The following is a 72,089-nucleotide window of genomic DNA, read 5'->3' on the forward strand; positions in this document are numbered from 1 at the left end:
TCCTTCGTTCAATGCCACAATCTCTAACGCATTGATTCAATCAAACAACTTGAATACATTTATGTCATGAAGCAAACTGCATATCTCAATTAAAGGAATACATATACCCATTCATTCAATGTCACGAACTTCACACATTGTCTAAATCAAACTGCACATATTCCCTTCATGAACCAAACTGCCGGTCTTAATTCAATGAGTACAGCTTCTCTCATTCATTCAAGGTTTCAAGCTCACCATTTTCATTTAATTAAATAAACTGCATTCATTGAATCATTGAATCTAACCTTATTCCTTGTTTCAATCGAGCAAACCTAATTTAGTGTATCCTACTACACTCGTTTAATCAATGAGGCAGACTGCACATGATAATTCAATGAGTAGAGGTTCTCTCATTCTTTCAATGCCACAAGCTTAACGCATTGATTCAATCAAACAAATTGCACACATTTAGTTCATGAAGCAAACTGCATTTGTCAATTCAATGAATACAGCTACTCATGCTGTCAAATGTCATTAGATTCACACATTGTCTCAATCAAACTGCACACATTCACTCCATGAATCAAACTGCACGTGTTAATTCAACGAGTCGAGCTTCTCTTATTCATTCAATGTGTCTCGCTAAATGCTTTCATACCGTGAAACAAACTGCATCCTTGATTCATTGAATCAAACTTTATTAATTGATTCAGTGAATCAAATGTTATTCCGTGTTTCAATATTAATAAGCTTAATACGCTTATTTAGTGAATGAAACTGCGCACGTTCATTCAATGCAAAGGCTGCACTTGTCAATTCAATGAGTAGAACTACTTGCATTCATTCAATGGCACAAGTTTGACGCATTGTCGCTATCAAACTGCAAACGTTCTCTACATGAACCAAACTACACGTCTTAATGCAGTGAGGGGAGTTTTTCGCAATCATTCAATGTGTCAAGCTTAAAGCTTTATTTCAATGAAACAAACTGCATTCATTGAATCAAACTGCAATCATTGATTCAATGTATCAAACCTTATTCCTTCTTTCAAAGGAACAAACCTATCTCCCTTTTTTAGTGAAACAAACTGCATTCAATGTAAGAGTCTGCAGTTGCCAATTCAACTACTCCCATTCATTCAATGGCACAAGTTTCACGCATTGTCTCTGTCAAACTGCACACGTTTAATACATGAACCAAACTGCCCGTCTTAATTCAATGAGTAGAGCTTCTCTCATTCATTCAAGGTGTCAAGCTCACAATTTTCATTTAATTAAACAAACTGCTTTCATTGAATCATTGAATCAAACTACGGTCATTGATTCAATGAATCAAACCTTATTCCTTGTTTCAATCGAACAAACCTAATTTAATGTATCCTACTACACTCGTTCATTCAATGAAAGAGACTGCACACGATAATTCAATGAGTAGAAGTAATTTCCTTCGTTCAATGCCACAATCTCTAACGCATTGATTCAATCAAACAACTTGAATACATTTATGTCATGAAGCAAACTGCATATCTCAATTAAAGGAATACATATACCCATTCATTCACTGTCACGAGCTTCACACATTGTCTAAATCAAACTGCACATATTCACTTCATGAACCAAACTGCCGGTCTTAATTCAATGAGTACAGCTTCTCTCATTCATTCAAGGTTTCAAGCTCACCATTTTCATTTAATTAAACAAACTGCATTCATTGAATCATTGAATCTAACCTTATTCCTTGTTTCAATCGAGCAAACCTAATTTAGTGTATCCTACTACACTCGTTTAATCAATGAGGCAGACTGCACATGATAATTCAATGAGTCGAGGTTCTCTCATTCTTTCAATGTCGCAAGCTTAACGCATTGATTCAATCAAACAAATTGCACACATTTAGTTCATGAAGCAAACTGCATTTGTCAATTCAATGAATACAGCTACTCATGCTGTCAAATGTCGTAAGATTCACACATTGTCTCAATCAAACTGCACACATTCGCTCCATGAATCAAACTGCACGTGTTAATTCAACGAGTCGAGCTTCTCTTATTCATTCAATGTGTCACGCTAAATGCTTTCATACCGTGAAACAAACTGCATCCTTGATTCATTGAATCAAACTTTATTAATTGATTCAGTGAATCAAATGTTATTCCGTGTTTCAATAATAATAAGCTTAATACGCTTATTTAGTGAATGAAACTGCACACGTTCATTCAATGCAAAGGCTGCACTTGTCAATTCAATGAGTGGAACTACTTTCATTCATTCAATGGCACAAGTTTGACGCATTGTCGCTATCAAACTGCAAACGTTCTCTACATGAAGCAAACTACACGTCTTAATGCAGTGAGGCGAGTTTTTCACAATCATTCAATGTGTCAAGCTTAAAGCTTTATTTCAATGAAACAAACTGCATTCATTGAATCAAACTGCAAACATTGATTCAATGTATCAAACCTTATTCCTTCTTTCAAAGGAACAAACCTATCTCCCTTTTTTAGTGAAACAAACTGCATTCAATGTAAGAGTCTGCAGTTGCCAATTCAACTACTCCCATTCATTCAATGGCACAAGTTTCACGCATTGTCTCTGTCAAACTGCACACGTTTAATACATGAACCAAACTGCCCGTCTTAATTCAATGAGTAGAGCTTCTCTCATTCATTCAAGGTGTCAAGCTCACCATTTTCATTTAATTAAACAAACTGCATTCATTGAATCATTGAATCTAACCTTATTCCTTGTTTCAATCGAGCAAACCTAATTTAGTGTATCCTACTACACTCGTTTAATCAATGAGGCAGACTGCACATGATAATTCAATGAGTAGAGGTTCTCTCATTCTTTCAATGCCACAAGCTTAACGCATTGATACAATCAAACAAATTGCACACATTTAGTTCATGAAGCAAACTGCATTTGTCAATTCAATGAATACAGCTACTCATGCTGTCAAATGTCATAAGATTCACACATTGTCTCAATCAAACTGCACACATTCACTCCATGAATCAAACTGCACGTGTTAATTCAACGAGTCGAGCTTCTCTTATTCATTCAATGTGTCACGCTAAATGCTTTCATACCGTGAAACAAACTGCATCCTTGATTCATTGAATCAAACTTTATTAATTGATTCAGTGAATCAAATGTTCTTCCGTGTTTCAATAAAAATAAGCTTAATACGCTTATTTAGTGAATGAAACTGCACACGTTCATTCAATGCAAAGGCTGCACTTGTCAATTCAATGAGTAGAACTACTTTCATACATTCAATGGCACAAGTTTGACGCATTGTCGCTATCAAACTGCAAACGTTCTCTACATGAACCAAACTACACGTCTTAATGCAGTGAGGGGAGTTTTTCGCAATCATTCAATGTGTCAAGCTTAAAGCTTTATTTCAATGAAACAAACTGCATTCATTGAATCAAACTGCAAACATTGATTCAATGTATCAAACCTTATTCCTTCTTTCAAAGGAACAAACCTATCTCCCTTTTTTAGTGAAACAAACTGCATTCAATGTAAGAGTCTGCAGTTGCCAATTCAACTACTCCCATTCATTCAATGGCACAAGTTTCACGCATTGTCTCTGTCAAACTGCACACGTTTAATACATGAACCAAACTGCCCGTCTTAATTCAATGAGTAGAGCTTCTCTCATTCATTCAAGGTGTCAAGCTCACAATTTTCATTTAATTAAACAAACTGCTTTCATTGAATCATTGAATCAAACTACGATCATTGATCCAATGAATCAAACCTTATTCCTTGTTTCAATCGAACAAACCTAATTTTATGTATCCTACTACACTCGTTCATTCAATGAAAGAGACTGCAAACGATTATTCAATGAGTTTCCTTCGTTCAATGCCGCAATCTCTAACGCATTGATTCAATCAAACAACTTGAATACATTTATGTCATGAAGCAAACTGCATATCTCAATTAAAGGAATACATTTACCCATTCATTCAATGTCACGAGCTTCACACATTGTCTCAATCAAACTGCACAAATTCACTTCATGAACCAAACTGCCGGTCTTAATTCAATGAGTAGAGCTTCTCTCATTCATTCAAGATGTCAAGCTCACCATTTTCATTTAATTAAATGAAAGAGACTGCACACGATAATTCAATGAGTAGAAGTAATTTCCTTCGTTCAATGCCACAATCTCTAACGCATTGATTCAATCAAACAACTTGAATACATTTATGTCATGAAGCAAACTGCATATCTCAATTAAAGGAATACATATACCCATTCATTCAATGTCACGAGCTTCACACATTGTCTAAATCAAACTGCACATATTCCCTTCATGAACCAAACTGCCGGTCTTAATTCAATGAGTACAGCTTCTCTCATTCATTCAAGGTTTCAAGCTCACCATTTTCATTTAATTAAATAAACTGCATTCATTGAATCATTGAATCTAACCTTATTCCTTGTTTCAATCGAGCAAACCTAATTTAGTGTATCCTACTACACTCGTTTAATCAATGAGGCAGACTGCACATGATAATTCAATGAGTAGAGGTTCTCTCATTCTTTCAATGCCACAAGCTTAACGCATTGATTCAATCAAACAAATTGCACACATTTAGTTCATGAAGCAAACTGCATTTGTCAATTCAATGAATACAGCTACTCATGCTGTCAAATGTCATTAGATTCACACATTGTCTCAATCAAACTGCACACATTCACTCGATGAATCAAACTGCACGTGTTAATTCAACGAGTCGAGCTTCTCTTATTCATTCAATGTGTCACGCTAAATGCTTTCATACCGTGAAACAAACTGCATCCTTGATTCATTGAATCAAACTACGATCATTGATTCAATGAATCAAACCTTATTCCTTGTTTCAATCGAACAAACCTAATATAATGTATCCTACTACACTCGTTCATTCAATGAAAGAGACTGCACACGAAATTTCAATGAGTAGAAGTACTTTCCTTCGTTCAATGCCACAATCTCTAACGCATTGATTCAATCAAACAACTTGAATACATTTTTGTCATGAAGCAAACTGCATATCTCAATTAAAGGAATACATATACCCATTCATTCAATGTCACGAGCTTCACACATTGTCTAAATCAAACTGCACATATTCACTTCATGAACCAAACAGCCCGTCTTAATTCAATGAGTAGAGCTTCTCTCATTCATTCAAGGTGTCAAGCTCACCATTTTAATTTAATTAAACAAACTGCATTCATTGAATCATTGAATCTAACCTTATTCCTTGTTTCAATCGAGCAAACCTAATTTCGTGTATCCTACTACACTCGTTTAATCAATGAGGCAGATTGCACATGATAATTCAATGAGTAGAGGTTCTCTCATTCTTTCAATGCCACAAGCTGAACGCATTGATTCAATCAAACAAATTGCACACATTTCGTTCATGAAGCAAACTGCATTTGTCAATTCAATGAATACAGCTACTCATGCTGTCAAATGTCATAAAATCAAACTTTATTAATTGATTCAGTGAATCAAATGTTATTCCGTGTTTCAATATTAATAAGCTTAATATGCTTATTTAGTGAATGAAACTGCACACGTTCATTCAATGCAAAGGCTGCACTTGTCAATTCAATGAGTAGAACTACTTTCATTCATTCAATGGCACAAGTTTGACGCATTGTCGCTATCAAACTGCAAACGTTCTCTACATGAACCAAACTACACGTCTTAATTCAGTGAGGCGAGTTTTTCACAATCATTCAATGTGTCAAGCTTAAAGCTTTATTTCAATGAAACAAACTGCATTCATTGAATCAAACTGCAATCATTGATTCAATGTATCAAACCTTATTCCTTCTTTCAAAGGAACAAACCTATCTCCCTTTTTTAGTGAAACAAACTGCATTCAATGTAAGAGTCTGCAGTTGCCAATACAACTACTCCCATTCATTCAATGGCACAAGTTTCACGCATTGTCTCTGTCAAACTGCACACGTTTAATACATGAACCAAACTGCCCGTCTTAATTCAATGAGTAGAGCTTCTCTCATTCATTCAAGGTGTCAAGCTCACAATTTTCATTTAATTAAACAAACTGCTTTCATTGAATCATTGAATCAAACTACGATCATTGATTCAATGAATCAAACCTTATTCCTTGTTTCAATCGAACAAACCTAATATAATGTATCCTACTACACTCGTTCATTCAATGAAAGAGACTGCAAACGATTATTCAATGAGTTTCCTTCGTTCAATGCCGCAATCTCTAACGCATTGATTCAATCAAACAACTTGAATACATTTATGTCATGAAGCAAACTGCATATCTCAATTAAAGGAATACATTTACCCATTCATTCAATGTCACGAGCTTCACACATTGTCTCAATCAAACTGGACAAATTCACTTCATGAACCAAACTGCCGGTCTTAATTCAATGAGTAGAGCTTCTCTCATTCATTCAAGGTGTCAAGCTCACCATTTTCATTTAATTAAATGAAAGAGACTGCACACGATAATTCAATGAGTAGAAGTAATTTCCTTCGTTCAATGCCACAATCTCTAACGCATTGATTCAATCAAACAACTTGAATATATTTATGTCATGAAGCAAACTGCATATCTCAATTAAAGGAATACATATACCCATTCATTCAATGTCACGAGCTTCACACATTGTCTAAATCAAACTGCACATATTCCCTTCATGAACCAAACTGCCGGTCTTAATTCAATGAGTACAGCTTCTCTCATTCATTCAAGGTTTCAAGCTCACCATTTTCATTTAATTAAATCATTGAATCATTGAATCTAACCTTATTCCTTGTTTCAATCGAGCAAACCTAATTTAGTGTATCCTACTACACTCGTTTAATCAATGAGGCAGACTGCACATGATAATTCAATGAGTAGAGGTTCTCTCATTCTTTCAATGCCACAAGCTTAACGCATTGATTCAATCAAACAAATTGCACACATTTAGTTCATGAAGCAAACTGCATTTGTCAATTCAATGAATACAGCTACTCATGCTGTCAAATGTCATTAGATTCACACATTGTCTCAATCAAACTGCACACATTCACTCGATGAATCAAACTGCACGTGTTAATTCAACGAGTCGAGCTTCTCTTATTCATTCAATGTGTCACGCTAAATGCTTTCATACCGTGAAACAAACTGCATCCTTGATTCATTGAATCAAACTACGATCATTGATTCAATGAATCAAACCTTATTCCTTGTTTCAATCGAACAAACCTAATATAATGTATCCTACTACACTCGTTCATTCAATGAAAGAGACTGCACACGAAATTTCAATGAGTAGAAGTACTTTCCATCGTTCAATGCCACAATCTCTAACGCATTGATTCAGTCAAACAACTTGAATACATTTAGGTCATGAAGCAAACTGCATATCTCTATTAAACGAATACATTTACCCATTCATTCAATGTCACGAGCTTCACACATTGTCTCAATCAAACTGCACATATTCACTCCATGAACCAAACTGCCCGTCTTAATTCAATGAGCAGAGCTTGAGTCATTCATTCAATGTGTCAAGCTGAACGCTTTCATACAATGAAACAAACTGCATTCTTGATTCATTGAATCTAACTCGAATGATTGTTTCAGCCAATCAAGCGTGATTCAATGTTTCAAGGAAACAAACTCAACTCGCTTATTCAGTGAAAGAAATTGCACACGTTCACTCCATGCACCAAACTGCACGTGTTAATTCAATGAGTAGAGCTTCTCTTATTCATTCAATGTGGATACAATTGAACAATTAAATTAAACAATTTGCATACAATTAAACAAACTGCATCCATGATTCATTGAATCAAACTTTAATGATTGATTAAGTGAATCATGCGTTATTCAATGTTTCAGTGAAACAAACTTAACACGCTTATTTAGTGAATGAAACTGTTCCCATTCATTCAATGAAAGAGGCTGCACACGTCAATTCAAATCGTTATAGATACTCTCTTTCGTGCAATGCTTCAAGCTTAACGCAATCAATCAAATTGCACACATTTGGTTCGTGAAGCAAACAGCATTTGTCAATTCAATGAATGCAGTTACTCTCATTCTCTCAATGTCACTAGCTTCACACATTGTCTCAATCAATCTGCACACATTCACTCCATCAACCAAACTGCTCGTGTTAATTCAAAGAGATAGCTTCTCTCATTCATTCAATGCATCAAGCTCAACGCTTCAATTCAATTATACAAACTGCATTCATTGAATCATTGAATCTAACTCCGATTATTCCTTGTTTCAATGGAACAAACGTAACTCACTTATTTAGTGAATCCTCGTGCACTCATTCATTCAATGAAACAGACTGCACATGATAATGCAACGAGTAGAGGTTCTCACAACCGTTCAAAGCCACAAGCTTCACGCATTGATTCAATCAACCAAACTGCACACTTATAGTCCATGAAACAAACTGCACGTGTTCATTCAATGGGTAAAGCTTTTCTCTTTCATGAAATGCCTCGAGCTGAACGCTTTAATTCAATGAAACAACCTGCTTTCATATTTCACCCATTGGTTCAAAGAAACAAATGTAATGCATCGATTTAATTGTGCAAACTTCACTCATTTGTGGAGTGAATTTAACTGCATTCATGCAATCAATGCAGAAAACTGCAAACATTCATTTGACGAGGAACCCTGCAAGTCCTATTCCAATGAATCGAGCATTTTCCATTCAATCAATGAAAGTAACTGCAAGCGTTCATGCAATGATACAAACTGCATGCATTTATTAAATGAAACAGCCTGCACGTGTTAATTCAAGAAATACAACTTTTCTTGTTTATTCAATGTCTCGAGCTTAACAACCATCTGTATTCATTCAATCATTGAACCAAACTGCAAGAATTGATTCAATAAATCAAACAGTATTAATGGATTCAATCAAACAATCTTAATTCATTTAATTCGTGAATCAAACTGCACCCATTCATTGTATGTTTAATTAAAAGAGTAGCGCTCCGGCCATTCATTCTATGCCACGAGCAAAACGCATTCATTCAATGGAGCAAACTGCACTCATTTGTTCAATGATACAGACTGCACGTCTTAATTCAATGAGCCGAGCTTCTCTCATTCACTCAATGTGTCAAGCTCACCGATTTCAATTAAAGAAACAAACTGCATTTTTGATTCATTGAATCAAACTTTAATGATTGATTCAGTGAATCAAACATTATTCAGTGTGTCAATGAAACAAACTTAACACGTTTATTTAGAGAATGAAACTGTACACGTTCATGGAATGAAAGAGGCTGCACTTGTCAATTCAATGAGTAGTGCGACTCTCATTCAGTCAATGTGTCAAGCTTAATGCTTTCACTCAATGAAAGAAACTGGGATCATTCAATCAAACTACAATCATTGATTCAATGAATCAAACCTTATTCCTTGTTTCTAAGGAACAACCCCTATCTCCTTTTATTAGTGAAATACACTGCATACGTTCATTCAATGAAAGAGGCTGCACTTGCCAATACAATGAGTAGACCTACACCCATTCATTCAAGGACACAAGTTTCATTGTCTCTATCAAACTGCACACGTTCAATACATGAACCAAACTACCGTTCTTAATTCAATGAGTAGAGCTTCTCTCATTTTTACAATGTGTCAAGCTCACCCTTTTCATTTAATTAACAAACTGCATTCATTGAATCATTGAATCCAACCTTATTCCTTGTTTCAATCGAACAAACCTAATTTAGTGTATCCGACTACACTCGTTTAATCAATGAGACAAACTGCACATGATAATTCAATGAGTAGTGGTACTCTCATTCATTCAATGCCACATGCTTTACGCATTGATTCACTCAAACAAATTGCACACAGTTAGTTAGTTCATGAAGCAAACTGTATTTGTCAATTCAATGAATACAGCTATTCATGCAGTGAAAGTCACAAGATTCACACATTGTCTCAATCAAACTGCACACATTCTCTCCATGAACCAAACTGCACGTTTCCATTCAATGAGTAGAGCTTCTCTTATTCATTTACTGTGTCAAGCTTAACGCTTTCATGAAATGAAACAAACTGCATCCTTGATTCATTGAATCAAACTATAATGATTGATTCAGTGAATCAAGCGTCATTCCGTATTTCAATAATAACAAGCTTAATACGCTTATTTAGTGAATGAAACTGCACACGTTCATTCAATGCAAAGGCTGCCTTGTCAATTCAATGAGTAGAACTACTTTCATTCATTCAATGGCACAGGTTTCGCGCATTGTCGCTCTTAAACTGCAAACGTTCTCGACATGAACCAAACTACACGTCTTAATGCAGTGAGGGGAGCTTTTCACAATCATTCAATGTGTCCAGCTTAAAGCTTTATTTCAATGAAACAAACTGCATTCATTGAATCAAACTGCAATCATTGATTCAATGTATCAAACCTTATTCCTTCTTTCAAAGGAACAAACCTACCTCCCTTTTTTAGTGAAACAAACTGCATTCAATGTAAGAGTCTGCAGTTGCCAATTCAACTACTCCCATTCATTCAATGGCACAAGTTTCACGCATTGTCTCTGTCAAACTGCACACGTTTAATACATGAACCAAACTGCCCGTCTTAATTCATTGAGTAGAGCTTCTCTCATTCATTCAAGGTGTCAAGCTCACAATTTTCATTTAATTAAACAAGCTGCATTCATTGAATCATTGAATCAAACTACGATCATTGATTCAATGAATCAAACCTTATTCCTTGTTTCAATCGAACAAACCTAATATAATGTATCCTACTACACTCGTTCATTCAATGAAAGAGACTGCACACGACATTTCAATGAGTAGAAGTACTTTCCATCGTTCAATGCCACAACCTCTAACGCATTGATTCAGTCAAACAACTTGAATACATTTAGGTCATGAAGCAAACTGCATATCTCAATTAAACGAATACATTTACCCATTCATTGAATGTCACGAGCTTCACACATTGTCTCAATCAAACTGCACATATTCACTCCATGAACCAAACTGCCCGTCTTAATTCAATGAGTAGAGCTTGATTCATTCATTCAATGTGTCAAGCTTAACGCTTTCATACAATGAAACAAACTGCATTCTTGATTCATTGAATCTAACTTGAATGATTGTTTCAGCCAATCAAGCGTGATTCAATGTTTCAAAGAAACAAACTCAACACGCTTATTTAGTGAAAGAAATTGCACACGTTCACTCCATGCACCAAACTGCACGTGGTAATTCAATGAGTAGAGCTTCTCTTATTCATTCAATGTGTATACAATTGAACAATTAAATTAAACAATTTGCATACAATTAAACAAACTGCATCCATGATTCATTGATTCAAACTTTAATGATTGATTCAGTGAATCATGCGTTATTCAATGTTTCAATGAAACAAACTTAACACGCTTATTTAGTGAATGAAACTGTTGCCATTCATTCAATGAAAGAGGCTGCACACGTCAATTCAAAGCGTTATAGATACTCTCTTTCGTGCAATGCTTCAAGCTTAACGCAATCAATCAAATTGCACACATTTGGTTCGTGAAGCAAACAGCATTTGTCAATTCAATGAATGCAGTTACTCTCATTCTCTCAATGTCACTAGCTTCACACATTGTCTCAATCAATCTGCACACATTCACTCCATCAACCAAACTGCTCGTGTTAATTCAAAGAGATAGCTTCTCTCATTCATTCAATGCATCAAGCTCAACGCTTCAATTCAATTATACAAACTGCATTCATTGAATCATTGAATCTAACTCCGATTATTCCTTGTTTCAATGGAACAAACGTAACTCACTTATTTAGTGAATCCTCGTGCACTCATTCATTCAATGAAACAGACTGCACATGATAATGCAACGAGTAGATGTTCTCACAACCGTTCAAAGCCACAAGCTTCACGCATTGATTCAATCAACCAAACTGCACACTTTTAGTCCATGAAACAAACTGCACGTGTTCATTCAATGGGTAAAGCTTTTCTCTTTCATTAAATGCATCGAGCTTAACGCTTTAATTCAATGAAACAACCTGCTTTCATATTTCACTCATTGGTTCAAAGAAACAAATGTTAATTTGTTAATTGTGCAAACTTCACTCATTTGTGGAGTGAATTTAACTGCATTCATGCAATCAATGCAGAAAACTGCAAACATTCATTTGACGAGGAACCCTGCAAGTCCTATTCCAATGAATCGAGCATTTTCCATTCAATCAATGAAAGTAACTGCACGCGTGCATTCAATGATACAAACTGCATGCATTTATTAAATGAAACAACCTACACGTGTTAATTCAAGAAATACAACTTTTCTTGTTTATTCAATGTCTCGAGCTTAACAACCATCTGTATTCATTCAATCATTGAATCAAACTGCAAGAATTGATTCAATAAATCAAACAGTATTAATGGATTCAATCAAACAATCTTAATTCATTTAATTCGTGAATCAAACTGCACCCACTCATTGTATGTTTAATTAAAAGAGTAGCGCTCCGGCCATTCATTCTATGCCACGAGCAAAACGCATTCATTCAATGGAGCAAACTGCACTCATTTGTTCAATGATACAGACTGCACGTCTTAATTCAATGAGTCGAGCTTCTCTCATTCACTCAGTGTGTCAAGCTCACCGATTTCAATTAAAGAAACAAACTGCATTTTTGATTCATTGAATCAAACTTTAATGATTGATTCAGTGAATCAAACATTATTCGGTGTGTCAATGAAACAAACTTAACACGCTTATTTAGAAAATGAAACTGTACACGTTCATGCAATGAAAGAGGCTGCACTTGTCAATTCAATGAGTAGAGCGACACTCATTCAGTCAATGTATCAACCTTAATGCTTTCACTCAATGAAAGAAACTGGGATCATTCAATCAAACTACAATCGTTGATTCAATGAATCAAACCTTATTCCTTGTTTCTGAGGAACAACCCCTATCTCCTTTTATTAGTGAAATACACTGCATACGTTCATTCAATGAAAGAGGCTGCACTTGCCAATACAATGAGTAGACCTACACCCATTCATTCAATGACACAAGTTTCATTGTCTCTATCAAACTGCAAACGTTCAATACATGAACCAAACTGCCCTTCTTAATTCAATGAGTAGAGCTTCTCCCATTTTTACAATGTGTCAAGCTCACCCTTTTCATTTAATTAACAAACTGCATTCATTGAATCAATGAATCCAACCTTATTCCTTGTTTCAATCGAACAAACCTAATTTAGTGTATCCTACTACACTCGTTTAATCAATGAGACAGACTGCACATGATAATTCAATGAGTAGTGGTACTCTCATTCATTCAATGCCACATGCTTTACGCATTAATTTAATCAAACAAATTGCACACAGTTAGTTAGTTCATGAAGCAAACTGCATTTGTGAATTCAATGAATACAGCTATTCATGCAGTGAATGTCACAAGATTCACACATTGTCTCAATCAAACTGCACACATTCTCTCCATGAATCAAACTGCACGTTTTAATTCAAAGTGTTTCATGAAATGAAACAAACTGCATCCTTGATTCATTGAATCAAACTAAAATGATTGATTCAGTGAATCAAGCGTCATTCCGTGTTTCAATAATAACAAGCTTAATACGCTTATTTAGTGAATGAAACTGCACACGTTCATTCAATGCAAAGGCTGCCTTGTCAATTCAATGAGTAGAACTACTTTCATTCATTCAATGGCACAGGTTTCACGCATTGTCGCTATCAAACTGCAAACATTCTCTACATGAACCAAACTACACGTCTTAATGCAGTGAGGGGAGCTTTTCACAATCATTCAATGTGTCAAGCTGAAAGCTTTATTTCAATGAAACAAACTGCATTCATTGAATCAAACTGCAATCATTGATTCAATGTATCAAACCTTATTCCTTCTTTCAAAGGAACAAACCTATCTCCCTTTTTTAGTGAAACAAACTGCATTCAATGTAAGAGTCTGCAGTTACCAATTCAACTACTCCCATTCATTCAGTGGCACAAGTTTCACGCATTGTCTCTGTCAAACTGCACACGTTTAATACATGAACCAAACTGCCCTTCTTAATTCAATGAGTAGAGCTTCTCTCATTTTTACAATGTGTCAAGCTTAGCCTTTTCAGTTAATTAACAAACTGCATTCATTGAATCATTGAATCCAACCTTATTCCTTGTTTCAATCGAACAAACCTAATTTAGTGTATCCTACTACACTCGTTTAATCAATGAGACAGACTGCACATGATAATTCAATGAGTAGTGGTACTCTCATTCATTCAATGCCACATGCTTTACGCATTGATTCAATCAAACAAATTGCACACAGTTAGTTAGTTCATGAAGCAAACTGTATTTGTCAATTCAATGAATACAGCTATTCATGCAGTGAAAGTCACAAGATTCACACATTGTCTCAATCAAACTGCACACATTCTCTCCATGAATCAAACTGCACGTTTTAATTCAATGAGTAGAGCTTCTCTTGTTCATTTACTGTGTCAAGCTTAACGCTTTCATGAAATGAAACAAACTGCATCCTTGATTCATTGAATCAAACTATAATGATTGATTCAGTGAATCAAGCGTCATTCCGTATTTCAATAATAACAAGCTTAATACGCTTATTTAGTGAATGAAACTGCACACGTTCATTCAATGCAAAGGCTGCCTTGTCAATTCAATGAGTAGAACTACTTTCATTCATTCAATGGCACAGGTTTCACGCATTGTCGCTATCAAACTGCAAACGTTCTCTACATGAACCAAACTACACGTCTTAATGCAGTGAGGGGAGCTTTTCACAATCATTCAATGTGTCAAGCTTAAAGCTTTATTTCAATGAAACAAACTGCATTCATTGAATCAAACTGCAATCATTGATTCAATGTATCAAACCTTATTCCTTCTTTCAAAGGAACAAACCTATCTCCCTTTTTTAGTGAAACAAACTGCATTCAATGTAGCAGTCTGCAGTTGCCAATTCAACTACTCCCATTCATTCAATGGCACAAGTTTCACGCATTGTCTCTGTCAAACTGCACACGTTTAATACATGAACCAAACTGCCCGTCTTAATTCATTGAGTAGAGCTTCTCTCATTCATTCAAGCTCACAATTTTCATTTAATTAAACAAACTGCATTCATTGAATCATTGAATCAAACTACGATCATTGATTCAATGAATCAAACCTTATTCCTTGTTTCAATCGAACAAACCTAATTATCCTACTACACTCGTTCATTCAATGAAAGAGACTGCACACGATATTTCAATGAGTAGAAGTACTTTCCATCGTTCAATGCCACAATCTCTAACGCATTGATTCAGTCAAACAACTTGAATACATTTAGGTCATGAAGCAAACTGCATATCTCAATTAAACGAATACATTTACCCATTCATTCAATGTCACGAGCTTCACACATTGTCTCAATCAAACTGCACATATTCACTCCATGAACCAAACTGCCCGTCTTAATTCAATGAGTAGAGCTTGATTCATTCATTCAATGTGTCAAGCTTAACGCTTCCATACAATGAAACAAACTGCATTCTTGATTCATTGAATCTAACTTGAATGATTGTTTCAGCCAATCAAGCGTGATTCAATGTTTCAAAGAAACAAACTCAACACGCTTATTTAGTGAAAGAAATTGCACACGTTCACTCCATGCACCAAACTGCACGTGTTAATTCAATGAGTAGAGCTTCTCTTATTCATTCAATGTGTATACAATTGAACAATTAAATTAAACAATTTGCATACAATTAAACAAACTGCATCCATGATTCATTGAATCAAACTTTAATGATTGATTCAGTGAATCATGCGTTATTCAATGTTTCAATGAAACAAACTTAACACGCTTATGTAATGAATGAAACTGTTCCCATTCATTCAATCAAAGAGGTTGCACACGTCAATTCAAAGCGTTATAGATACTCTCTTTCGTGCAATGCTTCAAGCTTAACGCAATCAATCAAATTGCACACATTTGGTTCGTGAAGCAAACAGCATTTGTCAATTCAATGAATGCAGTTACTCTCATTCTCTCAATGTCACTAGCTTCACACATTGTCTCAATCAATCTGCACACATCCACTCCATCAACCAAACTGCTCGTGTTAATTCAAAGAGATAGCTTCTCTCATTCATTCAATGCATCAAGCTCAACGCTTCAATTCAATTATAGAAACTGCATTCATTGAATCATTGAATCTAACTCCGATTATTCCTTGTTTCAATGGGACAAACGTAACTCACTTATTTAGTGAATCCTCGTGCACTCATTCATTCAATGAAACAGACTGCACATGATAATGCAACGAGTAGATGTTCTCACAACCGTTCAAAGCCACAAGCTTAACGCATTGATTCAATCAACCAAACTGCACACTTATAGTCCATGAAACAAACTGCACATGTTCATTCAATGGGTAAAGCTTTTCTCTTTCATGAAATGCCTCGAGCTTAACGCTTTAATTCAATGAAACAACCTGCTTTCATATTTCACTCATTGGTTCAAAGAAACAAATGTAATGCATTGAGTTAATTGTGCAAACTTCACTCATTTGTGGAGTGAATTTAACTGCTTTCATGCAATCAATGCAGAAAACTGCAAACATTCATTTGACGAGGAACCCTGCAAGTCCTATTCCAATGAATCGAGCATTTTCCATTCAATCAATGAAAGTAACTGCACGTGTTCATTCAATGATACAAACTGCATGCATTTATTAAATGAAACAGCCTGCACGTGATAATTCAAGAAATACAACTTTTCTTGTTCATTCAATGTCTCGAGCTTAACAACCATCTGTATTCATTCAATCATTGAATCAAACTGCAAGAATTGATTCAATAAATCAAACAGTATTAATGGATTCAATCAAACAATCTTAATTCATTTAATTCGTGAATCAAACTGCACCCATTCATTGTATGTTTAATTAAAAGAGTAGCGCTCCGGCCATTCATTCTATGCCACGAGCAAAACGCATTCATTCAATGGAGCAAACTGCACTCATTTGTTCAATGATACAGACTGCACGTCTTAATTCAATGAGTCGAGCTTCTCTCATTCACTCAATGTGTCAAGCTCACCGATTTCAATTAAAGAAACAAACTGCATTTTTGATTCATTGAATCAAACTTTAATGATTGATTCAGTGAATCAAACATTATTCAGTGTGTCAATGAAACAAACTTAACACGCTTATTTAGAGAATGAAACTGTACACGTTCATGCAATGAAAGAGGCTGCACTTGTCAATTCAATGAGTAGAGCGACTCTCATTCAGTCAATGTGTCAAGCTTAATGCTTTCACTCAATGAAAGAAACTGGGATCATTCAATCAAACTACAATCATTGATTCAATGAATCAAACCTTATTCCTTGTTTCTAAGGAACAACCCCTATCTCCTTTTATTAGTGAAATACACTGCATACGTTCATTCAATGAAAGAGGCTGCACTTGCCAATACAATGAGTAGACCTACACCCATTCATTCAATGACACAAGTTTCATTGTCTCTATCAAACTGCACACGTTCAATACATGAACCAAACTGCCCTTCTTAATTCAATGAGTAGAACTTCTCTCATTTTTACAATGTGTCAAGCTCACCCTTTTCATTTAATTAACAAACTGCATTCATTGAATCATTGAATCCAACCTTATTCCTTGTTTCAATCGAACAAACCTAATTTAGTGTATCCTACTACACTCGTTTAATCAATGAGACAGACTGCACATGATAATTCAATGACTAGTGGTACTCTCATTCATTCAATGCCACATGCTTTACGCATTGATTCAATCAAACAAATTGCACACAGTTAGTTAGTTCATGAAGCAAACTGCATTTGTCAATTCAATGAATACAGCTATTCATGCAGTGAATGTCACAAGATTCACACATTGTCTCAATCAAACTGTACACATTCTCTCCATGAATCAAACTGCACGTTTTAATTCAATGTGTTTCATGAAATGAAACAAACTGCATCCTTGATTCATTGAATCAAACTAAAATGATGGATTCAGTGAATCAAGCGTCATTCCGTGTTTCAATAATAACAAGCTTAATACGCTTATTTAGTGAATGAAACTGCACACGTTCATTCAATGCAAAGGCTGTCTTGTCAATTCAATGAGTAGAACTACTTTCATTCATTCAATGGCACAGGTTTCACGCATTGTCGCTATCAAACTGCAAACGTTCTCTACATGAACCAAACTACACGTCTTAATGCAGTGAGGCGAGTTTTTCACAATCATTCAATGTGTCAAGCTTAAAGCTTTATTTCAATGAAACAAACTGCATTCATTGAATCAAACTGCAATCATTGATTCAATGTATCAAACCTTATTCCTTCTTTCAAAGGAACAAACCTATCTCCCTTTTTTAGTGAAACAAACTGCATTCAATGTAAGAGTCTGCAGTTGCCTATTCAACTACTCCCATTCATTCAATGGCACAAGTTTCACGCATTGTCTCTGTCAAACTGCACACGTTTAATACATGAACCAAACTGCCCGTCTTAATTCATTGAGTAGAGCTTCTCTCATTCATTCAAGGTTTCAAGGTCACAATTTTCATTTAATTAAACAAACTGCATTCATTGAATCAAACTACGATCATTGATTCAATGAATCAAACCTTATTCCTTGTTTCAATCGAACAAACCTAATATAATGTATCCTACTACACTCGTTCATTCAATGAAAGAGACTGCACACGATATTTCAATGAGTAGAAGTACTTTCCATCGTTCAATGCCACAATCTCTAACGCATTGATTCAGTCAAACAACATGAATACATTTAGGTCATGAAGCAAACTGCATATCTCAATTAAACGAATACGTTTACCCATTCATTCAATGTCACGAGCTTCACACATTGTCTCAATCAAACTGCACATATTCACTCCATGAACCAAACTGCCCGTCTTAATTCAATGAGTAGAGCTTGATTCATTCATTCAATGTGTCAAGCTTAACGCTTCCATACAATGGAACAAACTGCATTCTTGATTCATTGAATCTAACTTGAATGATTGTTTCAGCCAATCAAGCGTGATTCAATGTTTCAAAGAAACAAACTCAACACGCTTATTTAGTGAAAGAAATTGCACACGTTCACTCCATGCACCAAACTGCACGTGTTAATTCAACAAATAAATATAACTATAAAATACTAATAATGCCAGAGTTCCTATGAGTCCATAAACACTCTCAGGAGTTCAAGAGTCAAAGACAGGGTGAGGTTTGAGATATTTCGAGCGAACATTTTATATTTTTCTATCCCAAGGGTCTTCATCAGGTTCGAGTTCTTTCCAAACCATTTTCCTCGGGCGCCCATAACAAACCCATAAAACACTACGTTTCCACTGCCGGTTAAATTCCTTATCTCTTGATCAAGGTGTCCGTATTTCCTAGTCTTTTCCTCCCAAGCCTCCTCGAGGGAGTTGATTTGAAAGTCCGATCTTATCGTTACATCCACCACCACGGACTGCGTACCCTTTTGCAAGACAATGAACTTCTCTTATTCATTCAATGTGTATACAATTGAACAATTAAATTAAACAATTTGCATACAATTAAACAAACTGCATCCATGACTCATTGAATCAAACTTTAATGATTGATTCAGTGAATCATGCGTTATTCAATGTTTCAATGAAACAAACTTAACACGCTTATTTAGTGAATGAAACTGTTGCCATTCATTCAATGAAAGAGGCTGCACACGTCAATTCAAAGCGTTATAGATACTCTCTTTCGTGCAATGCTTCAAGCTTAACGCAATCAATCAAATTGCACACATTTGGTTCGTGAAGCAAACAGCATTTGTCAATTCAATGAATGCAGTTACTCTCATTCTCTCAATGTCACTAGCTTCACACATTGTCTCAATCAATCTGCACACATTCACTCCATCAACCAAACTGCTCGTGTTAATTCAAAGAGATAGCTTCTCTCATTCATTCAATGCATCAAGCTCAACGCTTCAATTCAATTATACAAACTGCATTCATTGAATCATTGAATCTAACTCCGATTATTCCTTGTTTCAATGGAACAAACGTAACTCACTTATTTCGTGAATCCTCGTGCACTCATTCATTCAATGAAACAGACTGCACATGATAATGCAACGAGTAGAGGTTCTCACAACCGTTCAAAGCCACAAGCTTAACGCATTGATTCAATCAACCAAACTGCACACTTTTAGTCCATGAAACAAACTGCACGTGTTCATTCAATGGGTAAAGCTTTTCTCTTTATGAAATGCCTCGAGCTTAACGCTTTAATTCAATGAAACAACCTGCTTTCATATTTCACTCATTGGTTCAAAGAAACAAATGTAATGCATTGAGTTAATTGTGCAAACTTCACTCATTTGTGGAGTGAATTTAACTGCATTCATGCAATCAATGCAGAAAACTGCAAACATTCATTTGACGAGGAACCCTGCAAGTCCTATTCCAATGAATCGAGCATTTTCCATTCAATCAATGAAAGTAACTGCACGCGTGCATTCAATGATACAAACTGCATGCATTTATTAAATGAAACAGCCTGCACGTGTGAATTCAAGAAATACAACTTTTCTTGTTTATTCAATGTCTCGAGCTTAACAAACATCTGTATTCATTTAATCATTAAATCAAACTGCAAGAATTGATTCAATATATCAAACAGTATTAATGGATTCAATCAAACAATCTTAATTCATTTAATTCGTGAATCAAACTGCACCCATTCATTGTATGTTTAATTAAAAGAGTAGCGCTCCGGCCATTCATTCTATGCCACGAGCAAAACGCATTCATTCAATGGAGCAAACTGCACTCATTTGTTCAATGATACAGACTGCATCAGATACAGTCTTGATTCAATGAGTCGAGCTTCTCTCATTCAATCGATGTGTCAAGCTCACCGATTTCAATTAAAGAAACAAACTGCATTTTTGATTCATTGAGTCAAACTTTAATGATTGATTCAGTGAATCAAACATTATTCAGTGTGTCCATGAAACAAACTTAACACGCTTATTTAGAGAATGAAACTGTACACGTTCATGCAATGAATGAGGCTGCACTTGTCAATTCAATGAGTAGAGCGACTCTCATTCAGTCAATGTGTCAAGCTTTTTTGCTTTCACTCAATGAAAGAAACTGGGATCATTCAATCAAACCACAATCGTTGATTCAATGAATCAAACCTAATTTCTTGTTTCTGAGGAACAACCCCTATCTCCTTTTATTAGTGAAATACACTGCATACGTTCATTCAATGAAAGAGGCTGCACTTGCCAATACAATGAGTAGACCTACACCCATTCATTCAATGACACAAGTTTCATTGTCTCTATCAAACTGCACACGTTCAATACATGAACCAAACTGTCCTTCTTAATTCAATGAGTAGAGCTTCTCTCATTTTTACAATGTGTCAAGCTTAGCCTTTTCAGTTAATTAACAAACTGCATTCATTGAATCATTGAATCCAACCTTATTCCTTGTTTCAATCGAACAAACCTAATTTAGTGTATCCTACTACACTCGTTTAATCAATGAGACAGACTGCACATGATAATTCAATGAGTAGTGGTACTCTCATTCATTCAATGCCACATGCTTTACGCATTGATTCAATCAAACAAATTGCACACAGTTAGTTAGTTCATGAAGCAAACTGTATTTGTCAATTCAATGAATACAGCTATTCATGCAGTGAAAGTCACAAGATTCACACATTGTCTCCATCAAACTGCACACATTCTCTCCATGAACCACACTGCACGTTTTAATTCAATGAGTAGAGCTTCTCTTATTCATTTACTGTGTCAAGCTGAACGCTTTCATGAAATGAAACAAACTGCATCCTTGATTCATTGAATCAAACTATAATGATTGATTCAGTGAATCAAGCGTCATTCCGTGTTTCAATAATAACAAGCTTAATACGCTTATTCAGTGAATGAAACTGCACACGTTCATTCAATGCAAAGGCTGCACTTGTCAATTCAATGAGTAGAACTACTTTCATTCATTCAATGGCACAGGTTTCACGCATTGTCGCTATCAAACTGCAAACGTTCTCTACATGAACCAAACTACACGTCTTAATGCAGTGAGGGGAGCTTTTCACAATCATTCAATGTGTCAAGCTTAAAGCTTTATTTCAATGAAACAAACTGCATTCATTGAATCAAACTGCAATCATTGATTCAATGTATCAAACCTTATTCCTTCTTTCAAAGGAACAAACCTATCTCCCTTTTTTAGTGAAACAAACTGCATTCAATGTAAGAGTCTGCAGTTACCAATTCAACTACTCCCATTCATTCAGTGGCACAAGTTTCACGCATTGTCTCTGTCAAACTGCACACGTTTAATACATGAACCAAACTGCCCGTCCTAATTCATTGAGTAGAGCTTCTCTCATTCATTCAAGGTGTCAAGCTCACAATTTTCATTTAATTAAACAAACTGCATTCATTGAATCATTGAATCAAACTACGATCAATGAATCAAACCTTATTCCTTGTTTCAAACTCGCAAACCTAATATAATGTATCCTACTACACTCGTTCATTCAATGAAAGAGACTGCACACGATATTTCAATGAGTAGAAGTACTTTCCATCGTTCAATGCCACAATCTCTAACGCATTGATTCAGTCAAACAACTTGAATACATTTAGGTCATGAAGCAAACTGCATATCTCAATTAAAGGAATACATTTACCCATTCATTCAATGTCACGAGCTTCACACATTGTCTCAATCAAACTGCACATATTCACTCCATGAACCAAACTGCCAGTCTTAATTCAATGAGTAGAGCTTGATTCATTCATTCAATGTGTCAAGCTTAACGCTTCCATACAATGAAACAAACTGCATTCTTGATTCATTGAATCTAACTTGAATGATTGTTTCAGCCAATCAAGCGTGATTCAATGTTTCAAAGAAACAAACTCAACACGCTTATTTCGTGAAAGAAATTGCACACGTTCACTCCATGCACCAAACTGCACGTGTTAATTCAACAAATAAATATAACTATAAAATACTAATAATGCCAGAGTTCCTATGAGTCCATAAACACTCTCAGGAGTTCAAGAGTCAAAGACAGGGTGAGGTTTGAGATATTTCGAGCAAACATTTTATATTTTTCTATCCCAAGGGTCTTCATCAGGTTCGAATTCTTTCCAAACCATTTTCCACGGGCGCCCATAACAAACCCATAAAACACTACGGTTCCACTGCCGGTTAAATTCCTTATCTCTTGATCAAGGTGTCCGTATTTCCTAGTCTTTTCCTCCCAAGCCTCCTCGAGGGAGTTGATTTGAAAGTCCGATCTTATCGTTACATCCACCACCACCCATGATTCATTGAATCAAACTTTAATGATTGATTCAGTGAATCATGCGTTATTCAATGTTTCAATGAAACAAACCTAACACGCTTATTTAGTGAATGAAACTGTTCCCATTCATTCAATGAAAGAGGCTGCACACGTCAATTCAAAGCGTTATAGATACTCTCTTTCGTGCAATGCTTCAAGCTTAACGCAATCAATCAAATTGCACACATTTGGTTCGTGAAGCAAACAGCATTTGTCAATTCAATGAATGGAGTTACTCTCATTCTCTCAATGTCACTAGCTTCACACATTGTCTCAATCAATCTGCACACATTCACTCCATCAACCAAACTGTTCGTGTTAATTCAAAGAGATAGCTTCTCTCATTCATTCAATGCATCAAGCTCAACGCTTCAATTCAATTATACAAACTGCAATAATTGAATCTAACTCCGATTATTCCTTGTTTCAATGGAACAAACGTAACTCACTTATTTCGTGAATCCTCGTGCACTCAATCCTCGTGCATTCATTCAATGAAACAGACTGCACATGATAATGCAACGAGTAGAGGTTCTCACAACCGTTCAAAGCCACAAGCTTAACGCATTGATTCAATCAACCAAACTGCACACTTTTAGTCCATGAAACAAACTGCACGTGTTCATTCAATGGGTAAAGCTTTTCTCTTTCATGAAATGCCTCGAGCTTAACGCTGTAATTCAATGAAACAACCTGCTTTCATATTTCACTCATTGGTTCAAAGAAACAAATGTAATGCATTGATTTAGTTGTGCAAACTTCACTCATTTGTGGAGTGAATTTAACTGCATTCATGCAATCAATGCAGAAAACTGCAAACATTCATTTGACGAGGAACCCTGCAAGTCCTATTCCAATGAATCGAGCATTTTCCATTCAATCAATGAAAGTAACTGCACGCGTTCATTCAATGATACAAACTGCATGCATTTATTAAATGAAACAGCCTGCACGTGTTGATTCAAGAAATACAACTTTTCTTGTTTATTCAATGTCTCGAGCTTAACAACCATCTGTATTCATTCAATCACTGAATCAAACTGCAAGAATTGATTCAATAAATCAAACAGTATTAATGGATTCAATCAAACAATCTTAATTCATTTAATTCGTGAATCAAACTGCACCCATTCATTGTATGTTTAATTAAAAGGGTAGCGCTCCGGCCATTCATTCTATGCCACGAGCAAAACGCATTCATTCAATGGAGCAAACTGCACTCATTTGTTCAATGATACAGACTGCATCAGATACAGTCTTAATTCAATGAGTCGAGCTTCTCTCATTCACTCAATGTGTCAAGCTCACCGATTTCAATTAAAGAAACCAACTGCATTTTTGATTCATTGAGTCAAACTTTAATGATTGATTCAGTGAATCAAACATTATTCAGTGTGTCAATGAAACAAACTTAACACGCTTATTTAGAGAATGAAACTGCACACGTTCATGCAATGAATGAGGCTGCACTTGTCAATTCAATGAGTAGAGCGACTCTCATTCAGTCAATGTGTCAAGTTTAATGCTTTCACTCAATGAAAGAAACTGGGATCATTCAATCAAACCACAATCGTTGATTCAATGAATCAAACCTTATTCCTTGTTTCTAAGGAACAACCCCTATCTCCTTTTATTAGTGAAATACACTGCATACGTTCATTCAATGAAAGAGGCTGCACTTGCCAATACAATGAGTAGACCTACACCCATTCATTCAATGACACAAGTTTCATTGTCTCTATCAAACTGCACACGTTCAATACATGAACCAAACTGCCCTTTTTAATTCAATGAGTAGAGCTTCTCTCATTTTTACAATGTGTCAAGCTCACCCTTTTCATTTAATTAACAAACTGCATTCATTGAATCATTGAATCCAACCTTATTCCTTGTTTCAATCGAACAAACCTAATTTAGTGTATCCTACTACACTCGTTTAATCAATGAGACAGACTGCACATGATAATTCAATGAGTAGTGGTACTCTCATTCATTCAATGCCACATGCTTTACGCATTGATTCAATCAAACAAATTGCACACAGTTAGTTAGTTCATGAAGCAAACTGTATTTGTCAATTCAATGAATACAGCTATTCATGCAGTGAAAGTCACAAGATTCACACATTGTCTCAATCAAACTGCACACATTCTCTCCATGAACCAAACTGCACGTTTTAATTCAATGAGTAGAGCTTCTCTTATTCATTTACTGTGTCAAGCTTAACGCTTTCATGAAATGAAACAAACTGCATCCTTGATTCATTGAATCAAACTATAATGATTGATTCAGTGAATCAAGCGTCATTCCGTGTTTCAATAATAACAAGCTTAATACGCTTATTTAGTGAATGAAACTGCACACGTTCATTCAATGCAAAGGCTGCCTTGTCAATTCAATGAGTAGAACTACTTTCATTCATTCAATGGCGCAGGTTTCACGCATTGTCACTATCAAACTGCAAACGTTCTCTACATGAACCAAACTACACGTCTTAATGCAGTGAGGGGAGCTTTTCACAATCATTCAATGTGTCAAGCTTAAAGCTTTATTTCAATGAAGCTGCATTCATTGAATCAAACTGCAATCATTGATTCAATGTATCAAACCTTATTCCTTCTTTCAAAGGAACAAACCTATCTCCCTTTTTTAGTGAAACAAACTGCATTCAATGTAAGAGTCTGCAGTTGCCAATTCAACTACTCCCATTCATTCAATGGCACAAGTTTCACGCATTGTCTCTGTCAAACTGCACACGTTTAATACATGAACCAAACTGCCCGTCTTAATTCATTGAGTAGAGCTTCTCTCATTCATTCAAGGTGTCAAGCTCACAATTTTCATTTAATTAAACAAACTGCATTCATTGAATCATTGAATCAAACTACGATCATTGATTCAATGAATCAAACCTTCTTCCTTGTTTCAATCGAACAAACCTAATATAATGTATCCTACTACACTCGTTCATTCCATGAAAGAGACTGCACACGATATTTCAATGAGTAGAAGTACTTTCCATCGTTCAATGCCACAATCGCTAACGCATTGATTCAGTCAAACAACTTGAATACATTTAGGTCATGAAGCAAACTGCATTTCTCAATTAAACGAATACATTTACCCATTCATTCAATGTCACGAGCTTCACACATTGTCTCAATCAAACTGCACATATTCACTCCATGAACCAAACTGCCCGTCTTAATTCAATGAGTAGAGCTTGATTCATTCATTCTTGTGTCAAGCTTATCGCTTTCATACAATGAAACAAACTGCATTCTTGATTCATTGAAGCTAACTTGAATGATTGCTTCAGACTATCAAGCGTGATTCAATGTTTCAAGGAAACAAACTCAACACGCTTATTTAATGAAAGAAATTGCACACGTTCACTCCATGCACCAAACTTCACGTGTTAATTCAATGAGTGGAGCTTCTGTTATTCATTCAATGTGTATACAATTAAACAATTAAATTAAATAATTTGCATACAATTAAACAAACTGCATTCTTGATTCATTGAATCAAACTTTAATGATTGATTTAGTGAATCATGCGTTATTCAATGTTTCATTGAAACAAACAACACGCTTATTTAGTGAATGAAACTGTTCCCGTTCATTCAATGAAAGAGGCTGCACACGTCAATTCAAAGCGTTATAGATACTCTCTTTCGGTCAATGCTTCAAGCTTAACGCATTGATGCAATCAATCAAATTGCACACATTTGGTTCGTGAAGCAAACAGCATTTGTCAATTCAATGAATACATTTACTCTCATTCTCTCAATGTCACAAGCTTCACATATTGTCTCAATCAATCTGCACGCATTCACGCCATCAACCAAACTGCTCGTGTTAATTCAAAGAGGTAGCTTCTCTCATTCATTCAATGCATCAAGCTCAACGCTTCAATTCAATTATACAAACTGCATTCATTGAAATTAACTCCGATTATTCCTTGTTTCAATGGAACAGACATAACTCACTTATTTAGTGAATCCTCGTGCACTCATTCTTTCAATGAAACAGACTGCACATGATAATGCAACGAGTAGAGTTTCTCACAACTGTTCAAAGCCTCAAGCTTAACGCATTGATTCAATCAACCAAACTGCACACTTTTAGTCCATGAAACAAACTGCACGTGTTCATTCAATGGGTAAAACTTTTCTCTTTCATGAAATGCCTCGAGCTTAACGCTTTAATTCAATGAAACAACCTGCTTTCATATTTCACTCATTGGTACAAAGAAACAAATGCATTGATGTAATTGAGCAAACGTCACTCATTTGTGGAGTGAATTTAACTGCATTCATGCAATCAATGCAGAAAACTGCAAACATTCATTTGACGAGGAACCCTGCAAGTCCTATTTCAATGAATCGAGCATTTTCCATTCAATCAATGAAAGTAACTGCACGCGTTCATTCAATGATACAAACTGCATGCATTCATTAAATGAAACAGCCTGCTTGTGTTAATTCAAGAAATACAACTTTTCTTGTTTATTCAATGTCTCGAGCTTAGCAACCATCTGTATTCATTCAATCATTAAATCAAACTGCAAGAATTGATTCAATAAATCAAACAGTATTAATGGATTCAATCAAACAATCTTAATTCATTTAATTCGTGAATCAAACTGCATCCATTCATTGTATGATGGCGAACTCGTTACACATTGTTTTGTTGGTCGGAAGCAAATGATATTATTAGATGGATGCCTGTCAGCCTGGAAACCTGTGACTTTTGCTGTGCCTCAGCAGTTGATATTGGGCTCGTTGCTATTTTTTATTTACATTAAGTATTTACATGAACATGCACAAAACATGATTCGTAAGCAGGCTGGTGCCATGAAAATATGTGGTATCGTGGGCAGTAAGAAAGATTATCAGAAATTGCTGCAGGTCCTTGATCATCTGTGGACTTGCACTGAGAATCAGCAAATGATGTTTAAACAGATAAGTGTGAGGTCTTGCATTTTGGAATGACAAATCAAGGTAGGAGTTTCACTCTTCAAGGAAAAGCAACAGAATCACTCATGTTGTTCATATCGTGTTTTTTTTCCCTAAACTAATGTTAAGAGTCAGGCAAGTGTAAAATCAATTTCATAATTTTGTCAATTTAAATAAGCCAAATTATCCTTGGTGTTGGATTTCATAGATTAAAAAGAAAATTCACCTTTGATTTTCAAAAAAGAGAGAAGAAAAAACGACGAATTTAGTTGATTAATCTAATTTAAAACGTTTTTGTAATGGAAATACTGGAACACACCATACTGTTCTGCGGCAATGATACTCTGCAATCATGGTAATGATCCCTGAATTTGTTTGTCACCTACCCATTCAAGATTGTTCCTCATATTCTTTAATTTCCTGTTGTGTTCCGAAAGAAAATCGGTTGTTTCTTGATTTAAGTTTAGTCTTAACTTATCCACAATAACATTATGTGGAGAATTTAACAAATTGACAACACATTAACGTCCTCTCCTAATGAATAAGCTCCACATTCTGAAACTCTTCCCTCTTGTTTTCGGTTTTTTGCCCAATTGAAGCAACTGGAATGTCCTTGGAGAAAGATTGAATTGGCGTATTTTATACTAATAACCTACTACTTTATTCCCTTTATGGCAGGCTTCAAGTTTTTGTTTTTGTTCACTACTCTGACCAACAGAATGTTGATGTCTCCATGAATTCCTGCCACATCTATTATTGAAACTCCTTATTTGTACTAATTCAGTTTCCAAATTTACTGAGCCAATATTGGGACTGATTTTTATCGTAATTCATTTTCAAGCCAATAAACGCTCAGTATCATGAATGATAGCACGGATCAAATGTTTAAAGGAGAACACAGGTTCGTGTGGAACGACTGCACACACACAGAGTACAGATGTCTTGTGTACGAAATGAAGACACAATGATCTTTTTCATTTATTATACTGAACAGTTATGAAAGCAAACAGACTCTAGGTAATGGAACGGAATAGGTCCATTATCTCTGCCATCATTTCTGTGATACCTGATGATATCGGCTGTCAGGCCCGGGCGACTTGTGTGACCTCAATCCAAATGGTTTCCTGAGTACGTTATCAATAATGATGTTAATGGTTGTACGTTACAGCCTTCCTAATGCATCTGACATGCCTGTTCTAATAGAAGTTGGTTTATTGTCCTCCACCGTGAAAACTGAAGCAAATGATTGATTCAGCATTTCTACCATTTCAGTCTTCCCTCCTATTAGTTCTACGGATTCATCTTCCATTTATCAAACATACGCCTTAGTGATCTTTTTATATGCTTTCCGATTGTTTTGTTATCATTTTCTATGTATCATTTCTTTCATAATGTACGGTAGCTCTTTGTTTCTTTTTCTGTTCAAGTATCTCCTCGTTCATGTTTGAAAGATTCCTAACCATCCAGCCTGCCACTCGCCTTTGCATTGTGGTTTCCCTTAGTTTTTGACTTTATATTGACCTTGACTCCCTTTTTAGATTACTTTACAGTGTGGAAACAGGCCCTTCGGCCCAACAAGTCCACACCGACCCGCCGAAGCGCAAACCACCCATACCCCTACATTTACCCCTTACCTAACACTACGGACAATTTAGCATGGCCAATTCACCTGACCTGCACATCTTTGGAACTGTGGGAGGAAACCGGAGCACCCGGAGGAAACCCACGCAGACACGGGGAGAATGTGCAAACTCCACACAGTCAGTCGCCTGAGGCGGGAACTGAACCCGGGTCTCTGGCGCGGTGAGGCAGCAGTGCTAACCACTGTGCCACGGTGCCGCCCACCTTTTTTGCCGCCCTGTGATGGACCTTTTTTTTTTTACCGACTTAGCATATTTCTCTCTCATTGAGATATTGTTTAGTTGTGAGGGATTGAGTAGCTCCTTAATCAACTGCCACTGCTCATCAGCTGTCTTACATTTTAGCCTTCCTGCCTATCCAAATGGTCCAGATATGTCCTCATGCCTATATAATTTCCTTCGTTTAACGCCAGAATACTAGCGTGGGATTCCACTTTTTCACTTGCAAACTGAATTTTGAATTTTATTATGCTTTGGTCACTACACTCTAGAGGTTCCTTGACTATGATGTCACCAATTAATTATTCTTGATTACGCAATGCAAAATCCAGAGTCGCCTGCTCCCTGGTTGGTTCCACAACATACTGCTTCAAGAAACAATCTCTAATATATACAATGAACTCTGCGCCAGGTTACCCTTGCCAATTTGATTCTGCAAATCTATGTGCATGTTAAAATCACCTATAGTTATTGCCATACCTTTCTTACAAGCCCCTAATATTTCTTGGTTTACACGGTGCCTCACTGTTCAAATGCTGTTTGAAGACCTACAGATTACTCCTCCCAAGTACTTCTTTCCTTTGCTATTACATGTTTCTACGCAGAGGGATTCCACTACTTGATTCGCCCAAGCTTATGCCATTTCTCATTACAGCACTGATCCACTCTTTCATCAGCAAAGCTGCTCCACCCCCTTTTCCTTTCAAAATATATTTTTCCAAAGAGCTGTGTATCCTTCGGTTTAAATTCCTGGACCTCACCTCCTTGGAACCATGTCTCAGTAATCGCTATCAAATTGTACCCATTTGTGTCTATTTGAAGCATTAACTTCTTAAGTCTGTTTTGAATGCTTCGTACATTTCGATGCAAAGCATTTAAGTTTGGGCCAAGGTTAATTTTCCCTACATTTTTATAATTGCGTACTAGATAAAGAAATTCCTCTGTTCTGTGCCTCACATCTACTGTCTTGTAGCATTTACCGTATCGCTGAGCTGTACTATTACCTCGTCCTTTAGATTGTCTTTTCTAATTACCCCAACAACTCTGCTTCCCTCTTTCCCAATCCCATTTCGTTCCGTGATTTGGAAGGAGCCATTGTGCAATGAATCATCAATATTTTCTGCCTGTGTAAAATGTAACTCAGATAGACACATAATCCGTGAGAGTTGATCACTCACTGAGTGATTCCGTACAAACACAAATCAGCCCCAATTTCTCAAAGTGATTTCAACGCTGTTTTCACGCTTGATTTCAGCATTGAAGAGTTTTAACATTTTTTTAACATTGTTCTCATACAACTATACGGAATGCTCTCATTTCATTTCCCATGAGACTCTTTGTGAATGAAATCCAATGTTCACAGAGGACTTATGTAACTTCACTGGGAGAATGGGCTTTTGATCTTTTCCCTAAATGTGTCTCATGTATCATATTATTTGTTCGTGCCTTGCGGCTCCTGGGTGAAATTACATACGTTTGTCTCGCGACACATGGCTGAAACGGTAGAGAAAAATATTGGCAGTTACGTTCTCAAGGTTACTTCGATTGTCTTGCAAGATAACTGTCCCAGTACGGTCTGTTCACACATTTCTGTTTGATATGATATGATTTTTGGCATTCCACAATTCTGTTCAAAGAGAACTACTTGTCCAGAATTCCCACCTTCCTCATTTTAATGATCCAAAAATCATTTAACAGGAGGAAATCTTATCAGTAGAACTGAAGATTGCATTTAATATTCCAATACAACCTGGAAATTCACTCTGATCAGAAAATGAAATTTCAATCATAATAAACTCAATATGAAGATTCTGAAATTCACCATTTACCCAGGACTAAACAACCATCCAGTATCAGGTTTCTTTTGAACAATCGCTGACTATTTTTGAAAGGGGGCATCAACTAAACCAGACATGTTGCAAACTCATTCAAGCACATACTGCACTATCACATCACCATGCATTCACATAATATAAACTAAACACTGCTCTCAAGGCGCATGGAGGGACAAAACACAAATGACATAACAGCAGTTCGGCACCAACAAACAAAAAACCCATTCAAACCAAAACTCAAACGGTTAACACTTTGCACACTCGAACATTTCACATCCAGACAACGAAGATTCAGTACCTCAAACACTTTCTCTCTCATTCACTCGATAACTTGTGGACATTTTCTTCCAATCTCAATTTTAAACTTTATGCTTATACAGTCAAGAAAATAAAATCGTTTCTCATCTAATGATTTACATTCCAGAAATGGTGGATACACGTTTATGTCATCTATCCCTGATGAAGAGATTATGTTCGAAACATCACTAACTTGCTACTCGGATGCCGTCAGACTGGCTGCGTTTTTGAAGCGCTTCAATACTTGAACAGCTAAACAAGCTCAACAAGCTTTTCAGTCACGTCCTGCCCGTGGATGCTCACTCTCAGGCTTTGTGGCTGCTTTTAATCGTCCAAAAACCATGTCCAATTGCTTCATATGGCTAATTCACACACTGTATCCCTTTGATACAAACTGTCCCTTCATCTTTAAAACCGGAATTATGAAATAAATTCACTAGACCCTTTGAGTCCGCTTGCAGTATCAAAGTGCTTCAATGTAAATACTTTGCACTCCGCTTTTCATTGAGCTCAAGCTAATAAAGAGAATGCTTTCATTAGATTCGCCTTCCACATTTCCTCAATTTGCACACTTGTTTGTGCTGGTTTGTGGTTAATTTGTAGGTTATACTAGTCCACTTCTCCTTGGTTTTATCTGTTCTGTGATCAGCAAGCTGTATTGCATCTAGCAGTGTAACTATCTGTTGTTTTTCTGCAGTCAGTGCAGCCAGTAATGTACTGTTCACCTCCTTTAATTCACACGCCTCCTGAGACAACACACAGAACATGGTCAACACAATCGTCTCCTGGGAGACATTCCTGATTTACTTGAGAAACCTCCATTTTTCTCGAATGGAAGGGATCAGGATCGTTGAGAGCGAATGAGAAATACTCAGAAGTGACTTACAAACTGGCATTTATTCGAAAGGTTCAGAGTGATTTATGAAGAGACTGATAAAAATCATAAAACACCATGTTATAGTCCAATACGTCTGTTTGAAAGGACAAGCTTTCACAAGCTCTGCTCGTTAATCAGGTAACATAGAACATAGAACATAGAACATTAAGCGCAGTACAGGCCCTTCAGCCCTCGATGTTGCGCCGCCCTGTCATACTAATCTGAAGCCCATCCCAACTACAATATGCCATGTAGGTCCATTTGCCTGTACTGTGACGACTTAAGTGCACTTAAACTTGGCGAATCTACTACCGATGCAGGCAAAGCATTCCATACCCTTACTACTCTCTGAGTAAAGAAACTACCTCTGACATCTATCTTATACCTATCTCCCCTTACTTTAAAGTTGTGTCCCCTTGTATTTGCCGTTCCCATACTTGAAAAAGGCTCTGCCTGTCCACCCGATGTAACCCTTTGATTATCTTGTATATCTCTATTAAGTCACCTCTCAACCTTCTTCTCTCTAATAGAACAGCCTCAAGGCCCTCAGCCCTTCCTCGTAAGACATTCCTTCCATACTAGGCAACATCCTAGCAAATCTCCTCTGCACCCTTTCCAAAGCCTACACATCCTTCTTATAATGTGGTGACCAGAACAGTGTGGCCGTATCAGAGCTTTGTAACAGCTGCAGCATAACCTCCTCGTTCCGGAACTCAATCCCTCTATTAATAAAGGCCAAAACACTGTATGCCTTCTTAGCAATCCTGTCAATCTGGGTGGCAACTTTCAGGGATCTGTATACATGGACACAGGGATCTGTATACATGCTCATCTGCACTCCCAAGAATCTTACCATTAGCCCAGTACTTCGCAATCCGAGTACTCCATCCAAAGTGTATCACCTCACACTTGTCCACATTAAACTCCATTTTCCACCTCTCAGCCCAGCTCTGCATCCTATCTCTGTCTCTCTGCAACCTACTACATCCTTCGTCACTATCCACAACTCCACCGACCTTAGTGTCGTCCGCAAATTTACTAACCCACCCTTCTAAGCCCTCATCTAGGTCATTTATAAAAATGACGAACAGCAGTGGACCCAAAACTGACCCTTGCGTACGCCGATAGTTGAACATGTTCCATCAACTACAACCCCCTGTTTTCTTTCAGCAAGCCAATTACTGATCCAAACTGTTATGTCTCCCACAATCCCATTCCTCCACTTTTGTATAATAGCCTACTGTGGAGAACCTTATCGAACGCCTTGCACCACATCCATGCACACATCAACCGGTTTACTCTCATCCACCTGTTTGGTCACTTTGTCAAAAAACGCAATAAGATTCGATAGGCACGACCTACCCTTCACAAAACTGTGCTACCCTTCACAAAACTGTGCCTCTGATCAGGTTATTCTTTTCTAGATGGTTATAAATCCTATCTCTTCTAACCTTTTCCAACACTTTACCAACAACTGAAGTGAGACTCACTATTCTGTAATTACAGGGTTGTCTCTACTACCCTTTTTGAACGAGGGAACCACATTTGCTATCCTCCAGTCCTCAGGCACTATTCCTGTAGATAATTATGATTTGAAGATCAATGCTAAAGGCACGGCAATCTCTTCCATTGTTATCCAGAGGATCTTAGGATAGATCCCATCCCAAATGGGGCAGGATCATAGTACATAGTATTTATGTGTGCACATGTGTGTGTGCTTGATGGAGTGTGTGCACGATTGAAACGGAGTATATGCATTTGAGAGAGCCTGCCATGTGAGTGTGAGTCTCTCAGAAAATCTTAAATGTAATCGGCTTGGTGATATAACCTAACATAAAGGTTTAGGGGCAGTGTTAGGAAGAAGTCAACCAGGTTTCTTTAACCTGTTAAAGTTGGTAAGTTTATGACTAAAGCAAACTTGCTCAACAATAATGGAAAATGAATAATAGTTTCGATATTGCGAGTATGAACATAAATATTTCCCTTTTAAAAATACTGACACACACACGTATAACAATCTCGAAATGAAAATCTCTGCAGAGTGTTAACTTGAAAGAATTGCGACTTTGACCAGATATTAGTTGAAGTTGTGAGAAAAGCAAAAATGAGAGATTGTCAAAAATGTGATTTTGTCTCTGCGGTTATTCTGCTCCCACAAACTGCAGGCAATGGGATTTCTTCCGGGGACAGTTCAATTTAGCTGAATTCTCTTTGCATCTGGCAATGCAGAGGTTCCAATGAATTCTCGTCAGGAATCAATCATGATTGCTATAGATAACTGAAAGGTTTTTAAATTGCACACATTATTCTGAGGAGGAACACGGAAAGAAAGTGGAACCAAAAGGCCACTGTTTCTCAGTAAGGTTACCTTGTGATTACAATCCCTACAGTATGCAAATAGGTGCTTCAGCCCAACAAGTCTACACCAAACCTCCGAAGATTAACCCATTCAGACCTATTTGCCTATCATATATGTACCACTAACTAATCTACCGAATACTATGGGGAATTGAGCATGGCCAATTCAGCTGATCTACATATATTTGCATTGTAGGAGGAAACCGGAGCAACCAGAGGAAAACTAGGCCAGCACGTTCGTTTCCCTGTGTGAGGTGAATCACACATAATATTCAACAACCCCAAAGTGGGCGATATGAGGGCTGCTGGAACATGGCTCGAACAGTATGAGTCCGTCAAATTCACTGCTGTTGTTGCTCACAGAGACATTTCCTATACAACAAAATGTCTCAATTGACGTGAAGATATGTTCATATGTATCCATGTAATTTCAAATAAAACCTTTATTATTCTTCTCAATATCAGAATTTAAAGGAATGTGTCTTAAGCCCCCCTAGTATTATTTCCCTATATAAGCGGAAATGGCCATCTCCTCAAGATCTTATATTGACAAAATCGTTCATTCTAAGTCCTAAACAGTTAATCTATCATAATGCCATCATCACAGCACAGAGTAAACAGAAAGATTTTCAAAGGTTTAAGTTTATGGTATCAGAACTGCAAAGTGCCTCCGATCTGCTCTCAGGTATGTCTTGCACAAATGCTTAAAACATCTCTAGGATCCTGCCAGTCACCGTTTGCAAGAAGCAGCGTCATTCCATTAACCTTCACACAGACTTGCTGCCACTTCTGAATAACTTGGCGCGGTTCATGTACCAGAATACACAATTCTCTCTATACCACTGATTTCAGCGTTCCATCTCCTGTTATATTTATTGTTGCTTTATCTCCAAAACAAAAACTTGCCATAACCAACATTTCACTTTTTTGCCGAAATGTTGCTCAGGAAATGCATCTGTCACTATCCCATTGCAGACGCTCTGTCTCCATTTGATATCTTATTGAAGGACTGCCCTTTTATATTCAAATGAGAAATTATTGAGGTCTCCTTTGAATCATTCTACTTATTGCGGACGAAAGTGGTAGCCAAGGGCACCCGCATGGGCCCCAGCATTGTCGGTTACCTGAAACAGTCCATCTTCCGCAGTTACACCAGCATCATTCCCCGCAGTTTCTGCCTTCGAGGTAAACTATTAACATCTCAAATTGCTTGGAAATAATTTCCAGCTTAAATAACTATTACCTGTAGACTGAGATATGTGGGAATGAAATCCTACATCTCACGCTACGCTATAAAGGATTTCGAATCAATACTACTGCTGATTCATGGACATGAGGAAATAGCAATAATTTCTGGCACCAAATTTGCAGATTTTGGATATAATGCAGATTTGCAATAATTTGCAGATAATTATTTCACACTTCTAAGCTGCGACTACCCTCTTCCTGAAACCATGAAAAAATACAAGACAGATAATTATGTTCCAGCAGAACCAGGCAGGCTTTCCTCACCACAGACTATCTCTGTGATCCAGCTCTCAAGCCATCCTCCTGCCCACACAAGGGAAACTGAACTCAGTGTTTTTGGGAAAATCAAGGCCGGAATTTGAAGGCTTTCTGTAGGAGCGGAGGCCGTTTATGGGCGTCACCGTGGCACAGTGGTGAGCACTGCTGCCTCACAGCGCAAGAGACCCAGGTTCAATTCCCGCCTCAGATGTCTGACTGTGTGGAGTTTGCATATTCTCTCCGTGTCTGCGTGGGTTTCCTCTGGATGCTCCGGTTTCCTCCCACAGTCTAAAAATATGCAGGTTAGGTGAATTGCCCATGCTAAATTGCCCATAGTGTTAGCTGTAGGGGAATGGGTGTGGGTCGGTATGGAGTTGTTGGGCCGAAGGGCCTGTTTCCACACTGTAAGTAATCTAAAAGATCTAATCTTAGAAAAACTGAAAGTGGAGGGGGAAAGTACTATCACTCACTTAGCTGACGAGCAGCAGATGACGTTTATGTTGGATCAATGCGAGATATTGCATTTTGCTGAAACCAAAAAGGGAAGGTCATGAAAAATTGAAGGTCGGGTCTTTGGTAGACAGACCTGGCGTTCAATATAATTCCTTAGTGCTTGTGTCACATTTGGACAAGGTTGCCTTCCTTGCTCATAGCTTTCAATAAAAGAGGTGGAACATCATGTTGAGGTTGTGCAAGACATTAGAGTACTGTGGCCGTTTTATTGGAAGGATATGGGTAAGCAGACGTAGGGTTCAGAAAAGGTTTACAATGATGTTGACAGGAATGGAGGATCGAATTTTAAAAACAGGCTGGATAGGTTCCACCGGAAGTTAGGAAGTTAGGGACAATCTTTGAGATGTTTATAAAACCCTGAGCACTATAGATAAAGTGACTGGCAGATGTACTTTGCCTAGAATAAGTGATTTCAAGACAAGGAATTTTTTTATCGTGAGAGAAAAAAACGTGCAAAGAAAAATACATGAGGGGCTTATTTACACTCAGGCTGGTTTGTCTTTAAAATGAACTTCCAGCGGAAGTGATGAATGCGGGTACAGTTACAATGTTTAAAATACATTTATATAAATACATTTATATTTACGGATGGCATGGTGGCACAGTGGTTAGCACTGCTGTCCCACATTTCCAGAGACCTGGGTTTAATTCCCGCCTTAGGCAACAGTCTGCGTGGAGTTTGCACATTCTCCCCGTGTCAGCGTGGGTTTCTCCGTGTGCTCCGGTTTCCTCCCACAGTCCAAAATGTGCAGGTTCGGTGAATGGGCCATGCTAAATTGCCCGCAGTGTTAGGTGAAGGGGTAAATGTAAGGGAATGGATCTGCGTGGGTTGCTCTTCGGAGGGTCGGTGTGGACTTGTTGGGCCAAAGGGCCTGTTTGCACACTGTAAGTAATCTAAGTAAAAATAGACTGTTCGAATGGTTATGAACCAGACGTAGGCAGGTGCGACTGGTTCATTTTGTAATTATTATCTGCACAGACTGGTTGGATGAATTTGGATGTTTCCGGATTGCATGACATTTTTAGTTTATGTGTGTTTGCGTGTCTATGTATATGTTTGCGTATTTCTGTCCCTGTTTTTGTCTGTTTCTGTGTGAGTATATGTGTCTATATGCCGCTCTGTATGTGCCTATCTCTGTGTGTTAGATATGTTGCTATATTGGTTTGTGTGCATGCATGTTTGTTTCTCTATCTCTGCATCTCTGCAGGATTGAAACACTTTCATTCGCAGGTGAAGCATTGAAATGGGGGTGAAACCCTTTCTCCCTTTCTTCTGCTCTGGCTGTCATTCTTTATATTAAAGTGGTCCAGCAGAGGACGACACAGTGAGAGAGCATCGCTTTAGTACATGAGATACAGCACGGAAACAGTCACCAGCACTGAAGAGCAGATCGTCTGGCAACAGAATCTGCGATCAGCAGTAGGAAGAGTATCTAGAAGAGAGCGAATGAGAGGCACAGCCATTATTTCAGCGCACATTTTACAGCCTAGAAGCAGTTACATCCACTGAAGACCGGATCCTAGTATGCTTGGCATGAAGGAGTGTTTGCAGCCCAAACATTACATTAGAGTTGTGTTTCCTTCCTTGCCTCCGTCTCCTCTAAAAATTAAAATGCGGGTGGCAGGTCGTGTAGAGCGAACTGTTATTGCAAAATTGTTGCATGGTCAATAAGTAATAAGGCTTCAGCTCGAGACTATTTGGAGAGCAGCACCTTAGCAAGGAGGACAGGTAAGCTCATGTTAAATATCTTTTGAACTCTGATCTTAAATCTCACAGCAGTTGAGGTGAAGTTAGGCGATAAGCATGTTCCTCCTGCAGGATGGGGGATCTCAAGGAGATTTCCATTGTGTTTGATGCCAGAAGTGCACCAAGCTGTAGCTCAAGCGAGACCGAGTTAGGGAGTTTAAACTGCATGCATTCATGATAAAGCTAAGCTCTTCACAGGTAAGAGTTTTAGTGAGTTGCTCACACCTAAGGTGCAGGCAGAAAGTAGCTGGGTGAACACCAGGAAAGGCAAAGGGAGGAGGCAGAGAGTGCAGGAATTCCCTGTGGCTTTTCCCTTTGATTAATGTATACAGTTCTGCCTAATAACCAGAAGTAATTAGGCACGTTAGTACAAATGACATAGGTGGAAATAGGAATGAGGCCTGCAGTATGATTATAGAGATCAAGGAAAAACAAGGGCATCTTTGGTGAAAATCTCTAGGTTATTCCAGTGACACGTGCAAGTGAGGGTAAGAACAGGATGATAAAGCAAATTAATGCATTGCAAAAGAACTGGCACAGGAGCTAGGGATTCAGACTGTCAAATCTTTGGGATCTTTTCTGGGGCAGAGGTGACCTGTTCAAGAGGGGTGGTTTTGGCCTGAACTCAGGGAGGGGGGGGAAGGGTTGGATTGTGGTGGCAATACTTTGGCGACCCGATTTGGTAGAGCTAAAAAGATGGGTCTAAATTCGATTGTTCTTGGGGTGGGGACATCATCAACAGCAGGGAGGCAAATGTGATACTGGAAGTAGATATTAGAAGTACTAAGTTGAGACACAGGTTTGGCTGGAGCACAACAAGGAGTAGGGAATGATAATTGACTTTAATTGCCTCTATTTCGATGCAAGAGGGTTCACAGGTAAGGCCGATGGATAGATGCGTGAGACTGGGATATTATCGCCATTACAAAAACAAGCCTAATTGACGGACAAGGATGACAGCTAAATGTTCCAGGGTGCAATTGTTTTAGGCGGGACGGAGGTTTGGAAAGAGAGGCGAAGGAAGTGCATTTTTGATTAAGGTGAGAATCACAGCAGCAATCAGAGATTAAACAACTCAAAGGTCATCCAGTGTGGCTTCGTGGGTGGAGCGAAGACAGAAGAAGGAGATGGTGACGTTATTGTTGTTGGACTCTAGGCCCCAAATCGTGAACATGAATTAGAGAAACAAATTTCCACGGAGACTAGAGAGATATGCACGAAGAATAGGGTTGTCATAGTAAGGGACTTCATATTTTCTTATCATAGACCGGACTGCCAGAGGGTTAAGGGCTTAAATGGGGTGGAATTTGTTAAGTGCATTCAGGAAAATTTCCTCAATCATTGCACAGACGGCCGTATTCGGAAAAGGGCAGCTCGACATGCAATTGGGAAATAGTGCAGGACAGGTAAATTAGGTGAAAGTGGGGAAGCAGTTTGGGAACAGTGAACATAGTTCTGTTTATTTTAAAATACTTAAAGAGAAGGGCAAAACTGGTCCACAAGTTGAAGTTCTAAATTGTGGCGAGGCGAATTTTGATGCAAGTCGACAGGAGATTGCAGCAGTTGATAAGAGTATATTTGTTGTATGCAAAGGGACAAAGAACAAATAAAATTACAGTACAGGAACCGGCCCATCAGCCCTCAAAACCTGCACTTATCCACACCTTCCATCTCGACTTGTCGCCTATTTTCCGAAGATCTGTACATTCTGCTTGCTGCCATTCATCTATCTGTCCAGACGCGTCATAAATGACGCTATCATGCCCGCCCTGATAACCTTACTGGCAACGCATTCTAGACACCCACCATTCATTGCGTAAAGAAATTTCCACTTATCCCGTCTCACTTTCAACTCATGACCCCAGTAATTAAGTCATTTACTCTGAGAAAAGTTTCTCGTTACCCACCCTTTCTATACCTGTCATGATGATTGCAGACCTCAATCACATCCGCCCTCAACCTCCGTTTTTCTAATGAAAATAATTCTTCACAGCTTGCACCCTCTATACTAGGCAACATTCTTTTGAAACACTTCTGCAAACTCTCCAAAGCATTATTGTATACAAGAACTGTATACAATATTCCAAATGTCACCGAACCAAAGTATAATACAATATGTAATATGATTGCTGACTATCCGTGTCTGCGTGGGTTTCCTCCGGTTGGTCTGGTTTCTCCAGTAGTCCAAAGATGTGCAGGTTAGGTGAATTGTTCATGCTAAATTGCCCATAGTGTTAGGTGCATTAGTCAGAGGGAAATGCGTCTGAGTGAGTTCATTTTCGGAGGGTCATTGTGGACATGTTAAGCTGAAGGCCTGTTTCTACACTGTAGGGAATCTAATCTAATCTAAACTCTTGTACACCACACTCAATCTGATGACAGAAACCATGCCAAATGCCATCTTGACCACTCTATTGACCTGCGTTGCCACGTTTAGGATGCAATGGACCTGAACACCCAGACTTCTCTGTCTATATTCTGCTGTATTCTCTGACAGTCGTGTTCACTATCTGCTACTCAACCAACTAAGTATCACAGGCAACTTGCGAATCAGACAACTCATACCTCCCTCCAGATCGTTTTTGTATATCACAACAGCACGAATCGCTGTGGAACACCACTGGTCACATTTTTCCATTTTGAGAAACTCCATTCCACTATGACTCTCTGTCTCTTGTTGTCCAGCCAGTACTTCATCCATCTAATGAGTGTAGCGACTGCACGTTCTCTATCAGCCTACCCTAGGGAACCTTATGGAATGCTTTACTGGAGTTCATCTATATGACATCTACAACCCTTCCCTCATAAAAACAACTTTGTAACTTCCTCAAAGAATTATCCTAATTTGGTGAGATACGGCCTTTCCTGAACAAAACCATGTTGCATATCACTGATAAGTCTATTTTCTTCCAAGTGAGAATACATCCATTGCCTCGATATCTTGTCCAGCAGTTTACCAATAACTGATATCAGGCTAACCGGTCTGTAATGACATGAATTTCCCAGTTATGGTTCTTAAAAAAGGGGAAAATACTAGCAATCCTCTAATCCTCCACGAACTCACCTGCATTCAAGTATGCTGCAAAGATATCTGTTAAGACCCCATCTATTTCCTCTCTCACTTCCCCCAGTAACCTGGGATAGATCACATCCAGAACTGGATACTTGTCCTCCTCACTAGCTTTTAGAGTGCGCAATGCTTCCTCCCTCCTTCTGTCGACTTGACCTTGAGTAATCAAACATCTATCAACACCCATCATGTCTGTCTCCTTGGTGAATACTGAATAAAATTACTCGTTAAGATTCTCATCCATTTTCAGTGAATCCAGGCAAACACTTTCCTCCTTTGTCCTAGAGTGCGCCAATACTTTCTCTCATTATCGCCGATCCTTAGAAATGAACAAAAGGCTTTAGTACTTTCCTTAACCATGTTTGCTAAAGATAATTAATGATCCTTTCAGCCCTCTTAATATCTCATTTCAGATTCTCGACATTCTTCCAAACTTCATCCGTTTTCAGTCGCCTACATCTTAAGTATGCATCGTTTTTCCTCTTAGCTAGTCCTATAGTTTCATCTGTCACCCATTGTTTCCTAATCTTGCCATTTCTATCCCTCGATTTCACAAAAACATGCCTCTCCTGTATTCTAATGAACCTCTCTTTAAAAGGTTCCCACGTATCAGATGTGCATTTACCTTCAAACAGCAGTTCTCAATCAACATTCGCCAGCTCCTGCCGAATTTTGAGTGAGTTGGCCTTCCCGAAATCCCTTTAACTTTTGAACCACTCTCGCCTTTGTCCATGAGCATTCTAAAACTAATGGAATTGTGATCACTTTTCCCAAAGTAATCCCCTCCTGAAACATCAACCACCTGGCACTTTTCCCAACACTAGGTCCAGTATGGACACTTCCCGAGTGGGCTAATTTACATTCTGCTCCAGCAGTCCCTCCTGGATGCTCCTTCCAAATTCTACTCCACCTAGTGTAAACTGCTTTAACACTAAGGAATCTTTCTCAATGTTGGGAAAGGTAACGTCTCCAACCATCGCCAAATATATTTCCATAACGTATCGACATATTTGCACCTCTATCTCACGCTAGCTGTTTGGAGGCCTGTAGTACAACGCAAACATTGTTACCACACCCATACGATTTCTGACGTCTGACGATATAGCCTCCCTCCTCGAATCCTCCATTGTGCCCTCCCTCAATAATGCTGTAATATCCTGTTTGACCAGTAATGCAACTCCTCCACCCCTTTTTACCTCCCTCTCTGTCTCGCCTGAAGCATCGATATCCTATGATATCATATGATATGTGGTTGTCAATCATGCCCTTCCCTCAACTAAGTCTCATTAATAGCAAAAACATCATATGGCCAGTTGCTCATCCAAGCCCTGAGTCCTTACCTACTGCACTCTTTACATTAAAAGAAATGCACCTCAGACCACCAGCCCATCTGTGTTCATCATTTACTCCCTGCCTACTCTTCATTTTAATCATGCTGACTTCATCATCTAGTTACTTTCAGGCATTACTTACTCCCTTCGTACGGTCCACTGGCTTCTTCATTTAGGTCCCATTCTCCTGCCACATTTTTTCGATCACTACCCAACAGCATTAGCAAAAGCATACCAAAGGACATTGGTTCCAGTGCGGTCCAGGTGTAGACCATCTAATTTGTAAAAATCCCACCTTCCACAGAACTAGTCACCATATCCCCAAACTCTGAACCGCTTCCTCCACCACCATTTCTCAAGCCACGAATTCATCCTACCTCTTCTTTTATTTCTCATCGGATTTCCACGTCGCACTGGTAGTAATCCTGAGATTACTACCTCTGATGTACTACTTCGTTTTCCTCTCTCCTTACTCCCCCTAAATCGGCTTGTTGGACCTCATCCCTTTTTTGGCAAATATCATTGGTGACTATATGCACCTCGATAACTAGCTGTTCACTCTTCCCCTAAGAATGTTCTGCAGCCAATCTGAGAAATCCATGATACGTGCACCTGGGAAGCGACATACCATTTGGGAGTCTCGTTTTCGACCACAGAACCGATTATCTATTCCCCTTACAATTGAATTCCCCTATGATTATAACTTTTCATCATTTTCTCGCCCTTCCGTATAGCAGAGCCAGCCACGGTGCCATGAAACTGGCTATTGCTGACTCCCTCTCGTGAACCATCTACCTCAACAGGAGCAAAAGCGGTCTACCTGTTTTGGAGGGAGATGACCGCAGGGGACACCTGCATTGCCTCCCTTTTTTTTCTCTGCCATTTCGTCACACATTCCATTTCTCCCTCAGCAATCCTAATCTGCGATGCGACTGAATGATGAAACGTGCTATTAACGACGCCCTCAGCATCATGATTGTTCCAAAGTGTGTCCGTCCACAGTTCCAGAACCGTCATTTGTTCAAACAATTTTCGCAGCTGGACGCACCTTCCTACATGTGAAGAAGTCAGGGACATCGGCTCCATCCCTGAACTCCAACATTGAACAAGATTAATAGAACACGGGTTTGAGATCTTTTGCCATTTTTAATGTTGAGGTGAACTTGGCCTTAACTCAGCTAATTAACAAACTCAGCTACCAAAGGTACCAAAGGCACCAAAGGTAAGTACTCTCGAGTGCCAAATTTACTTTCCTGGCAGCTCCCCGGTCCTCTCTTTCCATCGCTGCTCCAAAATTTGAAGGCTGTTGACATCGGAGATAAGTCCTTTTGAGTGGGAAACTTAACATCCAGCAGGCCCCTCGTCCGTCACTCCCCTCTCGCTGATCTTGAAAAATGAAGGCAAGTTGGAGGTCTTAAAAAGTCAGATGGCAAGTTCAGTACGTTCTTGTGAGGATGAAGGACAAGGGTGAGAGGAAATAGGCAACCCGGGGTGAGAAGATATATTGAGGCTTTGACAGAACAAAATAATTAGGTATGGTTCAGGGACAGACAGCTGGGGCCAAGTAAATCCCACGAGTTATAGAACATAGAACACAGAACAGTGCAGATCAGAACAGGCTTTTCACCCACTCTTTTGTGCCTAGCATTTATCTTAAACTAAGATCAACCTTAACAACACAACTCCCCTCAATTTACCGCTGTGCATGTGCTTGCCCAGTTGTTGCTTAATGATTGTAATGTCTCTGACTCCACTATACTGCTGGCAGTGAATTCCACGCACACACCAGCCTCTGCGTAAAGAACCTACCTCTGAAATCCCGCCTCTCCCTTCCTCCAATCACCTTAAACTTATCACCTCGATGACAGCCATTTCCGCCCTGTGTAAACGTCTCTGGCTATCTAATCTATCTATGCCTCTCATTACTTTGTGCACCTCTATGAAGTCACCTCTCTTCCTTCTTCTCTCCAGTGTGAAAAGTCCGAGCGCACTCAATCTGTCTTCATAAGACAAGCCTTCCAATCCAGGCAGCATCCTGGTAAATCTTCTCTGCACTCTCTCTCTCAAGCTTTACATCCTTCCTATAAAGGGCCGACCAGAACTGGACACGATATTCCAATGTAGGCGAACCAGCATTATGGAGAGCTGCAGCAAAAGCTGGCGGCTCTTAAACTCAATCCCCTGTTAATCAAAGCCAAAATACCATACGTCTTCTAATCAATCCTATCAACATTGGTGTAAATATTGAAAGGTCTATGTACGAGAATCCCAAGATACCACTGTTCCACCACACTGCCGAGAATTAAGCCTTGTATTGAATATTCAAATTCGACCTTGCAAACGATGTTTCTTCGCATTTAACCAGGTTGAACTTCATCTGTCACTTCTCAGCCTTGCTCTGTATCCTGTCAATATCATGTTGTAGCCTGCAACAGCCCTCGACAATATCGACAATACCACAGACATTTATCTCATCGGCAAAATTACTACACCTCCCTTCCAATTCTTCATCCAAGTCATATATTAAACTTACGAAGAACCGAGGCACAAGATCAGACGTCTCTAGCAAGGGTCAGACCGATCTCCATGTGGAATACTTTCCACACACTACCCCTCACTGTCTTGTTTCAGACAGCCAATTCTCTATCCTGACAGCCTAATTTCCCTGTATCCCATACATCCCGACTTTCTGAATAAGCCTACTGTGAGGAAGCTAATCAAATGCCTTACTGAACTCCGTATGCACCACATCCACTCTCGACCTTCATCAATTTGTCTTTTCGCATCTTCAAACAATTCAATAAGGGTTGTGAGGCATGACCTGCCCCTCACAAATCGTGTTTGCTATTTTTAAATGGACTTTTTTTTCAAATAGTCATAATCCTATCTCTCTGAATCCTTTCCAGTACCTTCATTGCCACAGATGTGAGACTGATTCTTTTGTAATTCCAAGGAATTTCCCTATTCATTTTCTTCAACAGAGGAACAATATTAGCCTCCCTCCAATTATCTGGAACTACTCCCGTGGACAGTCAGAATGCAAAGATCATCACCACAGAAACAACAATCCAATTCCTCACTTCCCGTAGTAACTTTGGATATGGCTGGTCCGGCCCTGTGGAGTTATCCATCTTGATACTACCCAGACTTTCCAGCACATCACTTTCTTAATCTCAATCTATTCAAGCGTATTAACCTGATCCATGTTATTCTCACTATCAAAACACCCTCTTTCTACTAAATACTGAAGCAAAACTTAGATTCAGTACCTCCCCAACCTCTTCAGTCTCCAGGCACAAGTTCCCTCCACTATCCCTGAATGGAATTACTTTTTAGATTAGATTAGATTACTTACAGTGTGGAAACAGGCCCTTCGGTCCAACAAGTCCACACCGCCCCGCCGAAGTGCAACCCACCCATACCCCTACATGTACCCCTTACCTAACACTACGGGCAATTTAGCATGGCCAATTCACCTCACCTGCACATCTTTGGACTGTGGAAGGAAACCGGAGCACCCGGAGGAAACCCACGCAAACACGGGGAGAACGTGCAAACTGCACACAGTCAGTCGCCTGAGGCGGGAATTGAACCCGGGTCTCTGGCGCTATGAGGCAGCAGTTTCTCTGTTTCTCTCTCTGATTATTCTCTTCTTGCTCACCTATGAGAAGAACGCCTTTGGGTTTTCATTAATCCTTGTAGCAAAAGCTTTGTTGTGCCCCCTCCTGTCTGTCTTCAGTCCATTTCTCAGTTCTTTCCTGGCTACTCTGTAATCCTCTGAAGCTGTGCCACACCCTTGCTTCCTCAACCTTAAGTAAACTTCTTTGTTCCTCTTCACGAGAAGTTCCAATTCTTTTGTCATTCCCAAGGTTCCTTCAGCTTGAAATTCCTTGCTTATCTCAGTGGAAATAAGTTATCCAACACTTCCAACAAGTGCTGCTTAGAAAGGCTCCACATTTCATTTATGCAGTTTTCGTTGAACAATTGTGACTGATTTATACACCACAGCTCCTGTCTATCACTGGTATAATTAGCCCACCCCCAATTAACCAGCTGCCATTCCTGTCTGTTCATAACACTCTCCATGGCTACGGCAAAGGTGAGGCAGTTGAGGTCTCTGTCGATGAAATGCTGTCCCACAGAGAGATCTGACACATGGTCTGTGAAAGAGTTATGTGGGAGACAGCGGAGTTTACTGAGGTAGGAAAGTAGAAGTGTGAAAAGGGGGCACTAGAACACTTGGCTGAGAAAATTAGGGTTAATGCATAAAAGTTCTTTTAGTATATTGAAGCAAATAGAATAACTAGAGAGGGAATATTTATATTTATATAAAAATGCAGGAGAGGGGAAAGGTTCTGAAGGAATATTTTTCCTCTCTGTTTCCATTGGAGAAAGACATGGAAACTTGAGAATTTGGGGAAGTTAGTGATCCTATCTGGGGAGAGTCCATATCACAGTAGAGGATGTTTGTGGGACTGCCCATGTGGTCCAATAAGGGAGCCCTGGCTGAAAAATACAAACAGAAGTATGAGACGTTCTGTTCAGTCTGAGAGCGAGGTGTGACGGAGCTCCATCAATTTCGAGGACTACACACATGTAAACATAGGATGACTTGCTGACAGTATAATGGCCTCTTTGATGTTATTTCAATAACGTTATCATCGTCTTGCCAGCTGTAGTCTCAATGAAGATAGATGACTGGTGATGGTCTAAACTTCTGTTCACTTCACCTCAGGCAAGGCGACAGGTTGAGATTCAAAGTCCTGCATGGTTATTTTAGCCAGTAAGAGAATTGCCGCCTTGCTGTCAAGAACCGATTGCATTTCAAACCATCCATCCAGCCAAATGAGTTAAGTGAACCCCTAAACCGCTCACTAGCCTCTGAGATGAAAAAATGTCCTCCTCTTCTTTGTATTAAATGTGCAAAGTTTTCTTCTGAGATTCTGTCTTCTGGTCCCTGTCTCTCCCTCAAGGAGAAAGAACCTTTCCACATTTACCTTGTCACGTACCCTCACCATCCTGAATGCTTCAAGAAGTCATAGCCAAGCAATTTGCCAGGCATCACTTGGAAGGCTGGAAAGCAATGCATTCATGATCAGTTTGTCAGCCTTTATTTCTCAAGTACGCTTCTTCTTCACAATAGAACAGGACAATTTATCAGTTTCCTTCTTGTTGACTATATATGAGCAATGCTGTCTCATATATAGTCAACAAGATGAAGAAAATCTACTGACAACGTCCTGGAGTTAATCAATTATGTCAGATTTTTAAAAAAATATTGTTTTCTGCACTCGTTGTCAATAAAAACCCTCCACACACTGCAGACTGAATGTAACTTATCCTGATCTCAAGAACAGTTGGAAGTAACTCCGTTAAAGTAACTCCTACCCTTCCTCGGGTATATGACGCATACTGCTACACAGCAGGAACTGGTCATTCATTCTGTCCTTCTTCTGCTGACTGTCTTAGTAAGCAATACACTTCCTGCCACTCCCAGTAATTCTGCACATTCTTCATTTCAGACAATAATCCATGCTTGCTCGAATGGATCTACTTCAATTGCACTTTTCGGTAAAGTACACCAGATTCTTTTCATTCACTGCAATATAACATTTCTCCTTGCGCTACCATTTCTTCTTTCACTAATTATGCTATCTGTGGCCTTGATTCTCGATCTTTCTTACAACTGGGAACCCTTTCGCTTTCTCTACTTTGTCCAGGCATCTCATGATTTTGAACATCTTCATCAAATCCCCTCTCAACTTTCACTTCTCCAAGCTATGCAGCTCCAACTTCTGCAAGCGATCAACATCACTGAAGTTAGAGAGGAGCCCAACTGACGACATGGCAAATTAACTCACACAACTGTCTGTGTTGAGTTTGCACATTCTCCTCGTGTCTGCGTGGGTTTCCTCCGGATGCTCTGGTTTCCTCTCACAGTCCAAGAATGTGCAGGTCAGATGAATTGGCCATTCTAAATTGCCTATAGTGTTAGGTGCATTAGTCAGAGGGAAATGGGTCTGGGTGGGTTACTCTTCAGAGCGTCGGTGTGTACTTGTTGGGCCTTAGGGCACACACACTCACACACACACGTATGCGAGCACTCGTGTGCAATCAGACATTCTCTATCTCTCTCTCTCTCTCTCACGCACACACACACACTCAATCATGTTCTGGCTCTCATTCATGGTCTTTCTCTCTCTTTATCACATATGCATATACATACAGACACACACGCAGAGGCATGTTCTCTCACATGCTTATGCACGCAGACAGCCAGCATCTCTCTCTCACTGTCGCTGTCTCTCATGCACACACACACACACAAACACACACACACATACACTCACACACACACGCACACACACGCACACCACAAAATATGAACTCAGAACTGTATTGACATTCCCTTCTGACAAAACCTGCTCTCTCTGTATTGGGAGAGTGAGCAGCTCTCCCTGCAGCTTGTAATTTCTACCTGTGTGTGTGACTTCCTTCTTTTGGAACGCACTGAGACTTCATGTGGGATCTTTCTATGCGGTTGTTCCTTCACTTCTTCAGTCCTTTCTGAGTTTGGGTTTGTGGTGGGGTTTGGGGTAGTGGAGAGATGGGAAGGGGTAGATTCGGAGTACTGAGTGTGTGAAGCTTTGTGAATAGCTGTGGGAGAGTCATATCTGTATTTCAGAGAGAGCCATGAGGTGGCAATGGTTAAATGGAAGATGTGGTCGCCACTCAAATACAGTTTATTGGCGAGCTAATTCCGTCGGGAGGAGGAATGGAGGGGGACGGGAGGCTGAATATCTTTTCTGTATTTCATCTTGGAATATCTGGCAGCCAACTCGGCTGGGAGTTGTCATCATTTTAACAGGGAGGTCGCTACTTATATAGGTTGGATGTCAGGATGTCGATAAGAGCGGGACACCAAACCCCTGCATGCCCAACTCACCTCCTTTGGTCTGATTGTGAGGTTTGGGATAAACAGAAATAATTATTCCCATTAACTGGGACTGTGTTCCTGCCCCTGGTATGATGGGGTAGTTGCGAGAGTAGCGAAGCCAGAGGCTTCTGGACTTGTGGAGGGGGAGGGTTGCTCAGTCTTTCAAAGGGGAAGAAACTGTCTGCTCTGGCCACCACCATCCCCACTCTCTCTGGGCCAATGTTGAGGATGAGATTAATTCCCTCCATCGAATGACCCTTTTCACATGTGGGAGCGGAACAGAAGGGAGTGTGTGGTGGGGGAGCGGGGGTAGATGGGAATGTTGGAAGGAACAGGAATGCAGTCGAAAATGGGAGGGGAGTTGATGAGGATTAAGTGCAGGACGGAGGGACGGGTGAGCTCCAGGTTGAAAATGGGGAGTTCAGGCTTTGCTGGTGAAGTAGAGGAGTTTCAACTTGCAGCCTGTGGCAGACAGTTTACACTAGCAGGGGCCACACTTTTTAAATTCAGATGAGGCGGGTGGGGAGGGATTTTGAACGTGAGCAGTGAATGTTTAAGAAAGCTTCAGTCTCCATCACTGGGGGGGCGGGGGGGGGGCGAGTTGGGACCTTGGCACAGTTGTTTGAATCCTGCTGTGCAGCATATCCTTCATTAAAATGTAAGCTTCTCTCTGCGCGGACACTGTGTGGGTATGCTCCAAAAAGGTATACCTTTGCGTTGCTCGGCCATCTAGCGAAGGAAAGGCCCAAAGCTAAATCGCAAAAGTACAATTTGTGCAACAACAGGTGAATAAGGGAAGGGCATTCGTCAGGACAGAGTGCAAGCAATCCGGAATACTCCAAAGCCTCACACAAAGAAACAATTGCTATTATTTTGGGCATGTGCTCCTGCTGTAGACAACAGCAGTGTCTGTTATTATTAAACACAAAATCAGTTCATTGCTTTATTGCAGGGAAGAGCAGCCCACGACTGTATTAAAAAGAACAGAAGTGCCCCCCTTGATTGTCGAGAGCAGCAGTCCCTGTCTGTATTATGGAGAACAGCAGTGTCTGAATTTACTGCAGGGATGAACTGTTCCTGTTTTTATAACCATAACCCTGCTGTTAAGGCAGAAAACAGTAGTCCCTGCCTTGCCTTCATGAACAGCAGTCCCATTATTTGCATTGAAAATAGCAGTGCCTGTTGGTATTATAGAGAACAGCAGCCCCTATCGGTCTCTTGTGAACAGCAGTCCCTGTCTTTATTACTGGGAACAGCAGTCCCTGCACCTCTCATAGAGAAGAGAAGTCCCTAAATTTCTTTTATTAACAGCAGTCCAGTCTATGTCAATGAGAATGGCAGTCCCTGTTTTTATTATAGAGAACAACAGTCCCTATCTTTCTGATGTGAACAGCAGCCTCTGTTTTTGTCATTGAGAACAGCAGACACTGTTGTTATTATGGTGAATAGCAGTCACTATCTTTCTCTTGTGAACAGCAGTCCCTGTCGTCTTTACACTAAGAAAAGCATTCCATATTGTTATTATAGAGAAGCGCAATCCCTATCTTTATTGTTGACAACAGCAATTTGTGCTCTGTGCTCATTTCAGATAATAGGTGTTCCTGCCATTATTATAGAGCTTCGCAATTCCTGTCTTTATTATTGAGAGTAGTAGAGCCTTTCTTTATTGCAGAGACAAGCAGTTGATGTCGTTCCTGCGGAGACTTGCAATCTTTGTCTTTTTGTGGAGAATGAAAGTGGCTGTCTTTATCAAAGAGAACAACAGTTTCTGATGTTATTATAGGGAACATAATTTCCTGTCGTTATTATGGAGAACATCCGTACCTCTGCATATTGTCAGCAATAGCAGTTTATGTCTTTACTGTACTGACAGCAGGCCCTGTATTTGTTACAGTGAAAAGGACGCCCTATCTTTGTCACAGAGAACTGAAGTTACTGTCTTTATCATAGAGAATAACAATCCTTGTCGTTGTTCGTATTACATCATATAGTTCTGCTTTATGACTGCAAAATTCTCAAATATTTTCCGGGAAATATTGAAAGAGTGGAATTCGATACATATTGCTATTAGTGACCAGAAGAAAATATGGAGCAGATACTGTGATTATTGGAATGAGCAATGAATGATACCTGCAAAGAATCTTTTGATATTGTGATTGAATACACAGTAGATATTAGCTTCGAACTAAATTATAAGCAAATCCATTCAAAGATGTTTCCAACTTCAAAATAAATACAAATGTTCATATTACAATGTCCTTGCATTTTTTGTTGTATGGAAGCATAATTCCACATTTATACACCTTACTGGATTGAAAGATTATTAAATATTCGATATAAGATATTAGCAACAAATGGATTTTAAAAATTATATTCGTGAATTTGAAAATAATGAGATATCTCTTCTTGATATTGGACTGAGTGATGTGCAGAAATGAAGAGTAATATTAGAACATAGAACATAGAACATAGAAGAATACAGCGCAGTACAGGCCCTTGGGCCCTCGATGTTGCGCCGATCCAAGCCCACCTAAACTACACTAACCCACTATCCTCCATATACCTATCCAATGCCCTCTTAAATGCCCATAAAGATGGAGAGTCCACCACTGTTACTGGCAGGGCATTCCATGAACTAACGACTCGCTGAGTGAAGAAACTACCCCTAACATCTGTCCTATATCTACCCCCCCTTAATTTAAAGCTATTGCAGTGAAAAATAATTGGAGCTCTCTGAATTTCAACGGCTGATATTACTGTGATCAAATGAGCAAAAATCAGATATTTACAAAGAATTTGCAAGGGATATTATTGGCTTTTTGTGTTTGTATTGGCTTGAACAAACAGGTTTTTAAATTGCAGCATTGACAATAAGAAATAATGAATTCAATGAAAATACATTGCATTTGTTGCAAAGTCTAAGTTAAAGTGCTGTATAATCATTGTAATTGATAATTGTTTCCAGAAAACTGACGGATAAATTGACTTTATATTTTGAAAACAATTTCCTCTGATGTTGATTGGATTTCCATTAAGATTAAGAAACTGAAGATTAAAACATAGCTTTATGATTTGATAAAAAGCATTCCGCAACAATTGAACGAAATTGTTCTTGTTCAAAAATGCAGGCAAAGCAAGAATTATATGCTTTCTTGCTGTAGTTTTCTTGATGCAATTTTTATCATGATAAATGTTCCGACATTTACTTCAGAATTAGGAGGGAAATAATTAGGCTATGAAAGTGACTATTATTGTAAACAAAAGATAGAGTTAATGACATTTTGTGAAGAAAGGAATTCTCATAATTGTGTGATTATTGTTCATTGACAACTAAGTTTGGAAGGAAAAGGAACATTGTCAACATTCCCAAGCAACTTTTTTTCTGAAAATGAAATGAAAATAACAATCATTTTGGAGTGCGCATGATTTGAAATATGGAAACAATTATTTAGCATGACATTTAAGCTGAAGTCAAGTTCGCTTTTCCCAAATTTTATCATGGAAATGATATTAGATTACATTACATTACAGTGTGGAAACAGGCCTTTCGGCCCAACAAGTCCACACCGACCCGCCGAAGCGCAACCCACCCATACCCCTACATTTGCCCCTTACCTAACAGTACAGGCAATTTAGCATGGCCAATTCACCTGACCTGCACATTGTTGGATTGTGGGAGGAAACCGGAGCTCCCGGAGGAAACCCACGCAGACACGGGGAGAACGTGGAAACTCCACACAGTTGATCGCCTGAGGCAGGAATTGAACCCGGGTCTCTGGCGCTGCGTGGCAGCAGTGCTAACCACTGTGCCACCGTGCCACCCACATATTCCTCTGAAAGTAATCATTTCATATACAATAAATGTTTGCATTAAGTTGAAATTTCGTCAGAGCTGTAAGAGTGTTTCCCTTTGAGAGGGAACGAAGTCTCAGGAGGCAGGCAGAACTTAGGCAAGTGTAAGATGTTTACTTATGATGCAACCAGTTAATGCAGGGTTTTGTTCCCGAGGCCAATCTCGGAAGGGAGATCCATGACACACTGGAACGTGAGCGGTTAAAAAAGCAACATTTTTATACACTTTCTGTACTACAATGGCCACATGTATAATGGCTACAGCCCTTCCTTCCTCATCCAGGCATCCAATCCAAACACATATTCTCAGATGCGTATTCTAATGAACAGCCCCGGTCCCTATGGAGTATAATTCAGATAAATGTGAGGGGCTGCATTTTGGGAAAGCAATCTTAGTAGGAGTTTGTTAAAAATCGTACAACAGCAGGTTATTGTCCAACAGGTTGAATTGGAAGCACACGAGCTTTCGGAGTGACATTCCTTCATCAGTTGTCGCTCCAAAAGCTAGTGTGCTTCCAATTAAACCTATTGAACTATAACCTGTTGTTGTGTGATTCTTAACTTTGTAGACCCCAGTCCAACACCGGCATCTCCAAATCATTAGTAGGACTTATACACTTAATGGTAAGGTCCTAGGGAGTGTTGCAGAACAAAGAGACCTTGGAGTAGTACAGGGCAAGTCTCATGGTGGGGTGTAACTTGATAAAATGATGCAGTTGTTTCAGGGATTCTCTTCCATGAGTCCAAAGGAAGAAGATGTCATCAACACATCTGCTTTGCAACTTTTGAGAAGATTTGTAGCTTATGTTGAGGATCAGGTTATCAGTTAGCTCGCTGAGCTACAAGGTTTATTTTCAGACGTTTCGTAACCATGCTTGGTAACATCATCAGTGAGCCTCCGGTGAATCGCTTTTGGTATGTCTTGATTTATATTTATGTGTCTTGGTTTCTTGTTTTCAGAAGTTGATAAATGTGGTCCAAATCGATGTATTTATCAATGGAGTTCCGGTTTGAATCCCAGGCCGCTACGAATTCCTGTGCTTATCTCTGTTTAGTCTGTCAAAGGATGAATGTGTTGTCCTAGTCAGAGTGGTGTCCCTCTTGGGGACGGACCATTGAGGAGACCAGTGACCATATACTTGACGACAGAAGTAATTATCCCATCACCCACAAGCAGACCTGCATCAGAACATTATTCAAACGTGCCAGGACACACTGCAGTGACCAGGAACTACGAGCAGCAGAAGAAAAGTACCCATACAGGGTATTCAAGAAGAACGGGTACTCAATAAACACAGTCAACCGATTCCAAAACAACAAACTCAAACAAGCAAAAATGTAGCCACATTGCAATACATCAAAGACTCTTCCAAATGATTATGAGACTACTCCAACCCCTTGCCATCATGTAGTCCACAAACCTACCAATACACGAACACCAACTAGCCACCAAAACAATGAACCACTAGCATTAGTATCCATTCATACAGACGAAGGTCATCACACCAACTGCGACAACACATGCAGCCGAGAACAGACTAAACAGAGTATCATACAGGATTTCTGAGAGGCCTGGAATTCATATAGGAAATCCATTAATTTACACATCGATTTGGACCCCCATTTACCAATCTCTGAGGGAAAAGTACACATATGATAACACCCACTTCAGAGACAAAGAGACATAAACAGAAAGTGGGACACAACACCAGCCCTTCACTGTAGATTCCCTGATAGTGTCACCTAACATGGTGAGGAAACTTCTGAAAGGAGAGCTTCCAGTTGAGCAAGCAAAGTTACAACCATACATGTGGTGTGCAGCGATGGTTGGAGGTCCTGCATAGCGAAAAGGTTTTGCTCGAGCTTGTGCATAAAAAAAGTTGGCATATTGAGGTGCGAATTTGGTCTCCTTGGGCACTCCGTGTGTCTGAATGAAGAACAAGTTGTCAAACTTGAAGACATTGTGTCCGACAGTTAAGAGAATGAGTTGGTGAATGGCGTATAGAAATTGAGTATTCTTTCACACACACACTCAGTGGTTAGGGGGGAATTACTTCATTCAAGATTTTTTTCTGTCAAAAAATCACCAAAATCATGACCTCCGCTAAATACATAGACAGTTTCAAATGGGATCTCACCGAACGTGCATTGCTTGTCGCCGTTTGGACTTGATAAAATATTTAGTTCTTAAGGGACGAAGAATTGAAGGAAATCTGGATTTTACGTTTAAATTAGCAGTCTATCTCTCAACTGATTGCAGAATTCAACAATGGCAGCCAGTTTTAAAGTTAACTTATTGCTTATAAACACTGTCGAATACCAGTTTATCATACCACGCCAGAGGAAGCAACTGAGATCGGAATGCTTCCAATTTCAAATAAACCTGTGGGATTGTAGCACGGTGTCATTTAAATTGTGATGTAATTATGATTCACAACATTAATCTTTCCAAAGCTTTCTTTGATGTAGATTTCTCACACAAATGTTTTTGATTAAACATCAGACGTGAGATAAATTTGCTGTCCTCAATGTGAAGAGAAGTTGTACTTGAACTTTAATGCAAACACTCACTCTGGTCTTGTTGCGTGTCTTTCTCTCATGCTTCATTAAAAAAAGCATTCTGTAAAATAAGAAGGGTTGACATGTCCGAACAAAGACCATCGGAGAAGTCTTTAAACAGTTGAGGCTGACAACCAAGAAAACGTTTTGTCAGGAACAACGTCATGGCATAGACAGAGGATTGGCTAACGAGCAGCTGGCAGGCAGTGCGGATAATGGCACGTTTTCTTTGATAATGGCAGTTGGAGTCATAGAGATGCACATCATGGAAACAGATACTTCGGTGCAACTCGTTCATGCCGAACAGATATCCTAACCTAATCAAATCCCATTTGACAGCACTTCGCCCACATCCCTGCAAACCATTCCTATTCAAATAAACATCCAGATGCTTTTTAAACGTTATAATTGTACTAGCCTCCACCACTTCCTCTGGCAACTCATTTCATACATGTACCACCCCGTGTGAAAAAGTTGCCCGTGAGCTTCATTTTATATATTCCTGGTCTTACATTATGCCTTCTAGTTCTGGACTCCCCCACACAGGGAAAATACCTTGTCTACTTATCGTATCCATGACCCTCATAACTTTGTAAACCTCTATAAGGTCAGCTGTCAGCCTCCGACGGTTCCGGGGAAACAGCACCAGCTGATGCAGATTCTTCCTGCATTTGTTTTAATTTGGAAGGAGAAACAGGAATGCAGAGTTCTGGGCTAATGAAAATATTCTTGGTAGTGTGGATGAGCAGGGGAACGTTCTCCCCGTGTCTGCGTGGGTTTCCTCCCAGTGCTCCGGTTTCCTCCCACAATCCAAAGATGTGCGGGTCAGGTGAATTGGCCATGCTAAATTGCCTGTAGTGTTAGGTAAAGGGCAAATGTAGGGGTATGGGTGGGTTGTGCTTCGGCGGGTCGGTGTGAACTTGTTGGGCCGAAGGGCCTGTTTCCACACTGTAATGTAATGTAATCTATTGATATCATTTCCATGATAAAATTTGGGAAAAGCAAACTCGACTTCAGCTCAAATGTCATGCTAAATAATTGTTTCCATATTTCAAATCATGCGCACTCCAAAATGATTGTTATTTTCATTTCATTTTCAGAAAAAAAGTTGCTTGGGAATGTTGACAATTTTCCTTTTCCTTCCAAACTTAGTTGTCAATGAACAATAATCACACAATTATGAGAATTCCTTTCTTTACAAAATGTCATTGACTCTATCTTTTGTTTACAATAATAGTCACTTTCATAGCCTAATTATTTCCCTCCTAATTCTGAAGTAAATGTCGGAACATTTATCATGATAAAAATTGCATCAAGAAAACTACAGCAAGAAAGCATATAATTCTTGCTTTGCCTGCATTTTTGAACAAGAACAATTTCATTCAATTGTTGCGGAATGCTTTTTATCAAATCATAAAGCTAACTTTTATGTTTTAATCTTCAGTTTCTTAATCTTAATGGAAATCCAATCAATAACAGAGGAAATTGTTTTCAAAATATAAAGTCAATTTATCCGTCAGTTTTCTGGAAACAATTATCAATTACAATAATTATACAGCACTTTAACTTAGACTTTGCAACAAATGCAATGTATTTTCATTGAATTCATTATTTCTTATTGTCAATGCTGCAATTTAAAAACCTGTTTGTTCAAGCCAATACAAACACAAAAAACCAATAATATCCCTTGCAAAATTCTTTGTAAATATCTGATTTTTGCTCATTTGATCACAGTAATATCAGCCGTTGAAATTCGAGAGCTCCAATTATTTTTCACTGCAATATTACTCTTCATTTCTGCACATCACTCAGTCCAATATCAAGAAGAGATATTTCATTATTCTCAAATTCACGAATATAATTTTTAAAATCCATTTGTTGCTAATATCTTATATCGAATATCTAATAATCTTTCAATCCAGTAAGGTGTATAAATGTGGAATTATGCTTCCATACAACAAAAAATGCAAGGACATTGTAATATGAATATTTGTATTTATTTTGAAGTTGGAAACATCTTTGAATGGATTTGCTTATAATTTAGTTCGAAGCTAATATCTACTGTGTATTCAATCACAATATCAAAAGATTCTTTGCAGGTATCATTCATTGCTCATTCCAATAATCACAGTATCTGCTCCATATTTTCTTCCAGTCACTAATAGCAATATGTATCGCATTCCACTCTTTCAATATTTCTCGGAAAATATTTGAGAATTTTGCAGTCATAAAGCAGAACTATATGATGTAATACGAACAACGACAAGGATTGTTGTTCTCTATGATAAAGATAGTAACTTCAGTTCTCTGTGACAAAGATAGGGCGTCCTTTTCACTGTAACAAATGCAGGGCCTGCTGTCAGTACAGTAAAGACATAAACTGCTATTGCTGACAATATGCAGAGGTACGGATGTTCTCCATAATAACGACAGGAAATTATGTTCCCTATAATAACATCAGAAACTGTTGTTCTCTTTGATAAAGACAGCCACTTTCATTCTCCATAAAAAGACAAAGACTGCAATTCTCCGCAGTAACGACTTCAACTGCTTGTCTCTGCAATAAAGAGAGCCTCTACTACTCTCAATAATAAAGACAGGAATTGCGAAGTTCTATAATAATGGCAGGAACACCTATTATCTGAAATGAGCAGAGGGACTGATGTTGTCAACAATAAAGATAGGGATTGCGCTTCTAGACGATAGGGAAGGGATTGCTATTCTCTATAATAACAATATGGAATGCTTTTCTCAGTGAAAAGAAGACAGGGACTGCTGTTCACAAGAGAAAGATAGTGACTGCTATTCACCATAATAACAACAGTGTCTGCTGTTCTCAATGACAAAGACAGAGGCTGCTGTTCACATCAGAAAGATAGGGACTGTTGTTCTCTATACTAAAAACAGGGACTGCCATTCTCATTGACATAGACTGGACTGCTGATAATAAAAGAAATTTAGGGACTTCTCTTCTTTGAGAGGTGCAGGGACTGCTGTTCCCAATGATAAAGACAGGGACTGCTGTTCACAAGAGACCGATAGGGGCTGCTGTTCTCTATAATACCAACAGGCACTGCTGTTTTCAATGCAAATAATGGGACTGCTGTTCATGAAGGCAAGGCAGGGACTACTGTTTTCTGCCTTAACAGCAGGGTTATTGTTATAAAAACAGGAACAGTACATTCCTGCAGTAAATTCAGACACTGCTGTTCTCGATAATACAGACAAGGACTGCTGCTCTCGACAACAAAGAGGGGCACTTCTGTTCTTTTTAATACAGTCATGGGCTGCTCTTCACTGCAATAAAGCAATGAACTGATTTTGTGTTTAATAAAAACAGACACTGCTGTTGTCTACATTATTGATTAAACTGCTGTTGTCGACAATAAAGACAGGGGCTGCTGTTCATTCCAATAACAACGGGGACTGCTGTTCACTCTAATAACAATAGGGCTGTTGTTCACTTTGACGAAATCAGGGACGACTATTACGGGGACTGCTGATTGCTGTAAGAAACACAGGGATGGCTGTTCACGACAATAAAGTCATATCCTACTGTCCTGCATACGATACACAGGGTCGACAGTACTCTATAGCAAAGAGAGGGACTGCTGTTATCTTCACGAAAACCAGAGATTACAGTTCTCTATAATAACACCAAGGATAGCTGGTGTCATAGAACCTATATCGACGCGACTCAAATGCTAGCAAGATCAAAGAAAAAGTTTATTTTTAACCTCTGCAGGGACCCAATACATTTAGCAAAACACCTAATGGGCCCCGGACAGCTTTCACATAAACTCTTTATACTATACTTTGCTTATGCATATCGCACCTCAAGGGCAAGACTTGGAAACATTCGAGCTCCTTTCCACATATGAAGATGTTTTTCTCATTCGTTTGCTGTTGATATAACTGCTTACTGCCCTTGTGTTTTCCGTGACTCTGCTAAATCGGCTGCTTGCAAGATTTTGCAAGGTCAGGTTGCCAGCCTGCAAAATTCAGCAATGTCAGGCCTTTACTTCTTTGTTTCCCTATTCTTTTACAGATTTCACAATAAATGTTCATTGTCAGTTACATTTCCCCGCTTTTTGTCATTTTATGACAACAATGACAAAAACAAGAAAAAAAATGTACAGAGCCAGATAGATATACACCAAATTGTTTAGGGAGCACCAGGCCTTTCCTCGGACACCAATTACCTGTAACACAGCTTTTTGGTGGTATCGTCAATTGCTCTTGTGTGCCCTGTACATAGCCCACTTTCACACGTCACATACTTCAACGTTAAGGTATGGTGGGGTCCATGCAATCAGATCTGCCCGCTCTGGTGCCTCTGATCGTTTTAATATTTGGTATCCTGCTGCACTCATAAGCAAATGCCGTAAGCAGGTACACAAGCAGGGTACAACGCAATAGGAGTATAACCAGTCCTACGATTAGTAGAGCGTGTATGATCCAATACCCCCATCCCCCACAAAGGTCAGCCATTGGAAGCAGGAGTCATCTGTGTGAAGAGGCAGTCTTATTGTCGCCTTCATATGATTTATTACACTGGTGATATTCTGGGACTCATCAGGAACATTAAAACAGCATGAGGTATCTGACATTTTGCAGACGCCTCCTCTCTCGGCTGTCAGTACGTCTATTATTAATCGATTTTGTGTTAATGATTCCCTTATTTCCGTTACCTCAGTATTAATGAGTGTCATACCTTCTACCGTCTTGTTTGCTAATAGTAATACACTATATGTGAGGCCATTAATCTTGTTTATTGACATAGTTGTCCCTGCTCTCAAGAGAACAAACCACCCAGTGTTCACCCCTAGTGTAGTCCATGGGTCTGCGAGTATGCACCCATTCCAATGCCGAGCGATGTCCCTTCAGTTTCGCCTGGTAATGGCCATTGGATGAACACTGTCGTGCCAGTAGACAGTACCACAGGGCAGAGGCAACCCAGTAGCCAACCCAACCTTCCAACCCAGGTGGTATCCCCTCTCTCCGCAGGCCCATATTATACCCACCATTATGGTCTGACTATTGAGAAAGGAACGAGTAATACTGATTATCATACCATTTTTGTAGATTGCTGAGCATCAGTCATTGTTCAAATACTCGTAGTACACTGGGAGATCCCCAGATGGTGTCTCCCCTGATTTGTGAAAATACACTTTTCTCCGCTGCCGACAACGAAATGGAAGGCTGTGGTCGGCAGCGTGTCTGCATTGGGGCTGCAATTAGACTTGAGTTGGGGTGGTGGTGCGAGATTTGTCCTAACTGCTCCCCCAATCAGCGTCAGTGTAGACACAATCCGCGGAAGCAGGTAGCTAGCATTTGTTGCTAAGCTCTCTGTAATTGGTTCAGCAGTCCGCCCCTGGGTTGTGTGCAAACATATCCAACAAACTCCGGTGTTGTATTCGGGCCAAGACACAAGATTCTTTCCCTTCACATTTAGCGATGGCCCTTCGCACCTCCCAATCTACTAGTGTCTCATTTATGCCATTTAGCTTATGAAGGGCCAACTCCACTACCGAGTTAGACTCGTTCCCAGGCCCCTGACGACTCCCTCCAGGTTCTGGTGTGACATTAATGCCCTCTGCCCTGCTAGGGGTTAGGTTTATGATTTGGTTTGGTTGGTTATACTACTTGGTGATACTACTCCCTGTAGGACCTTCTGCATTGCATCTCGTGGGGGCGACTGTATCACTATATTCACCTTTCTATAGATGTCGGTGAAGAATCTATCTATTCCACACCACCAGGCTCCCTCATCACTCTTCGGAGTTTTGGTTATTATTACCCTTGCCTTGGCACCTCCTTCCTTGATAATGCAATATCTATTTCCCGTGTCAGGTGCCACTGTTTCCGTGGTGGAGACAACTAACTGCGACCGCAAAGATCCCTGCATAAATATTTATTTTCTCATTTAAAGTCGTCCTCTTTACTAAACGACCATAGTTCGCATGCAAAGATTCACTTAGCACCCTTGGTTATGATTACTGTCTGCGGCTGTATCCCAGACGCCCCTGCCTTTACGAATAGTCCTGCTTGGCCGCTCACTAACAGTGTGAGCTGGGGCATCCCCATATTTTTGTAAGGCTTCTAATTAGTACTTGCACTTATTTAGTTCTGATGTTGTTTGATGTCTCCTCGTGGCACTTTTGGCGAACTTCACAGCCGTCTGTGTTGTTAAGAGCACTTGAAACGGCCCCAACCACCTTTTCACCTTGCAACTTTTCGTCCTGAAGTCTGTCACCACTTTCCAGTCTCCAGGTTTTAGATCGTGCAGCTTCCCTTCTGCTGTTTGGGGTAGTGCTTCTTTCACTTGATTATGTATTTGAGACAGAAGTGTTGGTCGTTTTATACAGTAACATAACATTTCATCCTCACAGTGGTCTGTCATCTGTCTTACATTAGGTATTGAGCCAATTCCTTTACTGGGTGGCCTACCGAACAAAATCTCATACGTTAGCAAAATCGGAAGTGCCTATGTCCATGTCATCCCGAGTTCCTCACAACATTTTGTCAGTTTATTTTTTAGGGTCGCATTTTCTCTTTCCACTGTCCCACCGCTCACTGTAGAAAAAGCGTTGTTTCATATTAATTCCCAAATAATCACTGATCTGCTACAGGGTGTTAATGACAAACGATGTCCAAATGTTGCTACTAAGCCTTTCACAGATGACCCATCTCAGAATTATATCGGCACAGATAACACATCGTTCACAATATGTCTGCTGTTGGCGTATAAATGTTGTCATACACATGTCAAACTGACCATCTGGCGGTTCCTGCGCTGCCGTCCTTGCCGCTGAATCTTCCGTCGCTTTGCCTTGTGAAAGACAATCGTTGTTTTTCGTGTGGACTTCACATTTACACACAACGATTGATTTGGGAAATCGGGCCAATTCTAGGAGGTCAGAAATCAGCCCTCGATGCGCTTTGCATTCGAGGTCAAGAAGCCCCTGTATTTGCATCGAGTTCCAAAATCATGGTACATCCTGAATACATATCGACTATCGGTGTGAACATTATTTACCCCTATATTTACCCCTGACTAATGCACATAACCTACACATCCCTGAGAACACTAGCTCGAACCATTCCTCTGTCACATCCCATAATTCTGCAACTTTTTAATTATTTAATAATTATCCAAATACAGAGTGAATATGGACCAGGAAGAATATGGACCACTGTCTTGTTATGGACCAGGAAGTCCGCCTCAAAATACATGAAGACGGTCACCTAAACCCGAAGGTTTACTTATTTTCAAGTAAATGTGAGGTGCTGTGTTTCAGATACAATTCGATTCATGGAAATACTTGAATTTAGACAAAACACAATTTATTTTAACACTGTAGATTAAATACAACAAAAGGAAGAGCAACTTGAAATGACATTATTCTTTCGAAAATATGACAGAATATTGGTTATTTGACTGCTAAGCAGTAACTGTTCCAAAGTGGTAACATCCCACAAACACACACTTGTCAAATGAGTAAATAATAAACTATATTGTCTCACGTGCAGTTCCCCAATCCAGGATGAAAGAAAAACAAGTGAAAATTCTGAGAAAAATCAGAGAGAGAATATCGCAGCCAGGAGAGATTGACTGCTTTCCAACCCTGCTGAGACACCAGCTGTAACTGGTAAAAGAGCAAACTAAGAATCATGTTTCTATGAGGGTTTGACCATCATTCCACTGAAGCGGACCACGACTCCACAGAATCTGGGCGAGGCCACAATGCCCAAAACGAACGGACTGTAGCCACACCTCCTACACCACTGCAGTAGACTCAAAAAAGCCCTATGCCCACGTAAGCTCTTGAATAATGGCAACAAACATGGTGACGTTAAAAATAAATAATAACACAAACAGGCCTGGTGATCAGACGTAGACTGCCTCGGGAGCCCAGCACTTCCTACCATGCCAACATACAATAGAATAATTAAGCTCGTGAAGAGAATGCATCATCTCTTTCCCTCACCTCTAACTTTGCAATTGACGATGTGCCTTAAGCCCAATAGCCAGCGATGTCAACATTCAACGAAGACCAAGCATTATTAATGGTTGTAGGAAAATGGGTTATCTAGAGCTGTTTGTTCAGTGGCTTTGATTGGTGTTAGTGTCTGTGGACATAACTGTCACTGGAGGGTTTCCTCTTCTATAAATCTTCATCCTTCAAACTGTTATCCCATTGTATTTGGGGCAGCGTCATTTCCGAAACAATTGGGATCAGCAGCTCCACAGAGAGGGAGAGGAAGAGAATCTTATATCATTATACTGGTACGTTAGAACAATGGACAGGAGATTATACTCGGGTCTGTCCTTGCTTTCTCAGCCATGGTGAAAGTTACCGATACAAGCCGTACGGATGACTATTCAAGCCGGGTACAGTCCAATTCTCGCCCTTTGTAAACCTGTCTCTGCCAATTTTGTAAACAAAAGTGAACAATGAGAAGTTAATTACTATTTCTGTTTTATATATATTGGCAAAGATAGAAACTGTTATCTTCAGTTTCAGTCGCAATCTCCACTTTCTATCCATGAATTTCAGACTGCTCACTCATAAACATCTAAGAAGGAAGAATACTGTTCAAAACCTCGAGTCTGCCTTTTGCCATGAAAGATTTTATGTCTCCGTATTCTCTCTGTTATCAAACCTGCCTACACCCACCTCTACAATATCCCCAGTCTCCACCTGTGTCTCAGTGTTGTTGCTGTATTAGACATCATCTACCCCTTTGTGAATTTCAGATTTTACGTCACGAGTTTTTTTTCTCACCACTCTTACAGTTAAGAATGTTTTGACCACAACTTCTTCTTGTATCTATGGTTACTTCTCAATATGGACTCCGTGCCAGAGTAGTAATGTCATTGGACATGTAATCCAAAGGCTAAAGTTGTGACTGTAAAGGCATTGTTGAAAATCCTACGAAAGCAGATGGCAGAACATAAATGCAAATGACAAAACTTAGAATGAATCTTAATTTCACTAATGACAATCATAAACCAGCAGGGTTTTGTTTTCTTCAAGCCTACCTGTTTCACTGATGGCTTTCATTTATAAAATCTTAACATTTTTGGAGGTAATGAGGACTGCCGACTCTGGAAGTCAGAGTTGATAAAATGTGGAGCTGGAAAGATGCAACAGGTCAGACAGCGTCAGAAGAGCAGGAAATTCAGCGGTTCGTGTCAGGACCCTTTGTCAGAGAGCTCCTGATCCGAAATGTTGACTTCCCTGCTTCTCCGCTGCTAACAGACCAGCTTTGCCTTTCAGCTGAGCAGTTTCACAAAGATCCTGCACTGCGCTGTAATGTTCTATGTTGTATTGATCTAATGTCCGGTATTAGCCGAGTGGTTCCATAAAGGAGTGCTGCGCTGTAATGTTGTATGTTCTTTGACTCTAAATTCCTTTATTAACGATCGGTTCCATCAAGAGCGTGTACTGTCCTGTAAGTCTCTGCGTTCTTTGAATCTATATTCCTTAAATAGCCGAGTGGTTCCATAAAGGGCCTGGACTTCGCTGTGTTGCTGTCTGTTCTATGACTCTCACTTCGTTTATTAGCCGAGTGATTCCATCAAGGGGCTGTACTGTGCTGTCATGTTCTATGTTGTATTGGTCAAATGTCCGCGATTAGACGAGTGCTTCCATAAAGGGCCTGAAGTGTGCCGTAATGCGGTATGTTCTATGCATCTATAGTCCTTTATGAGCTGAGCGGGTTCATAAAGGACCTATACTGCGCTGTTATGGTCTATGTTGTATTGGTCTAATGTCCTGTATTAGCCGAGTGGTTCTATAAACGGCCTGTAATGAGCAGTAATGCTGTATGTTCTGTGAATCTCACTTTCTGTTTTAGCCAAGTGGTTCCATCAAGGGGCTGTGCTGTGCCGAAAAGTTCTATGTTGTACTGGTCTAATGTCCATTATTAGCCGAGTAATTCCACAAAGGGCCTGCACTGTGCAGTAATTCTCTATGTTCTATGAATCCATATTCCTTGCGGCGTCGTGTTACCCTTTGGATACATAGTGAAATTAATTTAATTACATTTCACTTCAATGCTAAAATTTATTGTATATTAAAGCACAATAAGAGTTATGTATTTTTCATGCAACAAAACCATACGAAATTCATTCGTTTCTTGAGGTCAAATGAAAAGGAATTAACATCTCTTTATTGTTTCATTAAACAATAACAATAATTTCTGATTTTTTGGAAATTGAACATGTTTGCAAAGGAGGGATGCTGTCTTCAGCTGAATACTCGCATTGAATGTCTAATTCACAGTATCTGCTGTTTATTCTCTTCAGATTCCCAAGAAGAGAAGTTAATTAGTTCTGTTGGTTCCAAATTCTGGGAAAATATTTTAGAATGTTGCGGTGTTAACGATGAAAGGGCTAAGTGATCAAACTGATCACTTTTTTTGTTCTAAACAGCTTAATTCATACATTACCAAAACATAAATAGTTATTCTGCAGTGTTACAAAGATGAAAACAACACACTTTCTTCTTCTGTAAAACAAACAAATGCCACTTCCCATTATTCATTAGTCAGCTAATTACCTACATTTGTTATGAAACATTGCAATTCTTCTAAATATTGTTTTGTCCTCTGATGAAATTAAATTTCTAATTCTTGTTAATTCTTGGATTGTCAGGAATTTGTTTTCTTGTTTTCCATTCAGCTATTCGTATTGAATGTAAGACTGATGTCCTTTGGCAATATTGGAGAGTGTTGCTTAAAATTGAAATTTCAATTTGAATGTCTCTCATTTCTTGTACAGGGCGAGATTTTGGCTCAGTGGTTAGTACTGCTGCACCAGAGCAGTAGGGACCAGGATTAGTATCCATCATCGGTCGACTGTCTGTGGGACGTTTGCACGTTCTCCTCGTGTTTTGGTGGCTTTGCTCTGGTTTCCTCCCCCATTCCAAAAACGTGCAGGTTAAGTGAACTTGCTAAGCTAAATTGCCCATTGCGTTCTGGAGCAATTAGGTTAGGTGCTTTAGTCAGAATAAATTGTACAGTAATAGGTTTGGAAAGTAGATCTGAGTGGCCCTTTGGATGGTCAATGATGACTTATTGGGCCAAACGGCCTGTTTTCCCACAGATGGGATCAAATAATTTTTTAATTGCGTTTTGCTAAGCAAAACTAACATTTCCCTTTGTAAAATGTTAACTTTAAATAATATCTTTTACACTCTATTATCAACATGTTCCTAAATCTTGTAAAATACCTCAGTTTTTTTTAAATCAACGCTAACCCAAACATTGCACCGAAAACCACACAAAGGTCTTCACAACCATCTAATTACTGTTCAGTGGATAAATCACAGCAAATACCTGATTGTTCCTGAGATCAATCAGCAATACCACAGGAAGGATCTGATTATCATTTCGTCTAATAAATACAATAGTTATCCTGTGGTATTTCAGTTCAATAATAACACACGATACAGTTTGGTCAAAGCAGTGGTAATTCTTTATTATGAATTGCAGCCAGTGTCTGAGCACTATACATCTCTCTTGGAAATAACAACAAGTGAAAGGGGCTTGCACGAAATCCATTGGATGCTTAGAATCCAGAACTTCGGCAAAATGTTTTTAAACATTTTCCAAATCATGTCAAAAAGCTCAACATGGTTGAAATCAAAATACTCGTAATGGTCTTCAAGGCCACCTTATTACACTTCAGTGAAAAACTCTTTGTAAGGATCTTATTTTTCTCAGGATGGATAACCGCAGCACACATCACACTCTACCAGATCCAAAGATATGCAAGAGATACCTTCTTGTAATTAACACAAGACATCTTTCCTCAACAAAATATCACACTTTATTCCTTTTGCCTTAAAATACTAATTGTAACATGTATTGAGATGCAACCAATCCTGAATATAGGCAAGTTTTCTGAAAGGTTTCTAGTCTAAAAGTTACGATAAAAATGTAATTGTGCCTCAGTACATATCGAACATATCCACATGAAACTAATTAATCTGTTTATTCAGAGACAACATTGGAAACAAAAGCTTCCATAAATACTTTTGACTATAATTTTCCATGAAACCATGTTCCTTATTTGCTTATTTTCTGTGCAATGCGGACTCAAAAGTGTAACTATTGATGATTTTAAAAATTGCATGAATTTAATATAATGCATAATTTGTTCTAATTATATATTATATTCCTCCATAAGAAAAGCAAGTATAGCATTCTTGAAGATCTGAGAATTTTGAATGACAAAACAATTCTGATCAACGTTAACTGAATGTCTAGTGTCTTTTCCAAACCATCATGCCAGGATTACTTTTTTCTCAGTTGACTAATGTAAATAAATAGCTAATCAACATCAGAGCAAGCCCATTTGGAAATATTGAATCGTTTACTTTGCCAGAGTTCTAAACTTAATTATCAATTAATTTTCATTCCAACAATCGCACAATAATTCAGTTTAGGTTTTGGAACAAACATCGTCAAATTAACATTTTAATTTAAGCTATTATATCTTATTGCCGATATCACAAAGAATAATAGATTTTTTAGTCTAGGTCAACACAACCACAAATAAACAAATGATTCCCCCTCCAACACTCACATTTTTATTTGAATGCTCACAGAAATCATTAAATCAATATTCGCCCTTACATATTAAGACACATCTGATTGATTTACTCTCCTACAATTATTGTTCATTTCTATACATCACAGCCAGCAATATGAGATTTCCAATCCTTTTAAAGTTTTCTATGAAATGTTCTTCAAATTAATTGTTGTTAATACCTGATATTTAATATTTAATCAAATCCAGTCTATTAGTTTGAAATGGGGAATTATGGATCAGTGACGTAAACATATTGCATTGTACCAATGGTCGCGAATGCAGATTTTTTACTTTAATACTGGAATCCTCGTTGATTTGCTATTGCAGGCATGGTCTGCCCCATCTGGAACAGAATGGTCCATGTTGGCTCATACAAAATGGATTACAAACAAAATGATGCAGCCTGCCTTAGAATTAAAACACAACATGGCAGAGGGGACATAAACAAGAATAAGTATCTGTTCCACTCTTTGATTTAAGAAAAATCGATCACTTTGAATAGACCTACTCCTACTTACAGATTATTGAGAATCATAGTGGTAATTTGCAACATAAGTTAGATACAATATAACCAATGCTTAATAAAAGTATTATAGAAAAACATTCGGACGTAGATGTGAATTTAACTAGCTTTGGGAAATTGCTGCAAGATATGATGTTCCCTGCCCATTAATTAAAAAGTCCTGACAGTAAGAATGACTGCATATTTATACACTGTGCAACGAATTTTATAACACAAGTCAATAATACTAATCTTATAACAAGTAAGTTAAAACTAACTGACTTTTGTATTTCTGCGTGCATATATATTTAAGACAGTGGACAATATAAGAAGTAAATCACTTTGAAAAAGTAAAATACAATGAATAACAGAATTCAACTTGTCCGTACATATCAGTCAGCATGAGAGCAATTAGTATCCGAATGAAAAAGATGCATGAAAAGATCCCAAGGCCTGGAGATTATAGAGTCATAGAGAGTCATAGAGGTGTACAGCATGGAAACAGAGCCTTTGGTCCAACCCGACCATGCCGAACAGATATCCCAACCTGCCAGCACCCAGACAATATCCCTCCAAACACTTCCTATTCATATATCCATCCAAATGCCTTTTAAATGTTGCAATTGTACCAGCTTCCACCACTTCCTCTGGCAGCTCATTCAATACCCATACCACACTCTGTTTGAAATAATTGCCCCTTAAGTCTCTTCTATATCTTTCCCCTCTCACCCTAAACATGTGCCATCTTGTTCTGGACTCCCCGACCCCAGGGAAAATACTTTGCCTATTTACCCTATATATTTTGTAAACCTCTATAAGGTCACCCCTCAGTCTCCGATGCTTCAGGGAAAGCAGCCACAGCCTGTTCAGCTTCTCCCTATAGCTCATATCCTCCAACCGTGGCAACATCCTTGTAAATCATTTCTTGGCCCTTTCAAGTTTCACAACATCTTTCCGATAGGAACGAGAACAGAATCGCACACAATATTCCAAAAGTGGCCTAACCAATGTCGTGTACAACTGTAACATGACTACCCAACTCTTGTACTCAATACTCTGACCAATAAAGTAATGCATACCAAACGCCTTCTTCACAATCCTATCTATCTGCGACTCCACTTTCCCGGAGCTATGAACCTGCACTCCAAGGTCTCTTTGTTCTGCAACACTCCCTAGGACCTTACCATTAAGTGTATAAGTCCTACTAATGATTTGGAGATCCCGGTGTTGGACTGGGGTCTACAAAGTTAAGAATCACACAACACCAGGTTATAGTTCAACAGGTTTAATTGGAAGCACACTAGCTTTCGGAGCGACAACTGATGAAGGAACGTCACTCCGAAAGCTCGTGTGCTTCCAATTAAACCTGTTGGACTATAACCTGGTGTTGTGCGATTTTTAACAAAGTCCTACTAAAATTGCTTTCCCAAAATGCAGCACCTCACATTTATCTGAATTAAACTCCATAGGGACCGGGGCTGTTCATTAGAATGCGCATCTGAGAATATGTGTTTGGATTGGATGTCTGGATGAGGAAGGAAGGGCTGTAGCCATTATACACGTGGCCATTGTAGTACAGAAAGTGTATAAAAATGCTGCTTTTTAAACCGCTCACGTTCCAGTGTGTCATGGATCTCCCTTCCGAGATTGGCCTCGGGAACAAAACCCTGCAATAACTAGTTGCATCACAAGTAAACATCTTCCACTTGCCTAAGTTCTGCCTGCCTCCTGAGTTTATCTTCCCTCTCAAAGGGAAACACTGTTACAGCTCTGACGAAATTTCAACTTAATGCAAACATTTATTGTATATGAAATGAT

The sequence above is a fragment of the Chiloscyllium plagiosum genome, unplaced genomic scaffold, assembly GCF_037043375.1.
Source record: "Chiloscyllium plagiosum isolate Xiang-an unplaced genomic scaffold, Cpla_swu_hap1 HiC_scaffold_23, whole genome shotgun sequence".
Lineage (NCBI taxonomy): Eukaryota > Metazoa > Chordata > Chondrichthyes > Orectolobiformes > Hemiscylliidae > Chiloscyllium > Chiloscyllium plagiosum.